Source organism: Pieris brassicae, chromosome 1, assembly GCF_905147105.1.
Source record: "Pieris brassicae chromosome 1, ilPieBrab1.1, whole genome shotgun sequence".
Classification (NCBI taxonomy): Eukaryota; Metazoa; Arthropoda; class Insecta; order Lepidoptera; family Pieridae; genus Pieris; species Pieris brassicae.
In genome coordinates, this window is record NC_059665.1 from 17,801,962 (window position 1) to 17,860,847 (window position 58,886).

Consider the following 58,886-nt stretch of genomic DNA (forward strand, 5'->3'; position numbering starts at 1 on the left):
TGTTAATAAAACGCGAACGAAGCTCATATCTAGCATAAATGATAATAATCAAGAAATAGCCTCGAATTACGTTCGGTGGTAGTTGTTGTTGTTGGATTTTCAAATATATGTTGAATGAAACGATTTGTTGGAAGCTGCTTTACAATTAATGAATATGGGAAAACGTAATTGGCTGTGGCATGTGAGCGATGATTGATAACATTTGCGCGTCTTACTATTAACTTAAATATATATATATATATATATATATATATATATATGTAACTTAAGTAATGTCCTAACCTAATATATATGTAACCTATTACAAAACATAATGTTTATTCTTACCAGTTTTCCACTTCTAATTTTTGTTCCTATTGAGATAACTTTTTGAAATCCGAAACTCGGACCACAGAATTTGTAACGTATTAATGATTTACCGCCATCTAGTGTTGAGTGGAAAAATACATTTGTATCTATTTTGCTCTAGTGTAGGTTGGTAGACTGCAGACCATAAGATATCGGGTTCAGAGCACGAGTGTGGTTTAAATTAAGATGCATTGCGATTATTTAAGGTAAAAAGTTCAGTGGTAGCCCTAAGTTATTAAGTTTCTGCGGCTCTACTCTCGTAATATTTAAGTCGTCTGTGCATGAGTTATATAATAGAACTTTACCCTCTCAATAGAGTTTAATCGAAACGGCTTAAATAACGGCTATATACAAAAAGCTTTTTACATACTCGAGATATTTAGAAGTATATACGAAGTTTATAATTGTAAATCTACTGGTGATGGCATCCGAAGATAGTATAATAAAACCATACTTTACATAATGACATTCCGAGTATATGAAGATTTGCAACGATTTCATATTTCGCCGTCTACTTTCCACGGTAATTTTTATGAAGCATGAGGCCACGTAAATTCATTCTCATATCATTCGTAAACCTTGAGTTTGATTCCATTGTACCTGCAGCTAGTTTCCCATGATGAAATAACAAGTAAGTTCCCGAAAGACTCATAGTATTGATAGATACATTACAATTGGACTTTTCAATTGATGAATGTTATAATGTAAATGATCTTTATAAAAAAGCTTTAGAATATTAAACATATATTCTATACATTATGGAAAGTGGTTTAGATGATTGACCACTAGGTTAAAAAAATGTGGGTTCGGTTCAAATAACAATAGTTTTAGGTAAAGCAGGATAAAGCAAGGAAAAAAATTTAAATTTAAAATTATGTAAAAGTAAACTTAAGTATAAGTTTATAATAATACATAGCTTCAATCCGGTTAAAAAGTGTTTTCTTTCAATGTGTAAAAGCTATGTTAACAAAAGACAATACCACAAGAAATTCGTTACTTGAAAGTAGTAGTAGTGACTGTATCTTTAACTTAGAAATAATACATTCTTAACAGTCGTTGAAAATATTAGATAGCTTTTCGGTCCACAAATTTACAACTTATTAACTTAATATGTTGTTTATAGAACATAACAGAATCAGTAAGCCCTGTCAGTTGATGGGCCCTTCCAAAAAAAGAGGTTGGAGGCATCACCTACCTACCAGTTGATGCCTACCTCGTAATCGTTGTTCCACGTTCCTCACATCAACATCAACTATGCAAAAAACTCGCTTTTTGTATCTCCCCTTACAACGACCACTATGTAAGCCTTACGCTGAAAATGCTTAAGAATATTCATAGCGCCAAATTGCTCATATTTGCTCTCCACATACACACCCTCACGTGCATACCTTCACCGTCACACCATCACACAACACAGCCGAATTAGGCATTACTTAGTTTATTGTATTCAAATAATAATTCAAATAAAGAAAAAACAAATAACATAACTCGTAAAAATTATAAGGCATGCCACCGGCGGCATTATGGATATCAAGCGATCTCATTCAGGCAATCCTAGTAAGCGAAGCAATTATGGATATAAAAAATATGGAACTTTAATGTAAAATTATACAAAAAAATTAATAAAACAAACTAAAAACTAAAGAGCTAATCTCACGGATTCATGAATGGCGATGCAATACAAAAGTAAAGGAAACACAAGGATTGCAAAAGTCACGATTGATCTGGTTAGGATATGGTTAAGAAATGTTTATGCAGAAGAGTTTTAAAAGATGTTAGGGAGGAAGCCAATCTTATGGTGTCGGGCAGGCAGTGTATTATTCAATAGCGTAAATGAATGAATTACCTAAATGAATTACCTAAGAAGGATGCACTGTGAGACAGAATTTTCAATAATCAACTATTGGAGGAGCGTAACATATAGTTATGAGCACCTGAGAATTTGAAATAATTTTTAAGATAAGAGGGAGTTTTGGGATTGAAAATAATTGAGTATAGCAGTTATTGTAAGAAGTTTTTATTCATTATTTCTTTTCGTAAATGTTTGAACCTTCTTATATATATGATGTAATTCATCTTTGGCTATAACTTTAGTATAATTGTTTTTTGTTATATGTAATTTATGATATGTAGGATTACGAAATATATAAATTATTAGTTATATCCCGTTGGTATTTCGTTAGATTATTGATAGTGGAAACGGTGTACATTTTCATTAGTATTCTATGGTCGGAGGAAGAGCACGATCCGCAGCCGATTTACTGTTATACTCTTCCACATCTCAGTCGGGACAAACACACGTACTATCTACATGCTTTATTGTATCGCGGCCTCAAAAGCCTATATTTGATCAAACTTTCTAAGTATATGGCGGAATGTTTATTTTATATAATACACATATATAAGCAGGCCCTTATCCCCGTAACAACAGTTTATTATGTTAGAAAGAAGAACTTTTGAATTATAAAATCAGACTTTGACCGAATTAGGGCGGCTAGCGCTCCAGCTAGTTGACATGTTTGGATTGTTACATCAGCAGTGTCGTTATTCTTCAAGATTTAAGACACAATGATAAAGGCAAGAATCTAATTAGCCTAATGTGAGTTACGGATAGAAAATATATTTGCCAACGTGCGTTAATAACATTTCGACCAAACAATGATGATTAATTTTGAAAATAAAAGTTTTAAGCTTAAGCAATATTATTAATAACAATAATCTATTGCAGAAATCTGAGGCCAAGACTTAAAAAAGTTGTAGCGCCATTGATTTTTTTCATTTTTAATAATCAATGGCGCCACAAGCTTTTTACGTCTGGACCCTGAGGCCCAATTACAATTTCGGTATCTGTTTCATGATCATTTGTTAATGTAATAGGCCAGTAGGTGATCAGACTTCTGTGTCTGACGCGCGACATTGATTTTTTGGGTCTAAGGCAAGCCGGTTTCCTAACGATGTTTTCATTCATTGTTCGAGTGAATGTTAAATGTGCACATAGAAAGAAAGTCCATTGGTACACAGCCGGAGATCGAACCTACGAACTCAAGGATGAGAGTCGCATGCTAAAGCCATTAGGCCAACACTGCTCTACAATACAATACAGTCAATATTTTTAGTTTATAACGGAACTCCTATACTCCATAAATACTAAACTTTTAATTTTTAAGTGAGGACTTTCAAATTATAACCGCATAAGGGGTCTCCTAATTTGTATCAAGCCGCAAAAAATATCCATCATCAATACAACCCAAGTATATTATTTAGTAGAAATTATATTAATGTGTTGTTGATAAAAATCACCAGTTTGACTTTCAGTATTCATTATCATAAGCAAATCCACTTATCAACAAAACACATTTCGAAGTTATCAGGCGTTAATTTATAAAAATATTGATACGGAAAATATTACTATTCCGTATAGCCAATTGATTTCTTTACAGTCCCGGTTTTTTATTTATATGAAAACCTTCGTTTAAAGGTATTCTATCACTGAAGATTGGTTGTCAGTTTTGCGAAGCCTGTCGTGATCCAGCTGCAAAACTTAGCAGTCGTATAATCCATTCCCTAACGTTACATTAATTACTTTTTTCTTTCTACCAGCACCATTTATCCCTGAATCTTGCTTATCATAAGTTAAAGTGATAATGACGAAACACGTGGCTCAGGTATGAAACAAACAAAGCACGTTATATCGACATATCCCAAGAAATAGAGAAGATGAGATCAACATTTGACTTCACTACATTGTATATCAAAGTAATTAAAGCAACTTACAAGTGCTTTATTCGTTGACCCTATTAGGAAATAAAATTAATTTTGTGTCAAGTTTTATGCCGAAGAACGAATTGAAACGAATGAAAAGTGAATGTTATAAGCAGAATCTTGCATTGATTTTATTGGCAGGTAGGAAATGTGTGTTTAAATTCAGTGGCGGCGTTGAAGTTTATAAAATATATGTTAAATCAAACTCTTTGTTTGTTTTTATTTATTGCCCCGAAGTTGGTATCGACTAAAAGATGAAACGTCAGAAAAAAATTAAAATTTAGAATTATGTAAATAACTATAAGTTTTAATAATAAAATATAGCTTTAATCCGTTAAAAAAGTGTTTTTCTTAATCTTCCCGTTGCGATCTGAAGTTTCTCAATATTTCGGGTAAATGCTCGGTTGTTACCTTTATATCAATTTGTTGCTCGAGATCGCACCTGGAGGCTCTAAATACAGGATATTCTATTATGATGTATCACTGTCTGACTTGTTTGTGAGTCGCACAGACAGATCTGACTTCAAGCTAAATCTGTGCAGGTATTCAGCAAACGCCCCATGTCCTGTTGAGATGTGCATCATTTATGGGCTAGGTCTTTTTTGTCTGTTGTAGCCGTCTATCACTCATAAAAAACTTTGTTGTTCTAGCGGTATGAGCTTCTTTGTACCGTTTTTCCTACTCCGATATCGTTTTCTGTCTAACCTCTTGGGTATCAACTTGGTGTAATCGTTTAAAATATGAGCCTACACCAAACATAAAAAAATATAATAAGTGTAATAGACCTATTGGGGCTAAAACTAAATCATTATGACTTCAAGTGTGCGATGATTTTGTTGCCTGGAAAAAATCGCTTGTTAGCGATAAGGTTAGCCTGTTGCCTAATAACTTATGTAACCTACTTACTTTTTGTTTTTGTTTGTATAATTATGTATATTATGGTAACAAAGTATAAATAAATAACATATTAATCTTTCTAATCTTAATCTTCGTAATTAGTTACACAGTAGTATGTTTGAAGTAAAGCGTATTAGTGATTTTATTTAATATATATATCTTGCAATACTGTCACAAACACAGACATTCTGTCTGTTGACGCAAAGGGTATCTAATCGTTTCGATTAAAGAGAAAGTCATGTGCATTAAAGAAGATACGGCATCAGTCACTGGACTGCTTGCCACTTAATTAAGTCAAAGGATTTGATTTGAATAATTGCCCTGTTAAATTAAGTATACGTAAAACATAATTAAAAAAAGATAACATGTTTTAATCGTATTAATCATTGAATACAAAGTTGAATGTGTATGTGTAAAGTGCGATAAATATATTTAAAATGCAGATTTACTTTCAGATTTGCAAAAGATTGCATTTAATTTGTTATTATTTCGTGAAATGCACTGATTTCACTGAACAATAGTGTTAAATGGGACGTGAACGTTTCCATACATGTGTCAGACATAATGGAAATCTGTACATAACAATTCAGTAAACAATGTAACATTTAACTAAATGGCTGCTTTATGTAAGAATTAAATTAAAACACTGACTCTTTATTTAAAAGGATATAAATTCTACAGATATTAGTTAGTTTATTTTTCCTATATCATAACGCCTATACGACTGCAAAATTGAATTTTAAGTGATGTCCAAATAATAGAAGAAGTTATCAATTCGAAGTGTTTGTTTTTGGTGCATGCCCGACCCGATTAGTGTGTCAAGTGTCAAATGATTCGGAGCAACTGCAAATTTGGAAAATTATTTCTGTATAAAAATCGGGATATGACTCTGGTATCGGTTAGCAAAAATATTAACCAAAATACAATCCATCATTTGCATTACGCTTTTCGTGAAAGGAAATTATAAAGCTATTTGAAAAGCTTCGATCACACAGACCATTAGTTACCGACAATGGCCTTTAACCTTTGTCACACACAAAACCACTAATTTGTCGACAGTAGTTCAATCAAATTTTTGCATTTGTGCCATTTTTCGCTCGTTGCACAGCGTGTGAATCCTTCATTATTAACATTGTTAAAATTCTGTGAAAATGCTACTTTGTGTATTGTCGTGAGGTAATTAAAGTGTGCCGTTAAACTTTCTGTTTATACATTTATTAAAGAAAACAAAAATTTATAAAAAATGCGGGTTATTAAATTTCGTATTTTTGAACAATATTATTTTACCAATAATAAAATCAATTTAATATGACAAAGACGATAGTTATGTAAACTGTTCAAATTTTCATTTACAACCAAAGTCGTTCGATGCTTACAACGTGTCTCTGGCCCAGAAGGCTGGTTTTGATCTTGAACACTAGAAATGATAAACACTCAGTGAAACAGACACAGAAATGTTTCTGTCTCAGGAACTTATACATATATAAAAAAACATGGAACTTGGAAAATGTCGCAAGGAATAGGGGCAAATGGAAAAAGCCGGAGAAGGCCTTCACTCCGTCGGAGGTCGAGTACTAGTGAAAACATAAATGACATGGACTTAGTGTAATTATAGTGTACTCTAATAAAGGCAATTTTTTTTTTATTTATTTACCACTGTCATAATTAGGTATATATTATAATTACTATTATTCCTGTTTTTCACTCGTGGAAATTTAATGATGTTCAAAAGTGCAAAAGACTAAACAATAAACATGTTCTGTCAAGGATCATGGCGACTATTGCTAGACAGAAAACTACACCCTACCCACCAGACTTAAAGTTAAAATTTGGATGTAAGTTCTTTTTGCAGTTTTATGAACGTTTGTCCTCAGTTTATAATTGCAAAGTATACTTTGTACCATTAGTTTTCCTAAATTCATGAATTTGATTCCTAATGATTTTTTTTATTTAAATAAAATTTATGAAGACTGTTAGTTTACATATCGTTTTTAAACACTGAGAAATTTGAATTGTCACTCATTATATAGAGACACATATTTTAAGAAGTTTTGACGCCTTAGTCTAGACTACGCCTGCCTCTGATGTCATTCACAGTTATTATACAGGTTATCAAGAAAAAATCTTACATCCAACTGTCACCTTATAGAACAGAAACATTAAATTGTATGATAAGTTGGAGCTGCGCTTGTTAGAACTGAAGAAAAATAAGATAAGAATTGATGGAATATTCAATTATTAACGATCTTATCGTCAGAATAGAAGTAGTGAATTAAATTGGATAATTGTTTCCTTCGAACTGTCAATATTAACTCTTACGTATCTATGTATACCTACGTATACTTTACGATTCTATGGTTCAGTTTGTCTGGATTTTAACTTAAATCTTTTCTCTTAAAAATCACAGTGAATAATGCATTAAACATTGTGTCCCTGAATTTTTAGAATTAAGTATACGGTTATTAAAACATAAAACCCAACATTTCAGTAATAAAGGCTTTACCTGACAGTAGTTGTACTTTCTTTTATTTAGGTTTACTTTTTTTGTACCAGTTATATTTTATTATTATTTACTTTTAACACATTTACAGATTTCCTTCAATTATAAATCGAAGCAAATGATTGTTCCAAAATTATTCTTAAAAAGTCAGAGGTTAGAATCATCATTACTCCTCAATTATATACTAGCTAGCTTTCAAAATTGATACTTAAGAGGATCATGTGTTTAAATCTCCTAATCTACATAAAGAACTGTAGACAAATCTTGAAAATCAAATGTGTTATTTGCAAGTCCTTGAGAAATCGTTTAATCACCTTGCTTGGCTTGTTGCTTAACTATAGACTCTGCGGTATTAGACTTAAAGCCATTCACACAAAATACCTCTGCGAAGACAGTTGTGTCAAGCGAAATAAAGGACGATGACAAAATTATTATTTTTTGTTGGTTTGTGTATGTGCTATCAGGGGACGCTGCAACTAGTGCCCTTGCGTAAGTTAAAGTTTATTTTACTAGCTGAACCTTGAGCCTTTTAGATAAAGCAACGAACGCAGTCTAAATTTTTCTGGTCCTATGTTAATCTGTAATGAAATTTATCGAAAGCAATTCACCATAAAAATAAAAAAAACTGCCAAAGGATAAAATTAGAGTATCTTTTTATTAAAATACATATATGTCTCCGCATTATAAATGGAATCTGTTTCCAATAAGAGTAAATTATATATACCAAAGAAATTAAACCAAATATAAACGATGATAAGCTTATTCTTATTAAAAATATATATTGTTCCATAGCGGACTTCATCCATCCATGTGCAGAGCTAACAGACGAATGCTTTACCAAAGCAACCATAGATGCAATACCAGGTGTGGTCAAAGGTATTCCAGAAGCGGGGATTCCACCTTTGGATCCCCTATACTTGGATAAGAATATTACCATGGATCTCCCAGGAAATGTCAAGATGACTTTTCACAATGGAAAGCTGTCTGGATTAAGTACTTGTCACCCAGATAAAGTGTCGTAAGTATCTATATGTTTAAGGTACCCGTAACATATTGAGTAGAAACAATTCTGCATCTGCTTCTTTGTGAGACTCAAACATCTGGGTAAAAATTTGCTTCAAATAATAAATTTATTTGCAAAATCCAGACAAGTGAAAGAAATTTACAAAATTTCTTCAGAAAAACTCTTTCTCTCTTTCGTGGCCTTTTCCTTAGGCCAAATCATATGACACTTTAAGCAATTCAGACAAAAGTACATTATCTTAATCTTCTTAATGTTTTAATAATATTTATACCGATACATATATTAATTATTTTTGAAACGATTATTTGGTTATTGTATTACTGAATAAATAAATTTCAATAAATCTGTAGTCGTTTGTAAACTTATGGTGTTAAAGCGAATTACATAAGGCGTTGGTAAACACTAACCAGTTTTACACTCCGCGTTGGAACGACCTAAAAATCTATTGAATCGTATATACCTAATCCGTAATATATTGCAAATAAAAATGATGACTACATAAAATAATTGAATTTTGCTACATATATAAACTATAAAGAACTTCTATTAGCCATACGATTCTTAAGACGAAATTACTACTACCTGCAAATTAACATTATTGACTTACTGATTTTTGTAAATATAGCTCTTTATATTTATATGATATTATGATCTAAAATATTTTAACTATCTTTTGATATACTTGATTCGGATTATGTTGGACGGGTTTTTTTACCTTTTTGCTAATTATATTTGTTGGCAGTTATGTCCTCAATTTTATAATTTTGCATTTATGAACCTAAGTACCAAATGCTAAAAATAACATGCGTGTAAAAAAACATGAACGGCAATAATATTTTATTATTATAATTATGAAAATATGTTACATTATTCGTTTGAAATAAGTATATCACCTTATTTGTACATTTATAACACAAATCAGCGGAGATGTTAACAAATAGAAATCTTTGTTATTAACTCCACGCTAAGTCGACAAGGTTAGGGCACGAACTCTGTGCGTTTATTTAATCATTTAGTAAGAAAAACTACAGTGTATGTCAAAACATGTTTGACTTTACGTTACATACTTATCTAACACAATATAAAACAGTTATTTATTATTAGAATTAACCTTTGTTCTCCACATTCCTGAAAGTCGTGTGACTGTCACCGAAATTGTTATACTCGTTGGACAAGACAACGGGCTAGGATCAGTTCAACGAAGCAAAACAAAGATTTACACCAGATTTTGCCAGTTTTGAAGATGCTTATTTTTAACCTTAATTTCATTATCAGCTCGTTACCTATTATATTATATTTGACTAAGGTTCATCGTGAAATTATCCAGTATTATATCAAACATATTGTTTTTAGATCTCGGCGTGAAAAGAGAACATTTGTCTTCGATATGCACTGTAACTTCACGATCAGAGGACAATACAGCATTGCTGGAAGAATATTACTTTTTAACCTTAACACCGACGGAGATGCGAAAATTAAAATTTGTAAGTAATCAATGCCTATAGAAGTATCCAGAACTTCGATATTGTGTTTTAATTACGCGGATTATAACAATTATTTTGAAATTAAAAATTATAGAAATATTTGAAACAGTGAAACTTTGATGTGACGATATTTCAATATATCAATTACATATTAGGTACCCATATTATTCTAAATTACGTACGTTTCATTTAGTCGAGGTTACCTAAGAGACCATTATTAGACTGGTACTTTTAGTGATATCTATCTATATATTTATCTTCCTAGTAAACACCACCATGTATACACAAATTCAAATTAAATTTTTTTATCTATGACTTATATGCAACCATAATATGAAGAATTTGGCAAACGTAAATCCTGTTTTACTTAACACGAAATGTTAAATACACTTATAATTATGGTGAATCCTGTCAAACTGTAATGAGAATATTATCTACAGGGAATCAGCGTGTGCGTTTGGAGGTTTACGAAAAGGTTGTCAAGGAGAATGATGGAGAATGGCACTACAAAATAAACTCATACAAATATAAGGCTGATTACGGAACGGATTTAAAACTAAACCTTACTAATTTATTTAGAGGCAGCCCTGAAATTAGTAAGTCATTCTTGAAAGGGCCATTGTGTGATTGTTATTATACGTTGTTCTTTTTTGCTTTATTCGTCACTATATTATATAAATTAATAATAATCCAGGATAATGAAAGGAAAATCAAGAAAAACTAATTTATTTTTTAGGTGCAAACATTCTCGAAGTTCTAAATTCGAATTCCCAACTGGTGGCTCAAGAATTTGGAGGCCCTATTCTGGACTACGCCATAGATTATGCAATGAACGTGACACAACGCTTCTTTAGCACGTACACATACAACCAAATCAGCCACGTACCACTATCAGATGATTTCTTCGAGAAGAGTTAAATATCATTGAAATAATTTAGTATTAAGGGTTTAAAAATAAGGAAGATTATTCTTTAATTTAATAAAGTATATTAATAATTTAAAATTTTGGTAGATAAAGCGAAAAAAATGCGTAATGTGTCTATCTAGCAATGTTGTGTCATCTTTAACTGGTAGGTAGGTGGTCAAAAGTCAACCCAGTTATGTTATATATTGCAAAAAAACGGGAAAACAATATAAAACAAATAATCGATTTTGCAACGCAACAATAAACTCGCGTTACGGTGTCCGTCACATTAAAAATTATCTTTGAATGTACATTATATAAACTATTTATTAAAGTAGAAAAGTGACAATAATAAAATGTCAACTTATTTATCTCATACTTACAAGTATCCAAAATCAAAGATTAGTTACATAAGTATACGATTGTTAAACAAATAATTCGACGAAAAAACATCTTTAACAAACACATCAGTATTAGTTTCACGACACCACAATAACGTAATGTTTGGTATGGCCATGACCAGAACTACAGAAATGTTCCAGAATATACCTGAATGACATAACACATTGCATACTGTTTATGTATAACGCAATATCTGACGAAACTTTTTAGCAGGTCAAAGTGTATACATGTCTATAACTGAAGTATTAAAGTATTTTGTTATGTGTGTTTTTTTCCTTTCAAAATATTGTAAACGCGTGAAAAGTCTCTTACAATTTCCATGAGTTTATGGATATTTTATGTCGCAGATATGTTGTAGGGCTAAAGTTCGTATCAAACTAAATATAATATTTAAATAGGACATGCATGGCTTAGGGGTTATCGAAATAGAAAATTATTTTTATCTAGGTAACACTTATTACCCGAGTATCGAAGTTGGTTCAGCCTTGAAACACAAAGTAACCCTCATAATAGAAGTTGCTCACGTTCGTTAAAAAATATTAAAATCAAATAAGCTGAGTACAAATTGGTTTAAATACTAGATTAGGGTCTAGCTGAAGCAAATTAGTGTGCTGCGTGCTACCAAGTACACATGTCAGAAGTGAAACTTCTTTGTAAATCAATTATTACCAAGGTAAACCCCCAATAGATGATCATGTACCAGTATATGATCACCCCATGTATTTTTATACATATATTCACACTGTTTACGCAATATATATGCGTGATAATGACAATATAAATAAATAAATAACTGCGTTTACTGCACCAGACGTTATGCGACAGAATTGCCATCTTAAGTTCTAATATGTAACTACTAAACGAATACATCAACCAATAGCGTGTATTTTTCTCGATCTCCCTTACTCGATCTCTCAATCTTTATCACTATAGATCTCTCCAACCTCTCGGCAGACGTTCTTTCTATCTCACTCTCTCCCTCTCGATCTTTCTCACTTTATTGGCTATTTGCTTCATGCTATGTTCGCCATTTCTCACCCTCTCTCAATCGCTCTCTCCCATTTCTTCGACAAAAACGCTGCACATCTTCGTGACGCTAATATTATTATTATTGCGTTTCATCCATAATTTTTACCTTCATGCGCCTAAAGAAGTTGCAATTCGAAAAATCGTTAATGAAGAAATCTGATGAAAACTTTGTTATAAATATTATATATTATATCCGGTCCGCTACTAATCATATTGCTCGTGAATCTCCAATTTCAATCCACTACTAATTATTATTAAACAAATCTGTAGTCCTCATCCATACAGATAGCAATCTCACAACTAGCTCCAGTTAATTAAAGTGCAAATCAGGACAAGTGGAAAACCACGGGTGATTAGCACTTACATGTTATCCCTTAAATAGGTCATTTCATTATTGTATACGTCCTCCCAGAGACCGCTTTTATTAATTACTTTGTATTGTGAATCAAGTTAGTATGAAATTATTCAGCAATGCCTGTTCAATTTATGCGAGACATGGTGATTATATTGAAATACAGAGGATATAGAAAACACTACATTTATGTACGGTTTATTGTAACGTAATTGTAGGACGACACAATCAATGTAACTTGTGGGACTTTTTAAATTAAAATTATTGGACAACACAGGACTAATGGTGTTAGCACGGGGTAAAGGTACCTGTGCCGCCCAGTTTACGATTTAGACAAAGCAGAGAGGTTTTAGTCATTTCACAGAAATCCTATATATATATATATAAGTAATATATGAATATTTTTAACGGTCTGAAACACGCATTGGTGGTAAAAACTTGACGTTTGGTAACTTTTTTATCACCCGTATAGACATATAATTGCATTAAAGACTGAAGGGTTACCAACCCTAGGTAGGTGTCTATAGGTAAACGAGAATTCCAAGTTCATAGAAACAATTTGCCATTGTGATAACGGCTTTACCGTAAACACAAACTATAATCACAAATTACTTGCCCAATTGAATAAAAAACATCTCTAAGGATAGGATACACCGTAAAGATCGTTACGAAAACTTAGTTGTATATAACTGGTATAGCGCCGCATAATTATTCTATTCGTAACATCGATTTAAATTTTTAGGCCAACTAAAAGCAATTTCTTTCACGTCAAACTTTTATCCAACCTACATTTTCAATCTACTTATTCCATCGTAAATCAGACAAATTCCGTGACAAAAGACGTTCTTTAAATTGCATTTTCATTTCAAAAATTGTAGTTCGATCGCATTTGGCTTTTATTTTTCTGTAAAGCGTTCTCGTCATCAAACACGCGAGTCACCGATATCGGCTTGTAGATTTATTTTGGTAAAGGAAACCTAAATGTCTAGCTTAAAATTTGTTTGAATGTTCAGATCGAGTTGGTCCTTTTTCTTTTATATCTAGAATTTATAATGAGATTTATTAATAGTCTGTTTATAAAGTTCAAATTCAAAGTCGCCTAGACTGGCTAGTCTAGTACATAAAAATGGCGGCTGCTAGCAATGTAAACTTGAACCATTCGATATATGTTATGTCTAAGTAAGCAGTGTTGGCCTTGTGGCTTCAGCATGCAACTCGCGTCCCTGAGGTCGTAGGTTCAATCTCGACTGTGGACCAATGGACTTTCTGACTGTTTGCGCATCTAACACTCGTTGGTACGGTGAAGCAAAACATCGTCTTAAATTTAAAAATCGATGACTTGTGTCGGAAAGAAGCCTGATTTATTAAATAAAAATAATCAAATATACGGATAGAATAAATCGGAGGCGCCACTGGATTATTATTATTATTTATATGTTATGTATAATAACTAGATATGATAGTCTGAAGCAAAAATTTGATATATTTGATCATTTCTATCTTTCGGATTCAAAAGGAAAATGATGGAGAATTTTATTATTATACGTACCTAAATGTAATAGATATAGGAAACTCCGATTCTACCCTTCCCGTCCCAGGGTATATTGTTGTTGTACTAGACTTTTTAGTACCGGCTAGGAAAAGTTTTATATCGATACATTTCATTTGGTAATGCATCGTGTGTAGATACTATTAAGTAATCAATTTAAGCTAATTAATTAGCAGAACACACAGAGGACTCCAATTAAGCTGAAATATGCGCCATTTCTATACGGTATCGTCGTCTACACACTGGTACTAGACAGTATTTTAGATGTTGCTTCACTGTAGTTTTGAGTATGTATAACAGCCTTTATGACCTATTATTTATTAATTTTATTCGATATAAGATCAATCAACCAATACAAACCATATAATTCCGTTATTACTCCAATATCCTGGAATAAATACGGACCTCTGCTGGATAACCTGCGGAAGACATGGGGTATATACAAACGAGGCCTCATTCCATTTGCAGATTTCACGTATGAAGTCGAAGCTCCGGCACTGTAATTCTCATGCTAGGACCATGAGCAATCTTGCATTTAGAACACATAATATAGTCTTCTAGAGGATCGCAATACAACTGAAATTAGCACTATCTGTTTATTTCGGAGCTTCGATGATTTCATCCATCAACATCCATTTGATTTCATTTGTAATAGATAAGATATTTATTATTTTTATACAAAAAAGTGGATAATACCCAACTACTGTATTGATGTGACTTCAAAGTTTCGTTTTGATAATTCAATCTTAATTCCTTGCTAGTATAAACAAAAATAATTAAACAATTTTCCACGCGATATTACAAAAGCCATTATCCAGTCGCAGACTATGGCATATTGATCTAGCTGCATTACTGTGCACATCTACAGCCGCTCGCTTACACAGCTAATGGAAAATCTATATTCATATAGCTTTCTATTACATTATGCACTGACATATTCCAACCTAATCTTTGTTTAATAAGAATTAGAAGAGGATGGGGGCTGGTATGGAGGATCAGTATGGTAATCGGTATTGTTTATTAGGATATTATAGTTGTGTGACATCTCGAAACTATTGGATTTTGGAAAGATCTGGACATATGATCATTTATTGTTTTACAGGCAAATGGGTGAAGCCTTGTATTCGCCCGGAATTCTAGTTTTTTCATGATACATCTACGAAGACCACCACTAAGCACAGTGAGTTTTTTTTTAATTTTTCTTACAATAGTACTTAGATTTTAATATGAATGTTTAACATGAAATAGAAAATACATACCGTTCAAGTACAAATTTCTTCATTTAATACGAAAACGTTTTGAATGGTCGCTTTTTGTATTAGTTTTTTCTCGTCCATATATCAACACTATGAACATTAATCACCATCCCACCTTGGCACATTAATACATCATCACAACCACCCCTAACTTCAAACCGGAAATAACCATTTGTTAATTTTAACTTTCTGCGGAAGAAACTATCATTTATGCTGCGTATAGTTAAGCTCTAAGTATGAACTAACTAGCTCTGATTGAGTAATTAGGTATTTGAATAATATTTCTGTAAGAAGAATATCAAATCAATATTTTCTCATAACGCCTTCATGTTGTAGATTTGAATCATAATTGCCGTATTTTTGTCTTTGGTAAGAGTGTGGTTTGGAGCAAAAGGATTCTGATAAGTTATTAAGTATGGAATATCAGCGTGCTGTTATGGATTATCATACTTTTTGCATATCCATTGAATAATATAAAGTATTGTTTATAAATAAATAACGTTCAAAAGTTATATTGGCACGCACACACACAGCTTAGAAATGGTTATGTATTCTATAAGATTTTTAGATGTTTGGGTTACCAAAATATCTCGTGGAGACGAAAATGGTCATCGCTACAGATATTGTGACTTCCTCCACTTCCATACAAAAAGCTACGTACTCTAGTAGAAGTTGTACTTCGTTGTACGAGTACGTGTGATACTTTGCTAAACAACAAGATACTAAAAAAGTCCCCGCCTATCAAATAGCAATATCTATTTTAACAACCCCCAATCCCTCGTCAGTTTCAGTCATAACAAAATCGTCACGTAAATGAAACACACGTTTTGACGTTATTTCCATAGTCGGGGGTGCAATTCGATATGTTTTTTGCTGGTCTTAATTCGAGGTGTAAAAAACAAGGGGTAGAAAAGATATACTATCATTCATACCGACGCTGTTATCTTTCTCTGATTCTCAAACTGCAAATGTAAAACGAAAACTACAATAAAGTTTTCTTTATTTTATACTTTTACCGTAAAATATTTTCTTGTATTTTGTTGTGTTAAGCTAAACTTCTACAGAAATGGTAATTTTAAATAACTAAACTGAATTGTTGATTTTTTTTAAGTCTGTGCGTTGTAGGATTTCAGGTCGCTGCTGTGCTAAATTTCTTGCTACTTATGGCAAAACTAAAAGTATACTCATCGCATAACTGCCATGCTGGTCTCGTCCCGCGTTATGATATGACTTTGATTTATATTTTACCAGTTCAATTTATGATTGTTATAAAAATATATGTAACTTAAATTATTTAAAAGTGTCTCGGTTATCGTCATTTCTGATGCTCGTTTTTAAGAACATGTATTTATAATTTTATTGCTAAAAGTCTATATTTATTTATTGCTAAAAGAACAGGGTGCAAACGGGCCGGAGGCTCCTCTGATCTTAAGTAATACTGCTGCCCATGGGTACTCTTAACGCCAAAAGGCTCTTGACTGCATTGCCTTTTTTGAGGGATCATAAATCGAATTGGTTCGGAAATACTTCAGAGGCTAGCTGGTTCCAAATAGTGGTAGTGCGCAAAACTTCCTTAAATAAGGCTTAGTTATGGAACAACGGCTGTCTGATGATACAGACCGAATTGCGTAATCGGTCTCGACGTCGGTTGACGAAACTCAGCTGCAGGTATTAATCACTAGACACTCTCCCTGGTAAATGTAATAGAAGATGCAGTACTGGTCGTCGATGATTCGAACCACCCTTCGTTGAATATGGAACTCAAGTGGAAGGAGCTGATATGGAGTTGCCACCTTGAACTGAGAACCGTACTCTTTGTGGGGCCAAATTTACAAAAAATGGTTCAGAGTGAAGTACCGTCATGCGATTTTAAACTCACCAAGCTGGAGGCTATTTATTGATTGATTTCATACAATATAAATTAAGTTGATCCTTTAATGAAAAGGTCGAACCAATTCTTAAAAGGCTGGCAACGTACCTACTCACGAGAATGTGTTGCTCGTTTGCTTTATAAAAAAACTAGCAGCCCGTCCCGGCTTCGCACGGGGTAGACAATTATTTATTTGTAGAAAAAAAAAAAGTTGTAGTGACATAACTACAATAGTTGGACATATGCTACCGCGGAGTTTTTTGTAGACATTATGATGTTCTTCAATATTGTTGTACATTATTTTGTTCTATCGCTAATAGTTTCGGCCGCGCATTCGACGAAAGACATTTTAAGACTAATTTTTCTACACCTTCGGTTACATTGTTCCAATTTTACTAAGGATCCCTAATTTTTTTTCAAAATGAAATGTAGCCTATGTCAAATTGGAAGAATGTAGCATTATATTGGTGAAACATTTTTTTTAAATCGGCCCAGTACTTTTTGAGCCTATTCATTACAAACATACAAACATACAAAAATAGGTACAAATCTTTCCTCTTTATAATATTAGTGTAGATATAGAATATGATAAAGAGGAGAATATAATAATATATACTACATATTACTCTTTAATAAATTTTGCCTCTAAAGTTTAAGTAGCAGAGCCCCTAAACCCCTATGACATCTCAGCTAGCTTGTAAAGACATCCGTCATTCTACGCTTCACAAAATCACCGGCCCTTATGTTTTTAACCGCGCTACTTAGCTTCCGCCATTTTAATCGCGACCCCGGCTGTCGAGGGTCGTCTAAGATTTTCTCCAACATAAAAACTCTTGGAAAGGTCTTATTAAAGTGGCGCGTAGTTTCAGGGGTGTAATGTGTCATTTCCGATAAAAATTTTAAGGAAAATCTAAATTTAAATGTCTCGTGTCATAGTTTTTTTAACATTTTTTACATACCGATGTACCTATATGGTTGACTAAATCATATTGATCCTTAATTTAAGTAACTAGCAACCAATCAAATACTGGGTACCATCTTTCACAAAATTGATAACTAGACAGAATTATTAGGCGCTACGATTTGCAAGTGGAAATTTATAGGTATTATTAAGCACATAGCATCGTCTTTATTTCTTGGTCAATTTACTATTCAGCAGAGCCTCTCTCCACAGTTGCATAGTTATAAAAAAGAGTAAGAATACAACATTATTAAGAAAAGCAAGGGACTTTAGGTTACATGCGATATCATAATTTTTTTTGGGTCGATCATAGAAGTTACGAAGTCTCTGTATGCATAATGAGTAAAATCATATGCTTCATTTCGCTTCAGTCATCCCCTAACAAGGTCCAGGAATGTGACGAAAAACTCGAAATCTTTAGAACGACATTTCTTAGGCGGTGTGATGATACATTGCTGCAAAAACAGATGCCGTCGTTAGTTGATGAATGGCATGAGGTGTTGAGGTGGAAAATAGTATCATTTGATTTATACTAATGATTTCTAAATATAATATCTTTTCAGACATATGTTTTACTTGTCTTCTTACTTACTTAACATCGATGTCACATGTATTAGTAATTTACGTTAATTGCAACAAATAATTATAGAGATATAAAATAGAGTTCATTAGAATTTAGAAAAGTCTTTTTTCTTATATGAGAATCTGTTAATTTACGTTACGGCTAGCATCAAAACCTACAAGCAGTTCATACAGTTAATTATCGATTTTGTACAATTGTCGGGCTTGCTATTTTTGAATGAACATTTTCTGAGGTATCTACATTGTGTAAAAGACTCCGTAACGGTAATAATTTAGGACGCGCCTTCGTCATTCATTGTAGAAGAATTGTAAAACATTACTACATTATTTTAGACAAATAAATTACTAAGTAAACTCTGAGTAGAAGAGTTGAGAATCGCTGACAACGACTGCTGTAGGACTGTAGGACATAGGACACTAGAAATATCAAGTTCTGTAAATTATAAATAAAAATTGTGTTTACATCAGTTGCATACAAAATTAGGAATGAAACTCTTACTTATTAGAACTTAATAGATAAGCATTATGTTTTCTTCTGTGGGAGTTAGAGGGAAGCCTATTAAGTCCTACGTATGGTATTAGTAATTACCTGTATGTGTAACATGGTGTTACGTAATATAACCGACAATTAAAACCTGTACTGTTAGCAAAGAACAATGACCGATTACTGCTCTAAATAGCAGGGACCGTAGGAAACCTTGAACTTCCTGCCATTCTGCCGATGTATTCAAGGAACGTGCTAATTTGTATGTAAGAACTGCACGGTGATAATGATGTGACTGTACGACGTGATATCAAATGATACATTGTGCTTTTTAGCGTGGAAAGATATTTTTCCAAATGTATTTCGTTAAAACATTTTATATAATAAAGTTACCTACCAAACTGGCCCTTTGATAGTATATACGAAAGGTTTACTGTTTATATTAATTTCATTAAACATAAAATAAATACGAAATGGAATGAAATTTTCTATATTTATTTATTCTACATCACTTGATTTGGGAACTGGCAGTAAATGTAAAATTAGAAGCATTTAATGTATATTTATTTTTTTGACGTTCATTGTGTTACCTATATGAATAAATGATTTTTGACTTCGACCTTTGATTATTCTATAAAGAAAGTGTATCAGAAAACATTCATCACAACATCAGAAAGCTTAGCTTTAAATTTAAATACCTACAACAAATTCATTGATATCCATCCATCATCATAACTCCTATATAGTGTGTATTTAGTTAAGGGACGCGAAGAAGATCTACATGTCGACGTATAGCAGAGTAGATTCCCTAGTTGTCGAACACGGTCGTGTCGTTCGAGCCGTTAAGAGGTCATCTCATTAGTCACTCATTCGCATGCGACCCGCGAGCTTTCAGTTCACTGAAACAACTACATTCTCACATAATGGCTTAATAAACGTAATTGATAATGCACTTACGTGTTGCTCGGCACGTTTGCTTCTTACAATATAGTACTATTTATCTTGATAAATATTAAGAATTGAGTAAAGCTAGTAACAACAATTGAGAATTCACCCTAGTTAATTATAATAATAAAAAATATGTAAAAACTGTTATTGTTAATTTAAGGCATCTCATACTGCATTATTCCAGTTGATAAGTAGCTTTTTGTGCGTAAGCCGATTTTTTTTCTTGAATACAAACCGAAATACTGCGAAGTCCGAACATGACAAACCAAACAAGCTATGGAGGCAATTACATGAATTAAAATGATTACCCATGTATTTCAAAGCAGTTAATTACGGAAGTGTTAGTCGTGTGTCGTGACACCGAATATATTGGCAGGCGCCTGCGCGTGCGCACAGCATATTGATATGTCAATCGTTTGATTGCCTTTAAATCATTTTAAACAAACGAATTAAACTTGTAATAAAGCGTGATACTATGTCAAACCTTCAGATTATAGGTATAGTAACTGCTTTATATCTCTTGGGAAAATTTACTTATGTGTTATGACTTATAAGAGAAAGGTCGATAAAAAAATGATGAACTGAATAAATATAAAATTATTTAAATATTTTGTATACCTACTAGTGCTAACATTCGACCTATTTCTAGTGCTACCTGTAGGATTAAAATTTTCCTTAACTTAGAGGCAATGCAGGCAATGCTTTTGAGTTTCACCTGACGAAATGTATAAATTATCAATATTATTTTGATATATAATAATAATTATAATTTAATGTATAATTTCCCAAGTTCGATAAGTTTTCTATTCGCCTTAGCGTCACCCACGTTATCAATATATTGTTTTTAATTAACACAGTAGTTACCGAGATTAGAGCTTACCAAACATACAAGCAAGCTCAGCAAATAAAGTTTTTGTATTAAAGTTCTGAGATAAGAAATATGCAGAAAAAAATCGGTTTACTGCTTATTATTGACTGCTTAAATATTACGGCATGTTGAATTCTTTGTATTACTTTACAGAAATACTTTTCATAAAATGGATAAAAATCAAATCACTACTTTGCTTAGATTACTTTAGAGAAATATCTTGTTTCAGTAAAAAAATATACTTTGAACACTAACCTGGGGGGCTACTATGAGCTCTTATTGTGACCCTATTGACAACTTACAACTGATGAGATGCATCGCTTATTCGTATCATGAAATCAATCATCATCAAAAAAATGAGACAGTTTATGTTCCCACGTGACCTTAGCGGTAATCACATTTCATTCGTTCAATTTGTATGAAAATCCGTACCATGACCGCTCGGCTAAACCAAAAATTTGACCGTTTTGCCTTCAAACTATGACAGAATAAGCGATTCTAAAAAAGTTACCTTTTTTTTCAACCATTTTGTATCGAACGAGTCCAAATAGTAGTTTAGAACATATTAAATTCAATATTTTAATAAAACTTGTTAATAAAGTTAAAATAATAAGATGCACCTACTGTCTAATTTAGGAAAAAGATGTATATTTCGGTATTTTGAGTTGAGAAAGTGTGATTATGAATAAATTAAATGTGTTATAGGTAAATACTGCAACAATAGCTGTTCTTCATTAAAATTCATTCATGAATTGTATTATTCTACTCTGCTTTTTGTTGTTTAAATAAACAGGAATTTTTCAAATGTATAATAGGTATAATAATAAGCCATTTGAAAAATTATAATAACTTTAAGCCATTTGAAAAATTAGTATTTATTTAGTTAGGATGACGCCATTAACATAGAAAAAGTTGTCTTCAAGCAATGTTCAATTGGATATCAACATATATTCATAGTCTCTCAATTCAACGATTTTCTCAGATTAAGCTGTAAAGAAAATATAATTATTTATAATATATGAATTAATTAAACTATAAACAAATTTTCTACAATTTGAAGGAATTCATTTTTATTATAGTTACTTAAGATATCTTTCGCAAAGGGATAGGGATATCAGGAATTGGCTTCAATATAGGTATTTATTTTTAGAAAACAAATTTGTGAACAATACTTACCGCATCATATTTAGAAGTTAAACAATTTGTAAAACTATATTTATAAAACTGAAGTTTTGTAAACACCAAGATATTGAAAGCTATTGTCAAAATTTGGCGAAAACGCTTAAAAATAATAAGTGTCAACTTTCAAAGCACAGAAAACTTTACGTTTTAAATATATATTAAATAAATTTATATAAAGACATAATAGCTTATTGTGATTCACGAATTAATTAAAATCATTTTATAATTTATTTATTTTTATAGAAACATCTGTCGAAGAAAGTTTGCTGTGTAAGTGTAAACAACTTTTGAAACTTGCATAGAAACCCCAAACATGATTATCGTTCTTTCATTCGGTACTAAAAAATGCTATTGACTTTAGGTACCTAAACTCAACTGGATTCTTTATTTTAATGGTAGACTTAAGATATAATAAAACACAAACCGGTTTGAAATTATTTTATTAAGTGACTTTTCCAAGACTTTCTTTTCTTTTCCTTTGAAGACACCGCAAAATTTGCGTTCAAGGAAATTTTTCATGTTTCATCAATTTTCGGATTAAAATAGTCGATAATACATTACACATTTATTTAACAAATAAAACATCGATTGACATGGATTTTTTAAAGTAATCAATATTTGGTTACTGAATTGATTTTTAACTGCCTTGCAACATTTCTTTGAATAAAAAACAAGCTTTTACAATTCAAAGCAAATTCGTAGAAGCTTTGCTGCATCAATCACGTTTCTAATTCGATTACCAATATTATACAAATATAACGCTTAAAAAGCGGCTTCTCGAAATATTCTATAGAAATCAAAATACTACTACATCTAATTACTTACAAAAGTTGACGTTTAGCAGGTTCATTTTTTAAATTTGTATTTATTTTCCAATAACTATCTTTATTTATTTATTTCGTAATCCTACAGCTATAACATATAACATATAAACAATTACACGAAAAATATAGCCAAAGATGGATGTTTGGCCAAAAGGTAAGGATGTTTGGAATTAAATGGTAGTTTATGTAATACATTTATATAATTTACACAATAATTTAGTTATTTTATCGTACAAAAAATTCTTAATAATATCATTACTAAATATATTAATATTGCACTAATGGTCCATAAAGTCAACAACAGCCACTTTAGTTCATCTGCCAAAGAAAACATCGTATTAAATCAAGGATATCTCGATTAAGAAAAAAACTCCTAAGTTCACGTTAAAGTATGAATATTGACGGCTAAGTTTTACAATAAGTCTACACTATCAATGTGTATGGAGCGTACTAGACATTTTTGAAAAATACCAAAATTCAGTGCTAACAGTAATTTCTATAAATGAGTAAGCTTGTCTTAATAACACTGATTGACTAATTTTAGCGAATACATGTTTCATATAAAAAATACCTTCCATTTTCTTTAAAATTTTAAGTATCTTTTGTGATAAGATAAAATGCATTTATTTTCGTTAAATTAATGAAAACTAAGGTAAAGTAAATGGTTTAATTAAAACTATTATTTGTGTTTTTACGTATTTAGAAAAGCAATATATACTCACGGGTCAGGGAGGTGGCGCCAAGGGCACTAATAGAGGCTCACGGGGCCTGCGTGGGCGTCTGGAAGGGGCCCGGGGTGCCACCGTTCTAAGTCGGGGCCTCCCCGGCCCCCTTCGGCCGCGGCCTTCTGGAGCTCCACTTGCCTCCACAATTTCAAGAGGCATATCCGATTCCAGGAGAAGAGCACCTAGAAATAAAAAAGCGAGATATTTGTAAAATTGCATCTATTTTTTTATTAAGAAATGTTATTGCAATTCATATTAACCATTCTTTTTCATAAATCATTTTTCCTTTTATTATTTCAAATGAATAAACAAAATAATAATTTATGTTCAAAAGACTGAATCAATGGAGACGGTATGTTTAAAATTAATATTTTTTGGGATCTTAATTATTTATTAGATGTCTCTTTCAAGCTTTAAGCTTTATAATTATTCATTAAAATAAATATTAACATCTTTTTTACAACCAGTTTTTTCTCGACTAGAAAGTTAAATTTGGAATTTCTTAAATTAAAAAATTCCAACAGATTTATTTTCTATTCAGACTGTATACTAATGCACTAGAAGACTTGACAAAAAATCATACCAAAACCCACTATAACAAATTATGAAATAATGCGACCATTATATATTTTGACAATGTGCAAACTCAGAGTATACATGAGGTAAGTGTGAGTGTAAGATTTCTAATACTTATTAATCTATCATATAGAAATGAATCGCAAAATGTGTTGGTAAGCGCATAACTCTACAACGCCTGGAACAATTGTACCAATTTTTTTTTAATGTTCGTTGAAGTCTTAAGGATGGTTTTTACGGTGAGAAAAATTTGAATAATTTACGGGAAAACCCTAAAACAGCCCTTTTATTTTTCCCATACAAACGTTTTGTTAATAAAATGTAGAGTAAATTTGAAGTTTATTGCTATTCAATAAAGTACAAACACTCACTGTTGTCTAAGCAATGTCGCGTTCCGAAACACAACAAGTGATAATATCGCGAACCCGACCAAATTTTTTGCGCCGACTATAAAATTGGTAGGAACAAAAAACTGGCACATTTCAAATCTTTTTGACAGAACGAAGTCTGTGGGGTCCGCTAGTATTAAATAAAAACTTACCTGCAGCAATAGCAGAAGCAGTATCAGTGTGTGGGTCTGGCCTTCGATTAGCAATAGTGTGCCTAGAACCTCTCGGACGTCCACGACGAGCGCCGCGAGTACGTGACATCGCCCACGCGCCGCGGCTTACGTTCGTGTACGCTGGAAACGTATACATATATATTATAGTATTATAATCGATGCGTATTCTTAGTGTCTAGATTAAGATTTATATTTTTTTATTGACACAACTAGGTTGTCTGAGCGGAAATTGATCTTGCGTAGTGGTTGTGCGAACATTTTTATTTCATAAAAATTATATATATTTAATTATGTCATATTAAAAGAATTACTGGCGAAATATAATGACGTAACACTGTTTTCGACATAACGAAAAAGGTAATTTAGCACTGCAGCTACCTCAAATCCCGCAACGGTTTTGTTTCCGCACAGACCCCACTAGTTAAATTGTAATTTTCAGGTTATAAATTATAGGGCTCGTCATGCTCTTGTAATGACTTTGGAATAAATATGTGAAATACTAAACTTTAACTTAACCTAAACGTATTTAACGACGGCTATAGCATGCCCTTCCTTCTTTACTCGACAACAGTTTCATCAAAATATTTTGTCAGAATAAATCAATAAATCAGACAATATATTTTGTAGGCCAATTGTTATTTGTATATGTATTGACAAACCAATTGAGTTGGTTTTACATTCCTTACTATATATTCTATCCTATTTTTCTATATGATAACAGTTTTTCTATACTTACGAGAAGGCATTATATTTGGCGTGTCCACCACTAAATCTCCCTCGTCATCGACTTGTAAGGGACTACCCGGTTCTGATATGGACTCGCGAACGCGTTTTGCTTCATTAACGACCGGCTGCAACATAACATTAATTAAGTTATATAATTAGGTATTTCACGTAGTTACATAGTATTTAAGAATTTCTCTTCTCAGACCAAATGTTCATTAAAATAATGGAGTTGTATAATATATAAATTATATCCTACTCACCGCTGGCACAGCAGGCAATATTCCCAATTTTCTTTTCCGTTCTCTCTCTTCTATAATTTTCTTTTCTTCAGACTTTTGACGATCTGAAATAAAGTAATGTTCCAAGAAATAACACAAATCACCTTAAAAATATAATCAAACTTGTTTTCAATAACTCACATTTAAGTTCAATTTCCTCATCGTCCAGCAACAATGAGACAACTTCCTTTGGTTTGAGGGTGTCTGGTTTGAAGTTACCCCCGCTTATCACCATTCGTTGAATCTAAAACCAATATTAAACAAATTGAATATATATATATACCAGATTTATTATTATTACTTATTCTTATAGATGTGCTTTTGTGATTTATCCATTGACCATTCTTGAGCACCAATAGATATTTTTTCTACGTAGGAAACCAGCGCTTTCTCGTCGCAATTTAGAGATGTTGAATCATTAACGGACCGCATTTGATTTTCTTGGAATAGTTAAGAGTTTAGTATATATATTTTTATGGATGTTTCCTAATTTCTGTCCCCGTCTAATGAATATTTTATTTATTATTTATAAAGTCTCTTGGATCAGATTTTTAAAAGATTGCCTTGCAAGATTTGTTGAGTAATTGTATTGTATGTATGTTGAGTATTGTTTTGGATGTGTATCCCATTAAATATCGAATAAACATGATACAGCCCAGCCAGTCCATTTCCTTTCTGTATATTGCCCAAAACTTACCTCACTCTTTTCCCTTGCCCGCTGCATAATGCGTTCTTCAATAGTTCCCTTACAAATGAGCCGATACACCGTGACCTGTTTGGTCTGTCCCAGTCGATGTGCACGGTCCATCGCCTGTTGGTCTACCGTTGGGTTCCAATCAGAGTCGTAGAATATAACCTATGGTTTAAAAAATTACTTATTTAACACTTTGGAGGACATAACCTATATACAATTGAATACTAGAAAAAAGATTTTTTTATTAAGAACTAAAATCGCAAACGATAATAGGCATTTTCGGCCATGGCACAGGAATTCGTTTTACTTAACGTTATAAACCAGATCAAAGACAGTATTTAGAAAGGAAGTAGGAAGTCACAGAAGTCAAGAAAGACTTACTTACGACGTACTTCAATACATCATATTTATAATGTACAGGAACCACTAAAGTTCAGTTTAAAATGGAATATTACCAAATTAATACACATATAGCCTTCTCTGTTCGTTATTTAGTAAGAACAAGTAAGAAGAAAAACAGAATAATTAACGTTTTATTTAGCAACCAGTGTTATGGTCGGGTTGTCTTTGACCTTCATGATGGATTATTCAAAATAATTTTTTTTCACCATTAATACACGAGATAAAAAATTATTTTCTAAATAAACTTACAGTATCGGCCGCAGTGAGGTTTATTCCCAGTCCCCCCGCACGCGTTGACAACAGAAATACAAATATGTCTGTCCGAGCCTGAAAATTAAATTATTACAATAAATAAAATTTTCTCACTTTTAATCACATGTAATAAATACCGAAACAATAAAAATGATGAATGATGTCGAGAGCAATAGTTTAAAGTTACTTGCACACTACATTTTCTAATATCAGTTATTTATACAAATACAGTATATTATTTTAAATTGCAAGCGACAATTTTTCACACTGATAGGTCTGTCGAACAAGAGTACAGTTGTGTTCTCGTCTAGCAATATTTTAAAATATGTACCGCTTAAGCACACGCTATACTTTATTAAAATTACCTGAAAATCGGCAACCATGTCGCGACGGGCTGATATTTTACTGGAGCCGTCCAATCGCATATATTTGTGTTTCCTGTGCCACATGTACTCCTGTAAACACATAATTAACACAAATTAAATTTTGCCTAAGTTTTTATAACACAGTATCGAAGGTCTGAAAATTGCCGGCAATATTGATGAATATTTATTTCAACTGAGAATAATAAGATTTCTTCAACAAAATAGCACTAAAATAGTAGATAATTACTACTAATTTAGAAACGATACAATTTTATACAATTTAAAAAAATAATTTTATATAACAACTTACCTCTAATAAGTCAATCATTTTCGTCATCTGGCTATATATAAGGACTCTATGCCCTCGCGCCTTTAACCTCTTCAGCAGAGAATCTAATACTGTTAGTTTTCCTGCATCACTGACTAGCTGGTTCTTATCTGAATCAAATAAGTATTATTATTATATATTAGGTCCTTACATATGAAATTGGCGTTTTGTATGGGAGGAACAAAAAGTCGAATATTTTTAAATATAATATATTGAATTAATCAAAGTATGAACCATTTTTTTCTATGCACTTAGTTCGTTGTTCTTGTTATGCGTAGTTCATTGATCCCTTTACTAAAAAAACCAGTCGCACGGGAATCAATAAAATCTGTGAAGGTGATTTGGATTGCCCCATCAGAGTAAGATTTTTTCCCTTGCAAGAAGTTGTCCAAATTTCGAAAAAAATGGTAATCAGTTGGAGCAAGGTCCGGGGAGTACGGAGGATGTCTTAGACATTCCAATTGAAGCTTTTCTAATTTGGTAGCCGTCTGTTGTGCAGTGTGTGGTCTAGCGTTGTCGTGAAGTAGCAGTGGCGTGGAGCGATTGACCAGCCTAGGTTGTTTAGCCGCTAGCTTTTCCATCATGGTTTGCAATTGCTGACAATAGACATCAGCCGTAATAGTCTGGCCAGATTTGAGAAAACTGCAATGAACAATACCGGCACTAGTCCATCAAACGCTTACAAGTAACTTTTTTGGGGTTAATTTTCGCTTGGGGCAGGATTTGGCTGGCTGGCCAGGATCCAACCATTGCGCTGAGCGCTTCCGATTATCGTAAAGAATCATTTTTCATCACAGGTAATGGTTCGGTTTAAAATACCTTCATTATTGTGCCAGTTCAGTAATGTAACGCAGCAGTCGACGCGCGTTTGCCGGTTTGCTACAGTCAATTCGTGAGGTACCCGCCTTTCAAGTTTTTAATCTTCCCAATTTGCTTCAAGTGAATTAAAACAGTTTTATCACTAACACCGCAGTCTGCAGCTAACTCGGACGTGGTTTGCGATGGATCCGCTTCCCAAATAGCCTTCAATACTTCATTATCAACTTGGGTCTCAGGCTGTCCACGGGGCTCGTTCTGCAGGTCGAAATTTCCAGAACGAAAACATTGGAACCAAAAACGAACTGTGATTTCTTTTGCAACATGACCGCCATACACATCATTCACCCTTCGTGTCGTTTCCGCAGCACTAGTGCCATGGCGGAACTCGTACTCGTAAATAATGCGATACTTTAAGTTTTCCATTTTGTAAAATGATTGACGCAAACAGAAAAAAACAGAAAAAAACCAAATGAATGACGGTCATCGAAGCACAAATACATGAGTAAATAGCTATACAAATTTGAATTTGAAATTCCTAACCAAAGAGGAGGTATTTGAGGTCAAAGTGGCCAGTACGACAAAACGCCAATTTCATATGTAAGGACCTAATATATGGATGTTTTACAAGCATAAATGTATACATACTTGTGTAATAAACATTGCCCTACGTTATGTAATGTTATGTATTAAATAATAATACTTAAGAAAGGAAGTTGTTACTATGGTTTAGGCTGAGATTCAAAATCCAATAAATTATTGACATATGAGATTCCTTAGAGCTCTTTTGAGTTTTTTATCAACATATGCAAGTCTGGGATATATATACAGTTGAAAATACTGACAACCGAACACATATTTAACCTGTTACCTCATGAAGGTAAGTACAGAAGTATTTTATAAAAGGCTAATCACACTTTGCACTTTCCATTGGCCGTGTTAACGTAGTGAGATCGCAGGTTTGTTCCCCGGATATGCACCAATGGACTCTCTTTCTATGTGCGCATTTAACAGTCGCTCGAACGGTGAAGGAAAACATTGCGAGGAAACCGACTTGCCTAAGAACCAAAAAGTCGACGGCATATGTCATAGACAGGAAGCCGATCACCTGCTTGCTTATTAAATTGACAAATGATCGTGAAACAGAAATGAGGCCCAAATCTAAAGAGGTTGTAGTGCCACTGGTTCTTTTATCACACTTTCCACTAAAATAAAAAATAAAAAGGTCTTTAACAAAAAGAACCGCAATATTTCTTCTTACATTAACAAAAGTTTCAAATGCTTTGTAACAATCGTGATCAACGAGACATATTGTTTATTGATATTATTATTTAATACGAATGAAAACTAGGCATACTCTCACACATACCAAAATTGTGTTAAATTGTTATTAATTTAGTCCCATTATTTTTCAGTAAATAATGTAATAAATTTTAATAAACCTTTGTCCATAAAATACATTTATATAAATAAGCAGTGGTGTCATCATAGTAAATAAGTAGAAAGTAGCATATAAGAATAAACATACCGGGCACCTGCAGGGAAGCCCAGCCGTAAGGTGGCCGCGCGTTATCGACAAGCCTAGAGATAGTCTCGCTTCCGGGACCTGACTCACAATGCGCGTGTCTCGTCATGTGATACGCGAACGAACGCGAAACTGCGAACGCTTGACGTCTTGGCGCGCACACCTAAATTATTTATCTTAGTTAGAAATAAACATGAAGTATAACCCCAAGTTGATACCGGGTAAAACAACTGTTTCAACTTGAAAGACTACCTAATTGCCTGGACACATTATTAGTAAAGCTGACGCCTTGGCGATGAAAATTGAGTCCTATTGAGAGGTTGCGAGATTTACTGCGATTGGGTTTTATACTATGCATTACGTACAGGTTTTTACTTAAAATCTAACAGTGTAAAATAATTTCTTCTGTTATGATTATTTAATATATTTTTTTAGAATCAATCGCACAAAATACTATAGGTAATGAATGAAAAAAATATTTTGCCGCATATGAAATTTATAATAAAACACAAAAAGCAAGAAATATATGAAATATAATAAAAAAAATTTAAGAGCCGAATTAATAAGTTTTACGTTAATCGAAATAAGTATTTCAGGTTTTTTTACTTAGTACACTTACCTTTTGCTGCGCAGTAAATAAGAATGCTGGTAACGGTGTGGGTACATCATTGTATACAATAGAAGGTCTTTCCACGTGAGGAAATTCCGCCAATTCCACGGGCTGACTATCCACGGATATCACACCTCCGTCTTCAGTCTTTATCTCACTTAGCATTTCCGTCTGAAATGTACAGGTCTCTTTACTTAACTAAGGTAACAGCAAAATCAGCACATTATTTGCCATTGTATTTTAGTTTCGTAACAAAATTTAATAATATAAAATACTTGAAAATCAAAAATTATTTATTTTGTTATAAATACTATTTTTTTATATTTTATTTTTATTCAGTTCTGTTTTATGAATTGATATGTATTTTTTTGGCGGCACCAGTGTTGTTTTGTTACCTGTCCACTAGCTTCTTTCAGTTGTCTTCCTCTTAATGATCGATGTTCTATCGTCTCCGGCATATAATGTATTGTGTGATTTAAATGCGCGTAAAAAGGTCCACCTGTAAATTGAAGATGAAAGAATTGAATTCTTAATGCATAACATAAATTTAAATTGAATAAGTTCAACCTTTAGTAATTATTTGCATATGCCAAATACAGTACTTAAATTATTACTATATACCATTACAATTACATCGTTATATAGTTACAAACATTTGAACATACCTGGTATCCACAAAGGATACGTAAATAACATATCGCTCCATAACAAGGAATCTTCTTTCCGTGTCTTTAGAACATCTCCATCGGGACATATCAACAGTAAGTGTTTATTGCTAACATTCTTATAATCATGACAGTCATCTGTATACCACCATTCTTGTCTATGCCTTAACCTTTCATATGTTTCTAGACTTTGTTCTATGTGTAATATACTGTAAGATAAAAAAAATATGGGTATCCTCAATTTGGTGTAAAATGAAAGTGAGGGTTAAAAAGTCAAAGGACAAAGTTGATTACAATCTATAGGTAGGTTAATCTATTATCAATCTTTAACTACATACATATTAAAAAATCCCAGATGTTATATTTTATTTCAAATTCATTATGATTTATTATACAATATGAATCTTTACACTTAATCCTATAGAAACTGATTGTAAATGTTTATTATTAGTTGTTACCTATAAAATATTATGTATGGTTATTTAAACTATACTTAATTAAACATTATAACTCATTGTTAAAAATAATTATTATAAACAGATATTGTAGTCATTTATGTTTAGCTTTGAGGTATAAGAAAAATGTCATATGATTTCAAGTACAATAGACTATTGAATTATAATAATTAAAAATCGAAAATAATTTAATTTAAAGAAAATAAATACTTACGCATCCAGCCACCCACATAGCATCACCTGATAGATCTCCATAGGAGATAAGTCCATAAATCTTGTAAACGAGAAACAATCACTATTCACTTCACTAACACTCCTATGCACATAATCACACACTAGAACACTAAGTATGTTATATAATAAGTGGCGCTTTGATGGTATACACCGAAGTAATATACAGTCTTCAGCTATCACTTTTGGTACATTGTAGTCGTCAACATGCATCGCAAAAGGTGATCTTACATCACGTCTCTCGAATAATTCTGGGTGGTTGCAGACCTGGAATTTAACAATATATTTAAACCTAAAATCTATGTTTGAAGTGTGTATGAAAGATGAACTGTTCATAAATATAACATGGTATACCAGCCTTCAAGTAATCATACACATTGAAACAAACTTGGCTGATATTAAACCTAATGTTGTTGTTGAAAATTATTTACATTTCCTTTTTTAATGATTTGTTTACATTAATTACATTTTAAAAATATTAAAAACCAATATGCATGCATATTGACATAGCCTTATCTATAGTTGTTGTCTACGCTCGAAAACTCCTAGAATAGGTTTCAAATACAAGATTTAGTACGACTTCCTTACCACAAATCCAATAAGTTTTTATCAAACATTCAGATTCAGATCTAGGGCCATGTCTGTGAATGTAACCTCTAAAATCTTTCAGCAACAGAAAAAGAACAGAAATTTATAGAACAAATTGTGATTTTCTAAAACATTATTAAAATGCTACCTTTCTGAACTGCATAACTAAATTCATAAGATTTGAAGTGAAATTTTTGTCAACATTATGTCCAGTTTCTGATCCAATTGTGTAGTGCAATAGTTCTTCTATTTTTATTTTCTTCTTCAATGCTGTTAATTGAAAATATGTATTCGTTATTAGTAGTTCTATGATGATTTTAAATTATTATTAACCAATTTCTATAAACTCTAACATCCAGCTAAGTAAGATAGTATCTTTTTAATATTATTTATAGCGATGGTACATAGTAAATAAACATGGCGGAAGCCAGCATTAGTTATGATTTAAGAAAACATTACTAACAATTTTAATTATAATTACATTTTCTTTCTTTTATATACACTAAAATCTTACCAATATATAATAGTTTCTGTCTGATTGTCAAAGGGCAATGTACCATAATTTCTATTTTGTCAGATAATTCATTTTCCACATCTTTCTTGATCCGCCTCAACATAAAAGGTTTTAATATCATGTGCAGCCGGGAGAGATGCTCTACAACAACAAAAAAACATATTATAACAGGTTTTTAAAATTGCTTAAACATAAATTATAACCACAAAATGTATTATATCAATAAGCCACCTTTGGTTAAAATAAATAATAACGTAGTCTGAGTGAGTAATTAAATTTAAAAATAAATATTTAATTAATGTTCACGAAATAAAAGGAAATATGATGACCCTATGTCCCACTTGTAACCACATCCCTCGAGAGTAGGTAATAATAAACAAGTATGCTTTATTCCATTAACACAACTAAATCCATAGTTGGATATAATAATATAACATAATTGGATAGACTATGGGCTGGAGGTTTCCGAGATCCATATTTTTTTTTAAAATACTGATTCGACTAAGCTACTAACCTGCCTCTCTTCGTCACAGAGTAGTTGAAGAAAGGGACGACAGAGTACTTTAGTAAAAGAGTGCAATTAGAAAAGTTTTTATGAATAAGGGGCAAATTCAGTCTAAAAGCGCATCTTTTGTGACTGTGATATTACATACTTTCATCAATCGTGCTTTTATTTTCTGCATGACTTTCGATGTCCTTAGAGAACCATTCGTTGAATTCCTCGTGCGAATCAAATAATGTTGGCATAATGAAGTGAAGTAACGCCCATAACTCCGCCATACTGTTTTGTATTGGTGTCCCTGTATAGAAATAAATCAAGTTTTAAATCTTAATACAATATAGATATTTGTATTGTCACTGTACAATTATAAAATAAAATCTAGGTAACACAAAAATCGGTAGAAAATGTCGTTTGAAGAATTTCATCCTTATTCCATGTTACAATAGTAAGATATATTTTATAGGTGATAAAATATATTCAAAGGAAACAGAGAGTAAACGAATATATGAAAATCTCTTCCGAGCCAACTAAACTGAAAGCACTTCACATTGAAACCACGTGTTAAATAACTGTACATTGCTGCTTTATGAGTAGTAGACACTTACCTGACAACAACAGTCGATTCCTACAGCTGAACCCCAACAACAGCTTCCACCGCATACTCGCTGAACTCTTAATGGCCTGAGCTTCATCCAAAATCATATATTGCCAGGAGACACGGTTCAAATATTTAAGGTCCGAAACCACAATTTGATAAGAGGTGATGACCACGTGAAACGCTGCCTGCTGGGTGTGAAGGTCCTTTCGCTCCCAGAACTGCCGAAGAATTTTACGCTCGCTGGGACTGCCCCAGTATGGCACCTGGAGAAAAGTCACAATTGTAAGTCTTATTGATAAAGCATAAGCATAATGAATGTTTTATCCTTATAACACTAAAAAAAAAACAACATTCGTAATAATATATATATATTATAGTATTATATATAATGAAAATATTATCACTGTTCAAATTAAATTATGATATAAAAGTTATGAAGATTTACAAATAAAAAGCACCAACAACTAGACGCAGGTATGCTACTGTACCTAAATAAAATACTTACCACTTTAAAGTCTGGTGCAAATCTTTGCATCTCTTGCTGCCAGTTATGTAATGTGGAAGCAGGAGACACCACCAGAAAAGGTCCCCATACACCAAGTCTTTCAGCCACATGACAAAGGAACGCTATACATTGTACTGTCTTGCCTAAACCCATTTCATCTGCTAGAATTCCACTTATACCCTGAAATATATTAACTTTTTCTTTACATAGAGGCACCACCTTATACACCTTAAGATAAAACATAGCATACAAATATAACATAGCATTAATAGTAGCGGGTGTTCATCAATACTTTTATGAGTTGCATTAAACATATCTTTATCTGAGCAAATGTATTTATATACAGATAAATTAAATATTGTTTAACGCAAAACTATTTTTTTTTTTAAATTAAATAGTATAATTAAAATGAGTTTAAAGCAAATACCTGGTCATACAAATTGGCCAGCCAATTCATTCCCTTCAGCTGGTATCCCTTCAATGTCCCTTGAAATATAGCCGGTTGGTCATGATCACCTGGTCTCTCAGTACGACCCGAATCTCCCCCAGCCGCTGCGTCTAAAGCCGCTGTACGAGCGCGATCGGTTTGGAAAGCCTCGCGTGCATTTCGAGACGCAAGGGCTTTCATTGCCTCACTATAATTAGGGTTTAAAAGGTTAAGATTATAACCTTACATAGAAGCATATTCTTTTCTATAAAATAGAACCAGATAGCTGGAACTTCTATACTTAATGAACATAGTGTTAATAATAATAAAAAATACTATAAAAAAATGTATTTAATTTTGTACTTCATGCTACTGGTATACAGAAAAGTCTGTTAAAACAATAAAAAATTTTTTTTAAATATAACTATATAAATTGTTTACGGACGGACTACGGACCCCTACGGACTTTAGTTTCACAAAGATAATTAAATGATGCCAAAACTCCAAGAGAAGGACGACAAAGAAAACAAATGTCATAGAAATGTATAACGTAATCAAACACTTACCTATCGTAATTATCAATCGCGGTGAGTCTTGGGTCTCTATCTTCGTCCAAATGCCTTAATATTCTGTCAGCCCCATAGTCTCCTTCTTCAATTGCGTTTAACTTGCGTTGCATAAAGTGCGCGTACAGTTCCGTTTGTGTAATTAGGAAATTAAGTTTGCGACGTTGCCGCTTCGCTTCCATTAATTCTACGTCCATCTAGAAAAATAAAATGTGATAAGGATAAAAATAATATATTGGAAACTAAACTTACTTACATAAAATACTAATAGGGCTACTTTACAGTCGTCAAAGGGTTGTCGTCAATGAAGCAACTTATTTGTATCATCTTATTGATTATTTACTAAATCTATTATTATTGGAATATGGTGGAAAAGAAATGTTGTCTGTGTTATGATAATTTATTTTATAGACTGCTATATTTTGTATGCCTAACACCTATCAACGGTTTTCTCACCGAGCAAGCCTTATTTGCGTTCATGGGAATAATAATGCCCAATATAAATGTAAAGTCATTATTATGTTTACAAACTTATTTGTAGTACAAAAGATAAGCTTAAAGGATAATCATAATTGAAGATTGTGAAACATCAGAAGATTGAAGAAAATAAATATATGTATTTGTCACAATTTGTTAATGAGATAATGATTGCTGCATGCAAAGCCTACTTACTAATAAAAAATACCTTTCTCTGTTCCTCAGCCTCTCTTTCCATCCTTCGTCTAGTTTCCCTCTCAGCGCGGTCATAGCGCCGCCAATAACCCTGCATCTCTCGACTCAATCGTTTACAACGCCATACTGTTTCCTTCATGTTCTTCTGAGACTGATTTAAAAAAAATATATACATTATACTATATAACACATTTAGTAGCCATAGAACCAAGATTGGGTGTGCTTATTTTTCATCAACACTTCACCAAAAATATTTAAATAATATTAGTGGATGAACTACGCAAATGTTTTTATTACCTGCATAGCAACATGTCTCCAATGTTTACTGCATAATGTTGCCAACCTCTTTCTTTGCAATGTCACCTCTTTGTGTGTTGACGTTCTTGCTCTCTGCACTTTCCCTAACTCTTTCTTTACTAGCAGGAACCAATGTCGCTTCCGTCTCGCTGTTAATGCTTCTGGACTCTTTGCCATTAATGCTTTCTTTCGGCCTCTGAGGAATTGTCATATCACATTTTTTATTAATAACATGTATATGTTTAATAAAAAAATAAACAGTAACAAGCTTACAGGCAGAGCCAAATCTATCCTGTATACTACTGTAATAGGAATTAAGGCAAAGAAAAAAAATATATTTTTAAAATTACTATGAAGCAGTATTTGTTGCTGGGGCATAGGGAAAATCTCTTATTGGCTTCATTCAATTGTTTTTTTTATATTAATGCAAGTGTATTTCAGGCCATTACCATGGGTATGACAGACTCTCATAGTTCCAGTCTTTAATCATTATTAAAAAGAAATGGAGTTACCTGACACTAGATTTTTCTGCTATTATTAATTCATCGCTCAGCTCATTTTCTTCTTTGATGTTCTTTAAGTGATCTTCCCAATCAACTCCATCAGGCTAAAATACAAGTTTTACTTTTAATTTGGTTTTTTGCCTATTTTGTTCAATGTCTGTAATTTTGTCAAAATCTTTAATAAAATATTTGAATCATACCATCAGGCAAACCAAACTAAATCAGGCAATTATGTAAAAAACCTCATATAACTTTAGATTTAAAGTCAACTAAAGTAAAGTGCAGCCCCAAAAAGTAGATCCCTGGAATGAACTAATATCAATAAAATATTCTTCTATTTGTATACTCACAGCATCGTTTCCACTTTCTGTTATATGTCCATCTTTAGTTTTTATCTTTTTCGATTTTTGTATGTTTCTAGGAACGCCTTTATCTGAGGGTCGGCCTCTCCGTCCTCTTGTGGGGGCTGGAGGAGGCCTGTTTATTCTCCTCTCTGGGTATCTGTCCATGGTTGATAGCAAGCCAGCCCCATAATACATGTATCGAGAATTCTGAAGCCAAAAAAATATAGTATCTTTTATAAGTCATCATTATTAATTTAAAATATTTGTGCTTGATGTGTGATGCGCTACATTAATTTTAAACTAGGTCAAATCTTATTAAATTTTAATGTTGATTGACACAAATGATTATTCATATACCCTCAGCATGTAGCAATTTCACTTTATAAATTGTATTAATTTAATTATAAGTAACTATAAACTCACACCAGGGTCCTTATAATAAGACCTAACATATTTGTTATGAAACTTTCTCTCTTTGAGAAGGTATTTAATTCTCTTCTCTTTTGCTGCTGAGGTATCATCATCACTGCTAGATTCAGACTCTGTTGATAATAACACATCTCGAAGCCACTCCCTCTCTTCTCCAACAGATGATAGATTGTATAGACGAGCACGATCACTTTGCCGTTCTGTAACACATTAGAATATTTACACAGGTACAATAACAGTGTACAGTTAGATTATGTAGTAGAAATTTGTGCCTTTACTTTCGTGAATTATGATACCAAAATTTGATAAACAACTGCACTAAGACAGCATAAAATGCGAAATGTTTCTATGAAACAAATAAAAATATCTAAAGACATAAATTTCTGTATTATTTAAAAACATTATAAAAAACTTAATTTTGGAAAAATAATTTATATATTTCTAGTTAATTTATGTATACCTTGTTTAGTAGTCACTACACCATTCATCAACTTATCCCCTTTAGACATTTCATTACCAACTGATAGAACATCTGAGTCATCCCCACTATCACTAACACCATCAGAATTTAATATCCTTTCAACTTGGCTAACAAACGGCCTGATGTCTAGGGCGGCGTCCAAACGTTGTACATATATAGGGCGAGCGATTTCATGTCTCTTCAACACGGGCTTTCCCACAACAGCCTTTTCGGTCATTTCAACTTCTGCAATTACGAGTGCTCTTAATGTTGATAACCTAGTATGTGACCGTTTTCAAAGACGAGACCACTTAATTAATAAAAAAATATACAGAATCGTAGGCTTTATATTGTCGTAGTTAAAAGAATAAGGGAGGTGGTGGTTTAGTACATGAATTGCATGATAAGTTGGAAACTTTCGCCTACATCAAAATTGATTTGCCTCAACGTGATATCTCGTCGATTACTTAACACAAAATTCCACAAGATTCACAAAATGGCGAACAAGAATATTGGACAAATTGCTGTCACTGTCGCCGCCCAAGCGGCGCACATAGATATTCATTTCGTATTCGAGCTTGAAAAAACACGGACCCGCCATAACGCCGAAACTTTTATTTGACAAGTGACAATCAACCATTTCTTATTGATGATTTTCATTGGCCGTTATTGGATTTGACGTTAATTCCACCAATAAAAATAGATAGACTTAGCCATAAGACCAATAAGAAAGGAAAACCTATCAGAAATTAATATGATATTCGTTCGAAAATAATTTTTTTTTTAGTTAATAATCAAGAAAGGATTTTTGATCATATTATAAATAATATGATTATACAAATATTTAAGTTCTAATTAAGTTTATAAACATGAAAACTAATTTATAAAAAATTTATGTAAACTGTAATTTTTATTTTATTACAGAACAGAGGGCAAACGGGCTTGATAGGGTGTAGAATAGGGTCACCTGATGTTTAATGATACTACTGCCCATGGGCACTCTCGGCTCGCAAGAAGGTGCGTGCTGTCGGCCTTTTGCAAATTGGTACGCACTTTTATTTTAGGAATCTAAATTAATAGTTATTTTGTTCAAAATTGTACTGTTAGTGCTGTATTTTTTTTGTCATAAGTCGATAAACTTATTCGGACCTACTATAGACGCGAAGATTAAACTTAAGGTCACGTGCTATTTAATTTGAGGTTGTTATTTATAGATAAAAATAATCAACCAATGGTAACTAAATAGGAAAACATATTAATTTGATCTTACTATATGACTGCTACATTAATTATTTTCGTGGCAATAAGTAATAACATCACTTATGTCGTCATTGTTTTTACGCAGACAGGGTTCACAAGGAGAAGGTTTTGGGGAGCTAAATTATAGAAGACGTTTAGTATGCGCTCTGTGAGATGAGCATAACTGTGCTTCAACAAATATTCCAATAACACCGATAGTACATAAACATACACATGTATAATTTAATCTCATTTCTAAAATATCAAAATATAAAAATTGTCAATTTTTTGCATCCTAAATATAATTTAAAAGGAAAATTTATATTGAAAATAATATGTGTAAGTAATCATGCAGTAATCGTATATAATATAATAGCTATAAAAAATCATAAGAAATGTATTATGTCAAATGTTTATCGATAATCAAAAGTTGTCAGGGGTCGTCTCTAGTAATGCCAAGCGCCAGTTTTACCAACAATAAGTAAGCAAAATTGATTAATGATTCCACAAAATGAAACTATTTTGAGATCCATTGCTTTCTCTTATTTGACATATCTTAAATGTAAATACAGACAAGTTTATGTTGTGACCGCAAACGAATAAAATAAATTAAACTAAATAGACTCAACATAAATAAAAAAATGATTTGACAGCTCCTTTCATATCCGCAAAATTGCTTGTACTACTCGAATCCAAAATGGTGGAAGTTTGTTGTGCTTGGTAATTTGTTTAAATTATTGTGTATTCGTAAGTAAATCCGATATAAATATTATCACATGAGGTATTATAATATCTCTCCTGTGGTTAATTATTTTAATGTTAATGTATTGCACTTTGTTTAACAATATGGAACGATACCAACAATGACAGCACCGCGCTCAATCATAAAACTCTTAAAAATTAGTTTATTTATTTTATTTTATAATGATTAAAATGGTAAACTTATAAAAAAAACAATTTTATGTCTCCTTTTTAAATAGTTAAATTTCACATATAAATTATTATGTATGACCAATAAGCGCGGGATTTTTATCGTAAAATCAACAACAATCACAAATATTGGCATTTGTATTGGAAGGTTATCCTGTTACATTTAAAACAAATATATATATTTAAAGAAAATGCAATATCTTGTAAGCCTCAACAATAATTATATTCTTTTCAATTTTAACATAACCTACAAACCCGGCGGATGCGGTAAAGGAATAAATGTTTTATTTTTTTAGATGCAGGAGATGTGGCATTAAGAAATATATGTCTATAACGGGTGTATAATGGATGAAAAGGAAGGTATTGCCGAAAGTTCCTCTGAGGTGGAGAAGGATGCTTTAACAGAGGAAGCACAAAAAGTAGATCACCTGAAAAATGAAACAGATATTGAACATGAAAAAAGTGATGATAAAACTTATACTGTTAGTGAATTAGAAAATAATGAACCTAATAGCATAAGTATTGAATCCAATGACAGTAATGATATTCAAAGTACTGTACACAATAAATGTAACGATGTTTTCAAAAGTGATGATATTCAGGGTACTGTGCCCAACACAGGTGAGGAAGTCATTGAGAGTGATGATATTTTAAGTCCTGTCCCCAACAAAATTGATGAACTCATTGAGAGTGATGATTGTAGAAATGCTGTAGCTAACAAATGTGATGAACACATCGAGAGTGATGATTTTAAAAATGTTGTAGTTAACAAATGTGATGTAAGTAACAAAATTGATGATAGTCAAAGTTCTGACACCATTGCTAGTGAAGGCCAAATTTCTGAACCAATTGGTGATAGTGAATCTAAACATGATGAACCTAATGTTATTGTCGATAAAGATGAAGACCCCGTTCCTAAGGAAGAATCTATTCCTAGTGCAGAACCCATTCCAATTGAAGCTATTAATTCACCCAGTCTATGTGAAACTATACAAGATCAAGAGTCAGAACCTGAAAAGCAAGTAAGTGAAGAGTCAAAAATTACTGATGAAAGTGACATTAATAAAGTTGAAAGTGAACAAAATGTAGATGAAAGTGATAAAGATGAATTAAAAGGTAAGCAAATATAAGTATCATTTTGTTTAAGACGTTCCAGTTAATGTAACATGTAACTAATAATTCTACCATTTAACTTTTAAATTTATCATTATAAAATTTTGTTCCATATATATTATTATATTTGTATTTTAATTTAAAATGGAAAAAAATATATGCTGGATTCAAGCTCTAAAAAAATATGATAGTTAATAGAATTAATTAAATTGGCATTCATGTTAAAAATTATTTATATATTATTTGTTTTGACAACATATGTCCTGATAGAATACTATATTAACTGCTCAATGCACCATACACCAATTAAATCTATTTGTTAATTTTATAGAAATAGTCAAAGAAATATCTGAAAAAGATTTAGAGGCTGCTGGTCCAAGTACAGAAGACACTAATCAAGATATAGACGAGACTAATCAAGATTCACTAACAGAAGTGTCTGAAACCAGCCAAGATAAGGTCCAGAAACCACAATTTGAAACCGCACCAAATGTTTCCATAGATGACTCACAGGATGACCATACAGAGGTAGTGCTATGTTATATCTGGCTTTACCCTAGGTTTGAATTTTAAAAATACATGTTGTAGTAGTGTATAGTTAAAAATACCTGTTGCAGTAGTGTATAGTTAAAAATACCTGTTGCAGTAGTTATTAGCAGTTCCACCTGGAATTAAAATTTAAAAGCTCAATAGATTTTTAAAGATCATTATTTTTTATCCGTTTGATTTAATTTTCTATTTTATATTAAAATTAGGATAGTAAAATGTTTCCATTTGAAAGTTACACAAGTAACTTAATTTGATCTAGTAAAAAAATTAATAAAGTAACAAACATTTAGATGCAGGATTGCATCCGTCTATTGTCCAAGTGAACACACAATCTTTTATCTTATACATATAACTTACATTGTAAAAAATTTACTTCTATCAATAATAAAAAAATCTGAGCTAATTAAAATGTTACATTAGTTATTGGGTCATTTAAAATATAGCTAAGCTAAAGTAAGTGCTACCAGGAGGACCAAGGATGCTTATTAAATGTTTATAATTTCAGGCACTAGATCCCTTTGATGCCTTGTTAAAGGACACCAATGACCCTCCAGCTGAAACAAGTACACAAACTGTTGATGCATCTTTAAACATTGATGATGATGATGATCACAATGTTGATAATCACATTGAGAGTGTTGATGGTGAAGATGATCACCAACCAGGTGAGTTCTGTAATAAAAGTCTTAAAATCTGATTAAAGCCAAGAGGCCGATTACTTGATTATCTTTCCAAAATGCTTTGGTATGTAAATAAATAAATATAGAATAATGATTTTAAATGTCCAGTATAAGTAAATAGAAGTACTTAAAAAAAATAGTTTTAGTTTTTAGTTTATTATTAAGAGTTCACACTTAAGATGTATGTAACAGTTCCATATGTCAAGTTCAATAATTTTCCATACATATGAATAGGTTTAGAATTAGAATCATTATTAGATTAAATGCTTCTCAGTATATAAAGTTTGTCTTTTTCTTTTTCAATGTTAGATGATTCGGATCATGCTGAACCAGGTGCGGATGAAGAGGTATGCTTGCTGCCCGACACTGAGAGAGAAATCTCTGAAGCAGACAAACAGGAGGCAGAAAAGGCATTGGCAGAGAAGCGTAGGCAGGCTGAAGGTAATTTGTAAAAGATATAAATTATGTGTTATAATTAAAATACAAATGAATTTAAGAAAATCTAGTTAATTACATATACATTGTAGTATGTCCTCAAAAGGTTTGGTCTACCCAACAAAGATTTATCAACCTGCTAAACGATTTTAAAATATGTGGAACATTGTAACTGCATTAGTGGCTAGGCTAGGAGTATTATTATTAAATTGATAGAGTACGGAAAATTAAGAACTTAATTCAATTTATAATCTTTAAGCGGAAGCAATGGCCACTCACCCCAAACAAGAAAGCGGTCCTGAAACGTGTGAAGATACCTCGCAGAACAATGATACAACAGAAACAGCAGAAGCTACAGTTGATGGAAATGAAATTGCTGCAGGTATTTATTCTGAATATATTTTTGTTAGGTGCACTATAAGTGAGACAGACAGCATTACTTTCCACTTTATTTTTTGTTTTGAAAATTCCTTATTAATAAATAATTGTTGTAACTGCTATATTACTATATAAATATATTTGTGACAGAAAAAGAAAATGACGAACAAGACGGCAACTCAGATGGTCAAGCTCTGACAGTTCAAGAAGTATCTTGTTCAGTGAACACCACCTGTAGTGTATGTGATGAACAGCACATGTGCAGTTATCTAGCGATAGTTGATGATAAACAACAATATTTCTGCTCGAAATCCTGTGTACGAACTTTTCAACAATCGTTTAACGAAGCTACCGTATGCATATTGCAGGACAAATTTCTCATAGATGAAATAGTCCCTAAAGAATACACTTGCTCAGAATGTGAAGAACAAAAAATTTGCTATTTCTACTACAAGTATGAAGGGGAGGATACATACTACTGCTCCTTGAAATGCCTCCACAGTATGATGGCTGATGAAGTAGAAAAATATTCTTTTAAGAGACAGAAAATATTCTTGGATGAGAAAAAAACCGAGAATGTCGAATGCATAAATTGTCAAAGTGTTGGAACTTGCGAGTATTCGGCGACTCGGTATGGGGAAGCGATGTATTTATGTTCGTCACAATGCCTCAAGAACTTTAACAAACTAGAGAATGGACGATATTCCGTCAGTAAAACGGCACCAGTCACACGCACGAACCCCCCACTGTTAAAGTTAAAAGTTATCAGTAATGCAACGGACAAATATTTAGGTGAGGCATACAAAATACAGGCCAAAACTCCGGCTTCGTTACAGACCGCTAGAGAAGAGAGAGATAGAACATTCCTCAGAATATGCAGGAATTGTTTTAAAATACTAAACGACAAAATGTTGACTTGGGAAACGATGGACTTCTGTAATAAAGTGTGTTTAGGTCGATATCAAAATAAAATCGGCTCGAAATGTGCGTATTGTAAAAGTTCGGTTCCTCCCACGAGTTTAGGAAAGTATTGTGTTAGGTTTGGTTATGATATACGTCAGTTTTGTAATTCACGATGCTTGGAGGAGTTCAAAAAAGGTTTAAAGATATGTTGTTACTGTCAGCGAGATATATCAGTGGGGCATGAAGGTTTTCTGGCTCCCGTGGGAGATAAGGGGCAATTTAAGGATTTTTGCAGTCAGCATTGTATGGAAAAGTTTGATCAGATGAGTAAAAATGTGTCGCCTCAACCGGTTTGGGCTAAATGTGCTGTATGTTCGTTGGAAAAGGCGACCACAATTGAAGTTGAAGATACGAATAGTGCCTGTCAAAGATTGTGCTCTGATCCCTGTTTTGCAGCCTTCAAGTTTGTCAATAATTTCCTACCAGGTAATTTTTTTTCTTTTATTTTTAGTCAATATATTGTATTTTTCTATAAAACACACAATCTTATAGAACTGGTGATATTATACGAAAGCCTTAACAAGTTGACAGAGATATAGATAAGCCTTTCCTTAAAAAAAAGATTTAGTTAAAGTTTTTTTTTTTCAATCTTCGCCACATTTATTTGTAGGTTGTTTCTAGTATATTCAAACAAAATCAGACCGCTTTTATTGTAATGACAAAAAACATAAATTTTAATTATATTTTCAGATCAGTGCCGCTGGTGTAAAAAGTACTTTGAGAGAAATGTAAATAAGAAATATTTCACGATATATGATGACAGTACACCCATCCCTTTCTGTTCGAAGTCTTGTATCAACATATATATCAGTAATTCCCGACATATAGTACCATGCAATTGGTGTAAAGTGAAGAAATATAATTTTGACATGATCCAATGGTCACACGACAACCAAACAATTATGATGTGCTCACTCAGCTGTTTGAATTTGTATGAGGTGTCTGTTAATGCGGTGTCTTCAAGGAGGTTTGTTTATTTTTTAAATTTTCCAAAAAACATGTTTTTTAGTCATTGGGAAAAAAATACTTTAGAATATGGGAAATTGGATCACTTTTGGTGCTAAAAGATTAACCACATGTGGCATAATCATGGCTTCAACTACCGACGATTTAATGACTTGTATGCAAAGAATGCTGGCCCACGTGCCTATAAACATATACATTCCTTTAATCAGCTATTCGCGCATGCGCAGAAATGTATCTGATTGGAGTGTATATACATATAATAGTTGGATAATTAAATTATGGTATTAAAAAAAACTGTTTAAGATATCTTAGTGTTATTTGATATAAAATTTTAAATATGGAATCATTTCAGGAAAAAGTGTGATATGTGTAAACGTGTTGCGCTAGCGCAGTATCACTTGACAATGTCCGATGCTACTGTTCGGAATTTCTGTACATACCAATGTGTTTTAAGTTTTCAGGTAAGTTCCTAATAATTCCTGGTTATTACTTCTAGTTCTAAAACAACTAAACTTATTAAGAAAAAACACGAAAGCAAATGTAAAAATCAGTTAGTGTATTATACCCATTCACGTTGTTATATATTGATTTTATCGCTCTATGAATAATCTAGACTTAAAATGACAGTTTATCTCGATACTAGAAGTACTATACTAACTAAGTAAGATACTAGCTCAAGAAAATATTATTTAAAAAACGATGGGAATATTTGATTCCAAAAATTACTGTAGTAATATAACAAACATACAAATTCTTACGTAAATCGAACAATATTTTTGAGGGTACTTACTTATTAACGCCACCGCGGCAAAAATTCTGTTTTTTATTGTTTGGTTAGGTTAGGTTAGTATATGTGGGAGTGCCCTAGTGGGAGTGCCATGCTGTTGCTTTCGGGCTTCAGCCAATCGGGCAGGCACGACCGGGGCAGTACCACTGTCTCACAGAAAACCGGCGTGAAGTGATGCAATAGGTTCATCTTATTGTACTCGCGTTTCGTGCGGTGAGTGAGACTCCCGGAGCCCATCAATTCCCCCCTCCCCCAGAATATGAAGATGCAGTTTAAACAGAGATTACCCCAGGGGGGTACCACACGTTTCCGCTGTGGAGAATCCCCCTCTGAGCGTCCATCATCGGAACAATCAGTATTCGGTGGTGGATGCACAGGCTGCCCTTCGTATTCTGGGGTGGGCAAAAACTGCTCAAAAAACTATAAGTTTCGATCTCGGGGCAAACGGAAGAATTTACCGAAGGCATCCCCTTCCACGCTCTCAGTGGACTTTACCAATGTTAGGGGGCTCAACTCTAATCTTAACGCGGTTCACTTTCACCTCGAAACTGCGAAGCCGGCCTTATTCTTCCTTACTGAGACTCAGATATCCTTCCCGGCTGATACTTCCTACCTCTCCTACCCGGGGTACAAATTGGAACATTCATTTGTGCCGCGGGCGGGAGTTTGCGTGTACGTCAGAGAGGATATCTGTTCTCGTCGCCTCGGGTCGCTTGAAGGAAGGGACCTATCTAGCCTCTGGCTGCGCGTAGACTGCGATGACCATCCGCGATTCTACGCATGCCTGTATAGGTCCCATAGCGGAAATACCGAAACTGAGCGACTCATTGAGCACATCCAATTGGCTACAGATTCCCTGCTCGAAGGGGTTCCTACCGCTGAAATCGTGATACTTGGCGATTTTAACGCTCACCATGCCGATTGGCTCGGTTCGGAAACCACCGATCACGCGGGAAGATCCTTTCACGACTTTGCTTTAGCTTACGACCTGTCACAAATGGTCCCTGCGATTACGCGAATACCAGATGTGGATGGTCATAAACCCTCTTTGTTGGACCTTCTGCTGACCTCACATCCGGAGACCTATCAAGTCTCTGTTGACCCGCCATTGGGTTCATCGGATCATTGTGTGGTCCGGAGTACTGTGCCTACTACGCGCCCTCCTCGGCCCCGTTTTTCGGGTTGTCGTCGTATTTGGCACTATCGGTCAGCAGATTGGGATGGGATGCGGTCTTTCTTTGCGTCCTACCCTTGGGGGCCTATGTGCTTTTCGTCGGAAGCTCCAGATTCCGTCGCTGCCTCTGTCGCCGAAGTGGTTCTGCAGGGCATGGAACTTTTTATTCCATTCTCTGCGGTGCCGATCGGTGGCAGGTCACAGCCCTGGTTTAAGCGTTCTTGCAAGGCGGCATCGCGTCGAAAGCGAGAATGCTTTAATGCATGGGCGGAAGCGGCGATATCTCGTGATGCCAATACCAGCGAACATAAAAAAGCATATAACTCAGCCTCCAGGTCCTTCAAACGGGAAATCGCTAAGGCAAAGTCAGAGCACATCGCCAGATTTGGCGAGAGATTGGCCCAACTCCCTTCTGGGACTCGAGCCTTCTGGTCTCTCGCCAAAGCTGTACAAGGGAATTTTTGTCAGCCATCGATACCACCGCTGCACAGAGAGGATGACTCGCTCGCCCACACTGCGAAGGAGAAGGCCGACCTCTTGGGCTGTCTCTTTGCGTCCAACTCGACTTTGGATGACCGGGGGAGATCACCACCGGCGATTTCGCGGTGTGATAACTCAATGCCGGAAATCACATTCCAGCAACGTGCTGTTCGCAGAGCACTATCTTCCTTGGACATTCATAAGTCGAGCGGGCCGGATGGTATCCCTCCAATTGTGCTGCGTACATGTGCTCCTGAGTTGGCTCCGGTCCTGACGCGCCTTTTCCGGTACCTGTACTCGCTCGGCACTGTCCCGAAGTGCTGGAAGACCGCTTCGATACATCCGATCCCTAAAAAAGGCGATCGCACTGATCCATCCAACTATCGCCCAATCGCAATAACCTCCTTGTTCTCCAAAATAATGGAATCCATTATTAATGGCCAGCTCTTGAGTTATCTAGAGGGCCACCAGCTGATTAGCGATTATCAGTACGGCTTTCGTCGTGGTCGTTCAGCTGGTGACCTTCTAGTATACCTTACTCATAGATGGGCAGAGGCAATTGAGTCCAAGGGGGAGGCACTAGCGGTTAGTTTGGACATAGCGAAAGCCTTCGATCGGGTGTGGCACAAAGCACTGCTCTCGAAGCTACCAGCCTACGGGCTTCCTGAGAAATTATGCGACTGGATCTCCAGCTTTCTAGCCGATCGGAGCATCAAGGTCGTCGTCGACGGAGCATGTTCCGACCTTAAACCCGTGAATGCTGGGGTCCCACAAGGCTGTGTTCTGTCCCCGACCCTGTTTCTTCTGCATATCAATGACATGTTGCAACTTAGCAACATTCATTGCTATGCGGACGACAGCACTGGGGATACTCTTTACACTGGCCGGGCAGGTATTTCTCGGGCAGTTGTCGATGAGTACCGGAACAAACTTGTGTCTGAAGTCGAAACTCTTTTACGTGGAGTCTCGGACTGGGGTAGACTAAACCTAGTCCAATTTAACCCCAAGAAGACACAAGTTTGCGCGTTTTCCGCGAAAAAAATACCCTTTGTCGCTACTCCTCTTTTCGAAAACACTCTTCTTGAAGCCACAGCCAGCATCGGAATACTTGGCGTTGACATATCGAACGACGTTCAGTTTCGCGGTCATTTGGAGGGAAAGGCTAAATTAGCCTCCAAAAAGCTTGGTGTGCTCAGCAAGGCGAGACGGTACTTCACTCCGGGCCACCGCTTGCAACTCTATAAAGCGCAAATACGGCCCCACATGGAATACTGTTCTCACCTCTGGGCGGGGGCTCCCCAGTACCAGCTCCTTCCACTTGACCGTATCCAACGAAGAGCGGTTCGAATCGTCGATGACCAATCCCTCTCCGAGCGGCTCGATCCTTTGGCGTTGCGTAGAGATGTGGGGTCACTCTGCATCTTCTACCGCATTTACCATGGAGAGTGTTCAGAGGAGTTGTTCGGATTAATACCTGCAGCTGAGTTTCAGCATCGGACGTCGAGGCAAAATACAAAATTCCACCCGTATCACCTCGACGTCCGACGTTCCACGACTGAGCGTTTCTCAAGGCAATTTTTGCCGCGCACCACCGCTATGTGGAACCAGCTGCCCACTGAAGTATTTCCGAACCAATTCGACTTAGGGTCCTTCAAGAAAAGAGCGTACAAATTCTTAAAAGGCCGGCAACGCACTCGCGAGCCCTCTGGCATTGAGAGTGTCCATGGGCGGCGGTATCACTTAACATCAGGTGAGCCTCCTGCCCGTTTGCCCCCTATTTTAAAAAAAAAAAAAAAAAAAAAAAAAATATTAATATTTCATATAACTATAACTGTTTCCGTTGCGTTAAAGTGGTTAGGCTTTATTATTCTAAAACTTTAAAATAAAATATGAATATACTAACCTAACCTAACCAAACAATAAATAATAGAATTTTTGCCGCGGTGGCGTTAATAGGTAAGTACCTCTTTGTCTAGTAATCGAACATTAAATAAGTCAGTTTTTTTTATTATAGAATTATTGCATGGTCATTCATTAAATGACACACCTATGAAATACATAAAGACGACAAAATATTATTACATCTTATTAAGGCTTATTGTATTCTTAGTGCAATTATCACATTAAATTGATAACTGTGTTTTCAATGTTAGAATATTTTTCTCTTTATTGTATATTGAAGATTTAAATAATATTACAGAGTCAATATAAAGAGGCTGTACCAATGATCAGTGAACATGGTGATGCACAAGCTGTCCCCACTGGTACACCGAGGCGGTCTTATACTACTAAAGTTACTGGTATGTAGAAGAGTAGAACTCTTTATATTCTATCTTTATAAGAACAAACGAGCAGGAGGCTCTCGATGGTAACTGATACCCACCCATGAATATGTGGCAGTAAAGTATTTAATTGAATCTCTAGACAGTTAATTAAACATCGATATTCAATCAAGTCGCTAAAGTTCCGTCAGACAAGTGAGTGAACGAAACGTTTAACGAGTTTCCTAAACGATAGGCAAAAAGACTAACCTAACCTAACCATTTACAATAAAACAAAACACGGAATTTCCAAGATCTCAGTTCTTCACGATCACACCGAAATAACAATAAAAAATTAAATAATCATGGCGGAGTCTTGTTTTACATTGTTAATCAACACGCTGGCTTTCGGTCAGACGGATAGTTAAAAGTTTTCGACGCTGCTTTATTGAAATCAAAATGCTAGCGACTGGATTGAATATTGATCTTTAATTAACTGTCTACATTATTAAATTAACTCTATGATTTAACTACTTTACTGCGACAGATACACTGCTAGAAGGCTCGCGAGTGCGTAGCCGGCCATTAAGGAATGGTCCGTATGGTCTTTTTTTGTTGGACCCTAAGTTATATTAGTTTGTAAAAGGTGGGCAGTTGACACCATATGTGGTGGTGCGTCTAATAAGTAATAGACAGTAAGTCAAATTTGCTTTGTATATATATCTTTTAACTTTAAAATAATTATGTAAATTTAAAGTGAACGAAACCTTCGTAAATAAAAAATCAGTTAAAAGTTAATTAAATTAATTAAATAAATAGGCAACATTCTTTTTTTATTCTACTAATTTTTAAGTAATTTAAAGGTGTTATTACGTATGTTTCTCCAGTTATGTGAGTTATTTTATTAATGTAATTCCTGTTTTCGTATTTTTATAGGTATATGTTATTCAATAGACAAATGGTGTCATAAAGTTAGTAATTTTAAAATAGTAAATATTGATAGTCACTGTTATAGTTCAGAATCTAACTGATAAAATAATGTTTTCTGTTTGGGTCGAAAGAATAAAGTTATAGAAATTTGAGTTTATAATTACATTTTGATATTTTACCTTACAGCGCAAACGAAAGCCCAAACCCGTTCGACATCGGGCATGCCCGTAATTTCGAACGTACAATCTTTGGCCACCCCCCCTCTCATTCCCACCCCCACTAGGGCGAAATCAAAACGTCTCCAACAAATACAGGCGCCAGAGCCGGAACCACCTACCATTCCTGAAACACCACCTCCGCCCCCCAAACCTCCAACTCCACCCCCTCCGCCGCCCCCCAAAATATTCAACCATGTAATTGTTAAAACGTTGCCCCCCCACGAAGTAGCCAATAAAGGTACAATGGCAAAACCTATGATGGTTTCAAAGGGTATTTCCTGCCGCCCTCATCCCTGTACTAAAGAATGTCAAACAGATTCTAGTCTAGAACGAAAAGTGCTCATTCCAGTCCCTGTCCCAATATACGTCCCAGTTCCATGTGCTATGTGGTCTTTACCATTCCCTGTCCCAGTACCTATTCCTCTACCGATACCCACTCCGGTGTTTATACCAACAACGAGGAATTCGGCTAAGGGTATCATGAAAGAGATCAATAAGATTCACGATAAAATGCCGACTGATCCGTTTGAGGCCGAAATACTGATGATGGCGGAAATGGTGGCTGGTGATAAGAAGAAGGATCAGAGTGATTCTGATACAGATGAGGAAAACGGTAAGTTGTGTATATTAAATGTAGATTATTGTAAAGTTACTAAACGCTGAAAATAAATATATAGTCGAAAAAATGGTTTAGAAAGATTTTATTCTATCCATTTATATTTACTCGATATATAATTCTACCCGTAGAGTTTATAAGTATAAATGTTAAGTTAAAAACTCGAATGTTTGATGAACGAAGAATGAAACGAAAAACCTTTTTAATTTGTTTTCAGAAGGTTTTAGTCCAGTGGCTGGTATAGATGGGAACAACGCGTTCGGTGAAGACATGCTTCAAATGGCTTTAAAAATGGCGACGGAGTATGAAGAACAACCCGTTGATCTAGAGTCCGCTATGACAGCTAATACTATCACACCGAGCTCACATCCCGGCATGCCAGGTAGAACACTGCTTAATTGTTATACATTTAAATTTATCAAAATATGTTATACATATATATATAAATTTTAAAAAAACATAAATAAGTAAAACACTACTACAATTTCTATAAATTTATCAAAATATGTTATATATATCATATGAAAATTTGAAAAACAAAATAAGTTGAGCAATTCTAAAATTTCTGAAAAATTTATCAAAATATGTTTAAATTTGCAAAATTAAATAAACCCGTGAAATTATATATTTACTCAGTTTATTGCTCTTTATTATCACCTCGTAAAATGAATATAGAGATCGTGCTTCAATGTAAGTATTTTACTGAAATGTTTAGAATCCATTACTAAACCAGTGCTGTATTGAGCCAGTATAGGCCCTTAATTAAAATAAATAAGGATTATTGCTTCGGCAAATTATGTTCTCATAGTATTGGAATTCATATATATTTTCCTTTGTCAGTATTGATATTTTTATCTGTACAACAATAACTGTTTCGAAATGTTGAAGAAATTTAAATATAGATAAAAATGTCAAACATTTTTTTTCAATAATGTGTAAAGTTTCAATAATACATAAAATACAATGTAAATACGAATCTAAATATTGGTTTTTGATATACAAGTGTCATAACTAACGGCTAACCTGAGTCTTACCCTGAAAGGCATCACCATATCATAAATAAGAAATAAATACTTGTACTCAACATTTTTGGCTGATAAGCAATAAGTTGGAAAATAATTTATCTCTTAATAAAAAAAAAATCATCGCAGTATGGGTCGTATAGTTTTGCGCTATAATAACTGCGTATGTGACATACTGCGTAAATATCAGCCGCCACAATCAAGATGGCTTGGAAAACATTATCCGGCAACCCACAGGCTTGGAAGGCGAAGGAATGCACCACCATCACATGATGGTGTTGGAACAGCAGCGAGCCGTGGCAGCCCTTAGGGCATCGCAGCCGGCCCGCAAGCGAGCCCCGCCGGCCCCACCTCCGCGGCCTTCGCGCTCCTCCAAGCGGAGGAGGGAACCTGCCCCACCAGCGCCAGAGCCCCCGAGGGAACCCGTGGAGAAGCCCGACGCTAATATGTGTCTTAAGGTATTTCTTATTATTCTTATATAGTACGTACAGGTACACTATCTAGCATATATGTTTTAACCTCTGAGAACAACTGAAAAAACAAACTAGGAAACAAATTTGTTATGAATTGTGTTTTAGTATCAAACTATAACATCGGACATCGGTATTTGTATGTAAAATCTTAGTTCTAACTCTGCACACAAAAGTTATTTTCGATATTTTTTTCTATTCTCTCTCATAAAATTGAACATAGTATTGTCTTTTGTTAGCATAGCTTTTACACATTAAGAAAAACACTTTTTGAACGGATTGAAGCTATTATTAAAAACTTACAATTATTTACATAATTTTATTTATATTATATTTATTTAATTTGTCCGACGTTTCGGGTGCTTTTCAGCGTGCGTGGTCACGGTCAATCCGTTCAAAAGTGTTTTTCTTAAAATTATACATCTCAAATTAATTTTCTTTTGGCAAAAGATAATTTATGATGAATACTTTCTTATAACCAAATGTATATTTTTAGTACACATTTGGCGTGAACGCGTGGAAACAATGGGTGATGACAAAGAACGCTGAAATCGAGAAAAGTTCTATTAGAAGAAAACCTTTTAAGTCTGAAATACTTCAACTGACGGCTGATGAACTTAACTATTCGTTGTGTCTGTTCGTCAAGGAAGTCCGGAAACCCAATGGCAGCGAGTACGCACCTGACACTATATATTATTTGGTTTTAGGTGAGTTATTTTGTATTTTGAAACGGTTATCGATCATGCCCTAAGAATTTAAAATAAAAGACGATAGCGTGTTTGGGTGGTGAAAAGAACGTAAAAAAAATCTTCTACTAAAATGATGATTTTTCATATATGGTCAAGTATTAAGAGGTTTAAGACTAACCCCCATCAAAGATCACGTGTAGTTAGTACCTACAAAGAATCTTAAATTTTTATAATATTATTTTTAAGTACCGGTCGGTATAAAGTATAATCTAATCCTATTCAAGAAAATTAAGGACCATGATAAAAATTTCTAGACAGAAAGTTTGCAGGTTGTTTTTGACTGGCATAAAAATAATATTAAACGATTGTAATCGAGCGAAAAATAGATATTGTAGAAATCACGTGTTTGACGAAAAAATAAGTATACGTAATATCTTACTAGACCTCCTTATGATATTTCGTGATTTTTATCGAACCTCACGTGATTATCGGACAGCCCTTTATAGAAACAAAACTTTATCTTTACATATCTAAATATAATTCATAATATAATTTATTTACAGGTATTCAACAATATTTGTTTGAAAACGGTAGGATAGACAATATATTCACGGACCCATATTATGAAAAGTTTACCGATTGCTTGGACGAAGTAGCGAGGAAGTTTTCTGTTTTATATAATGATTCACGTAAGTATGCAAAAATATAAATAAAAAAATGTACCTATGAGTCTTCAAATATTTCAGCTCAGAAATGTATTGCCAATTTCTGCCTGAGTCTGAATTATTTAAAGCACTTTTACTCATCGGAATATGGAAAATGAATTCTGATTAAGCTCTTAAACAAACAATTCTAATAAAAAATCTTAAAATTCCATTAAGGTACTCTATAATTGTTATTTATATATAATATTTCAGAGTACATAGTAACACGAGTAGAGGAGGAACATCTCTGGGAGAGCAAACAGTTGGGAGCGCATTCACCGCACGTTTTACTCTCAACGCTTATGTTCTTCAATACTAAACATTTTAATTTAGTGGTAAGAGAAGTTTAATAAATTCCAAAACTGGCAATTTCTTTAATACTAACATATTATGTGTTTTTTTCCTATGTAACTTATTTATATGAGTAGATTAATTAATTTACGCCAAACAATAAAAAATATGATAAAAATAATTAATATCCCAAATAAGATAAAACTTCGCTTGCATTAAGCTTCTCCACGTGCGCTTTAGAAACGTTCATAATAAAAATTACGACACATAACTACAATTTTTTATATATTACTAGCTGCCCCCGCGAACTTCGTTTCTCATTAATGTGATTTTACTCATGTCTACCTTTTTAGTACATACCAAACATGGAACATTTTGATAACCTACCACCCCTGTTCGGTTTTCCGGAATGAAATTTTTTAGGTTATCTGTAAATATTTCTTTGTATAAACCTCAGATTTCAAGTAAAATTTTCTTAATTAACAAATAAAATGTAGGGGTGATAGTAGAGGGGTGAAAATTTTGGGTTCCTGGGGTATGATGTATCATAAAAAAATTTGTCTTCAAAATAAAAAAATAAAATTGACGTGGACACTCCTTATCACTTAGGAGTTGGAAATATAGATAGTAGCCGATTCTCAGACTTACTGAATATGCGTAGAAAAAATCATAAGGACCGGTCGAGCCGTTTCGGAGGAGTATGGGAACGAACGTTGTGACACGTGAATTTTATATATATAGATGTAAACAAATCTATTCTATGTTTAGTATAAATAATAATGATAAAAGATAAAAGCTTGTTGCTTTACAATACAATTAATTGATATTTTTATATTTAAAAACTGTTCAATAACCCATTTCAGACAGTAGACGAGCACATGCAGCTATCCTTTTCCCATATAATGAAGCATTGGAAACGCAATCCTAATCAGCCGGGCCAAGCTAAAATACCAGGCGCAAGAAATGTACTTTTACGATTTTACCCACCCCAATCTGCACTTGAAGCGAATTCTCGGAAGAAAAAGGTCTACGAACAACAGGAAAATGAGGAAAATCCTCTCAGATGTCCAGTTAAACTTTACGAATTTTATATATCTAAATGGTAAGACATCGCTCTTTAATGAGGTACGAAATCTGTCAAAAAATTATCGTATTTTAAATTTTTTATTATATTTATTTATCGAAATTTATTAGAAGAACAAGGCTTTATTAAAAATGCTGTGATATCAGTTCTAATTAAGTTTTCTGTTATAAAAGTTGCGTTATTTGGTTTGATATACTGAAAAATAAATTAAATAAATATTTCAAAAATACCTTATGTCTTGTTCAGTCCCGAATCTGTGCGCACGCGCAACGATGTGTTCTACTTACAACCGGAGAGATCGTGCGTGCCCGACTCGCCCGTGTGGTACTCCACGCAGCCCCTCAGCAGACACGCCCTTGCCAAGATGCTACATCGTGTCAAAATGGTTAAGGAGATCAACATTGCGTTGCTCACCAGCTAAGGTATTCTAATCAGCTAATAGTACTCCATAAAAAAACTATTTATTACTATTTTTCTAAAATGAAAAGTTAATATAAGACTTAAAGTAACCAAAATTGTACTATGAAAACAAAATTATAACCGTCAAGAATAACTAAGTTCTTTTTATATTTTTAATAGTCGTAAATTCTACTACTAGTAGAAGTTACAATTAATTTAACTTCTTTTCTGACGTTCGTAAGTATGCTTGTTTACCCATATGAATTAAGTTATTTTGAGTTTGAGTTACAACTGCCAATTGCCATAACAAACTTGATTTGATTTGTATGTCTTTTTATTTACTGACAAAGAAAAGATACCCCTGTAACAAAACATGTGGTTAACGTACCAATTAGAAAATTAAGGAAATGTTTAAATAATTCTACAGATTGACCCACCATTAATAGAATTAATATAACTAAGAATGTTTATTTCCAGATTACACTTACGAGTGTTTTGAAGGAGAACATTCGTGATGATTTGTACAATGTTACGTTTCGGATTCTGACTGTGTTGCCAGAATATTGTTGTGAAATTTACAATGTATATTTTTTTAACTTTGTATATCAGCCAGCAAAATGGACACCTTAATTTAAAAGAAATTGTTTCTATTTCATAATTTTATAATGTTATTATTCTATGCGGGCAAAATATTGACTTTCATTTTATTCATGATTTCATTTTATTCATTATTTTTGAACAGAATATTATTTGACAATCAAGGTAAGTTTGATTCTATTTCAACTATACAGTCGCTAAGCGATAATAGCAAGTAAATAATTTTGTTTACCAAAATTCTTCATGTATGTAATATATAAAACAAAATTGTAATTTGTAGGTTTGTTATATGTAACATTATTCCATATATAGCAAAAATAGCACACCTACTTGTAATAAAATCAATTAAATATAATGGGACAGATTTTTTATTGAATAGATTTTTAGATAAAGAGTCAAGATTTCATATTATAATAATTTTAAGTCTAATAATAATTTACCGTAAGTTACATTAGTGCTATGTAAAAAGAATACAGATTCTCGTAAAACAGTGTTTTATTTTTATTTACCTATTATTTAAGTTGCTTAAAAATAGAATAGTGACACGAGACATTTTTGTTTTTTTGGTTACATTACTTTTTATATAAAATAATATATTTGGGTAGAAAAGTTAAATGACTTATGATAAAAATCGTCATCATGTTTGTTTTTGTAGTTTGAGTTTGATTGTTGTCATTTAACAGCAAACCAGGGGAAATACACTAAATAATAATAATCCTTTTAATGACTTTCTACGAAAGATTCAATTAAGGGTTTCGTTAACTTAATTTGGTTTACTCCCTCGTTTATTAAGACTTTACAATCACATTATTTTCTGCCTAATATGCCATAAAATAACATCATATTTTAACTCGTTTTTTGCTCAGAGAAAAGCCAGAAAGGAAACAAGTTATTGTTGTACAGACATTTTTAAATTTGCCGCGATTTGATAAGTTTAATTTTCGTTTGCCAGACTCAAAATGTACTTAATGTGTTACATTCACTTTTAAAATGTTATTTTAATAGTGTTTTTTTTTTTCTATGTCAACACAGACGTGTAATATTATGTAGCTATAAAAAAATAACCTAAT

General features: G+C 33.4%; 3 protein-coding genes and 1 long non-coding RNA gene across 8 annotated transcripts; 3 read left to right on the forward strand and 1 right to left on the reverse strand.

Moving 5' to 3' along the window:
- Positions 1–7,853: 7,853 nt before the first annotated feature.
- On the forward strand, positions 7,854–11,582 carry LOC123708898 (protein takeout-like). Its single transcript, XM_045659905.1, has 5 exons — positions 7,854–7,996; positions 8,300–8,525; positions 9,885–10,015; positions 10,456–10,611; positions 10,752–11,582. Exons 1-5 carry the CDS (start codon positions 7,927–7,929, stop codon positions 10,931–10,933), a joined length of 765 nt encoding a protein of 254 aa, XP_045515861.1. The 5' UTR covers positions 7,854–7,926; the 3' UTR covers positions 10,934–11,582.
- Positions 11,583–15,103: 3,521 nt separating this feature from the next.
- Positions 15,104–24,026, forward strand: LOC123708290. Of its 2 annotated transcripts, none has more exons than XR_006753587.1 (3): positions 15,104–15,261; positions 15,354–15,431; positions 23,930–24,026. It is a non-coding gene; the product is annotated as an uncharacterized LOC123708290 (long non-coding RNA). The 2 variants fall into 2 exon arrangements; XR_006753585.1 differs by having other exon boundaries at positions 15,104–15,254.
- LOC123708276 (chromatin-remodeling ATPase INO80) lies at positions 22,827–39,423 on the reverse strand. Of its 2 annotated transcripts, XM_045658939.1 has the most exons (29): positions 39,268–39,423; positions 38,842–39,087; positions 38,376–38,581; positions 37,959–38,159; positions 37,618–37,712; positions 37,106–37,301; positions 36,822–36,959; positions 36,137–36,333; positions 35,571–35,778; positions 35,144–35,323; positions 34,646–34,901; positions 34,192–34,338; positions 33,539–33,679; positions 33,173–33,294; positions 32,420–32,703; positions 31,751–31,959; positions 31,481–31,584; positions 31,095–31,256; positions 30,479–30,638; positions 28,117–28,244; positions 27,807–27,896; positions 27,439–27,516; positions 26,791–26,949; positions 26,235–26,337; positions 26,076–26,158; positions 25,826–25,940; positions 25,069–25,209; positions 23,949–24,133; positions 22,827–23,544 (listed from the first exon to the last, which is right to left on the reverse strand). In XM_045658939.1, the coding sequence occupies exons 2-28, from the start codon at positions 39,077–39,079 to the stop codon at positions 23,952–23,954; spliced, it is 4,323 nt and encodes a 1,440-aa protein (XP_045514895.1). In that variant the 5' UTR covers positions 39,080–39,087; positions 39,268–39,423; the 3' UTR covers positions 22,827–23,544; positions 23,949–23,951. The 2 variants fall into 2 exon arrangements, with proteins under 2 accessions (XP_045514895.1, XP_045514887.1); XM_045658931.1 differs by having other exon boundaries at positions 38,842–39,423.
- Positions 39,424–40,531: 1,108 nt separating this feature from the next.
- Positions 40,532–58,277, forward strand: LOC123707366 (zinc finger MYM-type protein 3). 3 transcript variants are annotated; one of them, XM_045657388.1, is made up of 19 exons: positions 40,532–40,561; positions 41,307–42,126; positions 42,455–42,651; positions 43,178–43,337; positions 43,662–43,793; positions 44,047–44,169; positions 44,316–45,554; positions 45,819–46,095; positions 46,447–46,555; positions 50,736–50,835; positions 51,913–52,557; positions 52,778–52,942; positions 53,820–54,040; positions 54,549–54,759; positions 55,305–55,430; positions 55,659–55,780; positions 56,600–56,838; positions 57,067–57,242; positions 57,697–58,277. In XM_045657388.1, exons 2-18 carry the CDS (start codon positions 41,355–41,357, stop codon positions 57,239–57,241), a joined length of 5,013 nt encoding a protein of 1,670 aa, XP_045513344.1. In that variant the 5' UTR covers positions 40,532–40,561; positions 41,307–41,354; the 3' UTR covers position 57,242; positions 57,697–58,277. The 3 variants fall into 3 exon arrangements, with proteins under 3 accessions (XP_045513344.1, XP_045513328.1, XP_045513336.1); XM_045657372.1 differs by lacking the exon at positions 40,532–40,561 and adding an exon at positions 40,568–40,827; XM_045657380.1 differs by lacking the exon at positions 40,532–40,561 and adding an exon at positions 40,568–40,800.
- Positions 58,278–58,886: the final 609 nt, after the last annotated feature.

Excerpts from the sequence above, each read along its gene's own strand:
- LOC123708898 (XM_045659905.1), top strand. The coding sequence starts at position 7,927 with ATGACAAAATTATTATTTTTTGTTGGTTTGTGTATGTGCTATCAGGGG. Across the intron at positions 8,526-9,884 it reads TGTCACCCAGATAAAGTGTC|ATCTCGGCGTGAAAAGAGAA; the intron begins GTAAGTATCTAT and ends TATTGTTTTTAG. Across the intron at positions 10,612-10,751 it reads TAGAGGCAGCCCTGAAATTA|GTGCAAACATTCTCGAAGTT; the intron begins GTAAGTCATTCT and ends TTTATTTTTTAG.
- LOC123708276 (XM_045658939.1), bottom strand. The coding sequence starts at position 39,079 with ATGACCGAAAAGGCTGTTGTGGGAAAGCCCGTGTTGAAGAGACATGAA. Across the intron at positions 38,582-38,841 it reads TGTAGTGACTACTAAACAAG|AACGGCAAAGTGATCGTGCT; the intron begins GTATACATAAAT and ends AATGTGTTACAG. Across the intron at positions 26,338-26,790 it reads GGGCAAGGGAAAAGAGTGAG|ATTCAACGAATGGTGATAAG; the intron begins GTAAGTTTTGGG and ends TATTGGTTTTAG.
- LOC123707366 (XM_045657388.1), top strand. The coding sequence starts at position 41,355 with ATGGATGAAAAGGAAGGTATTGCCGAAAGTTCCTCTGAGGTGGAGAAG. Across the intron at positions 44,170-44,315 it reads TGGAAATGAAATTGCTGCAG|AAAAAGAAAATGACGAACAA; the intron begins GTATTTATTCTG and ends TATTTGTGACAG. Across the intron at positions 55,781-56,599 it reads CTAAACATTTTAATTTAGTG|ACAGTAGACGAGCACATGCA; the intron begins GTAAGAGAAGTT and ends AACCCATTTCAG.